Below are 72089 nucleotides of genomic sequence, written 5' to 3'. Positions count from 1 at the left end.
GTTTGCCTTTGTGAACGAAACCGTGCATGGCGCTGCTTCCGGAAGACTTGTGCATAAGGCGGCTGTCTTGTGTACGTGATTGTTGCTCACAAGGACAAGTATAATATTTTCATTCTGAAACAATTTATTGGGGCTGCTTTAGCAGCTTAACATGAATGCTCCTTATACGTTGCGCTGTTAGCGGTTTTTGCTTGTCGCTTTTGTAATTAAAGGGAGTCGTTACTCTGCTTGCCGACCAGCTAGCGGGTCACCACCAACCCAAGCACGTCAATAAAAAGCCTCTGCACGATGGCGCAAATACCACCTCCATCCGAACAGCGGCGGAGGTGAAGCAGGCGTTAAGCACTCCCCATACGTGGGCCGATCCCCAAGATAGCGCAATACAGGCCCGACCCGCTGCGGAGGTGAAGCAAGCGACAAGCACTCCCCATACGTGAGCCGATCCGAAAGATAGTGCAATGCCGGGCCGACCCGCGGTGCAGTTCGCCCTTAAGGGGCCCACATACACAGCTTCGCTGGTCATCCTTCTTCGCAGAGTGGAAGGGCACTGAGCTTCTTTTTCCTTCCGCCTAATTAGATAATTGGCCTTAATTAATTAATTAATTAATTTCTCAAATAATATAATAAGTTTAAAAGTGTCAATAAGAAAATTGTAGAGCGACGTGAAAAACTGAAGCTAGAGCTTTCCGTTGCTCAATATGTGTTGCATAAAAGTGTTTTTCCGAGCGTAAAAGAAGCCCGCAAATGCCCGCAAAATTGCCGCGCGACCGGCAGCTCTAGGAACCTTGTTTGTATCGCGTTGCGCACGCTCGCAGTGACGCTTCTAATGCCGCGCATAGGCTCGGTATCAGCTCCCTCGGCAGCCGGTACCGTCTGTAAGGTGTTGGTCGACGACGTGATCGAGCACTTATCAACGATGAAACGTGCCCACTCTTCGTGTAGGATCCCTGTCGACGGCACGGAGAGCTATGGAAACAGCCCTAAAAAAGAAATGCAGACAGAATCCGGGGCTACCGACACTCCCAAATTAAGGCAGAAAACTTCACTTCGTAACTTACGCACGTGCAAATTTCGCTGCCTATCACACTTTGACATCGTATCAGCGTTCATCGTTTCTTTTTAAAAGACATGTTTTTGCCTCAAGTTAACACACACACAAAAGGAAGACACATAAAGACAACACGGGCGGCATGGCTTCCCCTCAGCTGACAAAACACGATGATGCCTCGCTCCAGGTGAAGAGTGTTTTTGCATGATCAGGCGGCCGCATTCCGAGATAGGCGAGGAGGAAAGAGAAAAGTAGAAGGCAAAATGCACAAAGGCGCATACACTTCAATTCTGGAGACCGGTAATACATCATACGTTGATGATGTCAGGGCCCGGAGCCCCTAATTACGTTGTCTGTCATAGCCCAAGTGGCACCTCGTAGAGTTCAAGGCTAATCAGTCCACACCACCCCAATTATCAGCGCCCCATCATCATCATCATCATCGTCATCGTCATCATCATCATCATCATCATCATCATCATCCTAGTTACGCCCACTGCAGGGCAAAGGCCTCTCCCATACTTCTCCAACTACCCCGGTCATGTACTAATTGTGGCCATGTTGTCCCTGCAAACGTCTTAATGTCATCCGCCCACCTAACTTTCTGCCGCCCCCTGCTACGCATCCCTTCCCTTGGAATCCAGTCCGTAACCCTTAGTGACCATCGGTTATCTTCCCTCCTCATTACATGTCCGGCCCATGCCCATTTCTTTTTCTTGGTTTCAACTAAGATGTCGTTTACCCGCGTTTGTTGCCTCACCCAATCTGCTCTTTTCTTATCCCTTAACGTCACACCCATCATTCTTCTTTCCATAGCTCGTTGCGTCGTCCTCAATTTCAGCAGAACCCTTTTCGTAAGCCTCCAGGTTTCTGCCCCATATGTGAGTACTGGTAACACACAGCTGTTATACACTTTCCTTTTGAGGGATAGTGGCAACCTGCTGTTCATGATTTGAGAATGCCTGCCAAACGCACCCCAGCCCATTCTTATTCTTCTGGTTATTTCAGTCTCATGATCCGGATCCGTGGTCACTACCTGCCCTAAGTAGATGTATTCCCTTACCCCTTCCAGTGCTTCGCTACCTATCGTAAACTGCTGTTCTCTTCCGAGCCTGTGAAACATTACTTTAGTTTTCTGCAGATTAATTTTCAGACCCACCCTTCTGCTTTGCCTCTCCAGGTCAGTGAGCATGCATTGCAATTGGTCTCCTGAGTTACTAAGCAAGGCAATATCATCAGCGAATCGCAAGTTGCTAAGGTATTCTCCATCAACTTTTATCCCCAATTCTTCCCACTCCAGACCTCTGAATACCTCCTGTAAACATGCTGTGAATAGCATTGGAGATATCGTATCTCCCTGTCTGACGCCTTTCTTTATAGGGATTTTGTTGCTTTCTTTGTGGAGGACTACGGTGGCTGTGGAGCCGCTATAGATATCTTCCAGTATCTTTACATACGGCTCATCTACACCCTGATTCCGTAATGCCTCCATGACTGCTGAGGTTTCGACTGAATCAAACGCTTTCTAGTAATCAATGAAAGCTATATATAAGGGTTGGTTATATTCTGCACATTTTTCTATCACTTGATTGATAGTGTGAATATGGTCTATTGTTGAGTAGCCTTTACGGAATCCTGCCTGGTCCTTTGGTTGACAGAAGTCTAAGGTGTTCCTGATTCTATTTGCGATTACCTTAGTAAATACTTTGTAGGCAACGGACAGTAAGCGGATCGGTCTGTAATTTTTCAAGTCTTTGGCGTCCCCTTTCTTATGGATTAGGATTATGTTAGCGTTCTTCCAAGATTCCGGTACGCTCGAGGTTATGAGGCATTGCGTATACAGGGTGGCCAGTTTCTCTAGAACAATCTGACCACCATCCTTCAACAAATCTGCTGTTACCTGATCCTCCCCAGCTGCCTTCCCCCTTTGCATAGCTCCTAGGGCTTTCTTTACTTCTTCTGGCGTTACCTGTGGGATTTCGAATTCCTCTAGGCTATTCTCTCTTCCACTATCGTCGTGGGTGCCACTGGTACTGTATAAATCTCTATAGAACTCCTCAGCCACTTGAACTATCTCATCCATATTAGTAACGATATTGCCGGCTTTGTCTCTTAACGCACACATCTGATTCTTGCCTATTCCTAGTTTCTTCTTCACTGTTTTTAGGCTTCCTCCGTTCCTGAGAGCCTGTTCAATTCTATCCATATTATAGTTCCTGATGTCCGCTGTCTTACGCTTGTTGATTAACTTAGAAAGTTCTGCCAGTTATATTCTAGCTGTAGGGTTAGAGGCTTTCATACATTGGCGTTTCTTGATCAGATCTTTCGCCTCCTGCGATAGCTTACTGGTTTCCTGTCTAACGGAGTTACCACCGACTTCTATTGCGAACTCCTTAATGGTTCCCATGAGATAGTCGTTCATTGCTTCAACACTAAGGTCCTCTTCCTGAGTTAAAGCCGAATACCTGTTCTGTAGCTTGATCCGGAATTCCTCTAGTTTCCCTCTTACCGCTAACTCATTGATTGGCTTCTTGTGTACCAGTTTCTTCCGTTCCCTCCTCAAGTCTAGGCTAATTCGAGTTCTTACCATCCTATGGTCACTGCAGCGTACCTTGCCGAGCACGTCTACATCTTGTATGATGCCAGGGTTCGCGCAGAGTATGAAGTCGATTTCATTTCTAGTCTCACCATTCGGGCTCCTCCATGTCCACTTTCGACTAACCCGCTTGCGGAAAAAGGTGTTCATTATCCGCATATTATTCTGTTCTGCAAACTCTACTAATAATTCTCCTCTGCTATTCCTAGAGCCTATGCCATATTCCCCCACTGACTTGTCTCCAGCCTGCTTCTTGCCTACCCTGGCATTGAAGTCGCCTATCAGTATAGTGTATTTTGTTTTGACTTTACCCATCGCCGATTCCACGTCTTCATAAAAGCTTTCGACTTCCTGGTCATCATGACTGCATGTAGGGGCATAGACTTGTACCACCTTCAATTTGTACCTCTTATTAAGTTTCACAACAAGACCTGCCACCCTCTCGTTAATGCTATAGAATTCCTGTATGTTACCAGCTATTTCCTTATTAATCAGGAATCCGACTCCTAGTTCTCGTCTCTCCGCTAAGCCCCGGTAACACAGTACATGCCCGCTTTTTAGCACTGTATATGCTTCTTTTGTCCTCCTAACCTCACTGAGCCCTATTATATCCCATTTACTACCCTCTAATTCCTCCAATAACACTGCTAGACTCGCCTCACTAGATAGCGTTCTAACGTTAAACGTTGCCAGGTTCAGATTCCAATGGCGGCCTGTCCGGAGCCAGGTATTCTTAGCACCCTCTGCAGCGTTACAGATCTGACCGCCGCCGTGGTCAGTTGCTTCGCGGCTGCTGGGGACTGAGGGCCGGGGTTTGATTGTTGTAGTCATATAGGAGGTTGTGGCCAAGTACTGCACCAGGGTGGCCAATCCTGCTCTGGTGAGAGAGTGCGTTACCGGTTCTGGTCACCGGGATCAGGCCGCACTCCAGGCCTGTTTGTGCAATTTTCTCAACACACGGGTTTTTTTTTTTTTCGGTGGAGAATTGCGCGGCACCGGGATGTGAATCACGGTCCTCTTGCACTGGAGACGGATACTGTACCGTCCCCGTAGGAGTTAAATTAAAAATTGAATTATGGTGTTTTGCGTGACAAAAACCACTTTCTGATTATGCACGCCGTAGTGGACGACTCCGAAAATTTCGACCACCTGGGGTTCTTTAACGTGCACCTAATTCTAAGTACACGGGTGTTTTCGCATTTCGCCCCCATCGAAATGCGGCCGCCGTGGCCGGGGTCCGATCCCGCGACCTCGTGCTCAGCAGTCTAACACCATGAATTGGTAGGCTGCATGAAAGAGAGACATTCTTATTGAATGACAGGAAGTTATTCGGCATATATCTGGCGATCACTCAGGAAATGGTTGTTGTGAAACGACGAGTCGGTTCTGATGTACGTCGCTATAAAAACGCGCGAGATAGTGTCGAGCAGCCTATATTGGTTTTTGTGTGTGTATATATATATCAATTCTAAATATTGTAAGGCAGTTTGTCGTGTGCGTATCATGGACACGCATGCTTATATCGCCTTCCGTTTCCCTACCACGGTTGCGCTTTAAAACCAACAGCGCGCGCATGCGATCCCATAGATGAGATGAATACATATATATAGAAAAGTATCAGTCATAGCTCTCGTAGTATAGCCTTCTGAGCCGTTTCCCTTTTCTTTTTCTTCTCTTTTTTTTTTCTTTGAAAGAAGTCCTATTAGGGTTATTATAATTACACGAAGGTATTTCGCCCTCGCCAGCAGCAGTACTTGAGATAGCTATTCCGGCGGCTAGCTTCCCACGCTATGCGTGCCGCCCCCGCACCTGTTTAAGCTCTTTCCTAGACGCTAGAGCTATTGGCCTCGAGCTCCACCACTGGAAAAGCTGGCGCCACCGTCGGCGTGACGTGCTAGGAGGGATCACGTGGACATAGCGGCCGCGTCGGCTGCTTCGGGAGCGCCGAAGCGAGCTGAAAACGAGTTTAAATTCCCTCGTACGCTGCGGACCTCATTTAGTGGCGAAATTTTCCCGCTTCGAGTGTCTCCTTTACAACGCTTGAAAGCACTACAATAGGTAGTGGCTGCCTTTGAAGGCGCGCAACATGGTAGGCTACTGCTCGGTGCCGCAGGGCCGGACGCACGTAACGGAGGCCGGTGTCAGCCTTATTCACACGTAGCCGCAGGACAAGAAGCTGCGTGAAGCTTGGCTCGCGAAACATAAAACAGGCAAACATTCATCGGCTACAACTCGGGTATGCAGCAAGCACAGACGCGAGGCAGTTTTCTGCTATACGACGCCCGGTCTGCGATGTTCTGAAGGCGCGCACTGAGACGCTCGCCCGAGTCCGCTGCCCGACTAATGTCATGACGGTTTGGTCTATGAACTTGTCGATGCTATAGATACTGGCAAGTTCAGTGGAGTGGTAAGAGGGACGTTTAAAAAAAGCATGGCATATGGTCATATTTGTGTTATGAATTAATGCACTGGATTACAAAAAAGGAGCAGCGGGAAATTGCACGCTGAGAACACCGATAAACATACAGTGCGACGCAACTCGAGAAATAATATTGAAACATCCAAGAATTTAGAAGAAAAAAGAAGATTGAATCGTCGCGACGTCCGGCAAATCAGTCCCCGTAGGCGTCGAAGTCTCTGCAATGAAATTATTTTTGAACAGCTTTCATAGCGCCCACACAACATTGGTTGCTTGTATACTGTCAAATGCTCATATTCTGCAGCCTAAAGCTCATGGCACGGTGTGAAAACGCGCACGCGGTGAAAGCGAAACAGTGTGCGGACAAGCATGCAGACGCGCAGTCGGTCGCTGCGAAGCTGTGCGATCGCTGCATTGAGGCTTCGTTCTATTACGCTCAATTTAGATATACAAACGCTATAAGAACATATTTCACATAGTTTGGTCTCGGCGTTTGCCTACCTTTCACGCAAGAAGCCGGTTCGGGAGACTAAATCGCGGCGACCGCGCACAGTGGCGTTCACTGTACGTATTCGGTAAAGAGATAGCGTCTGTAAACGATTCTGTGCTTTCAGTTTGCCCAAGATTATTATTTACACAGTAAAAAACTTCTCTCGTTTAGAAAGTACTTACAGAAATTTCCGGGAGAGCACCCGGTTGGTGTTTTCAGTGAGCGCTGACAGCAAAACCTATGAGGAGCGCGCCGCGTGATCCCTCATACTACGGCAGCGAGGCGCTTCCGATAGATGGCGACTCCGTAACTCCTCGCCGCCAATACAATGTCCGCGCAACCTTGAGCGATCGGAAAGCGCGTTTTCCAGCGCCCCAACGCATGCATAAATTTACCAGCCTCATAAGAACACACGTTCAAGTGGACGTCAGAATACTGCACAGCACCGTACACGAACCACATAACGGTTCAACAGTCGGACTGGTTTCGGATTAGATTGGTTCGAGTCGTCGACCTTGCGACCCTGACGAACTTCGTTCAGAGCTGCTAGTGCACGGTACACCTTGTGGTTGCACGTGTAGTGCGACGACAAGGTTGGGGTGGTGTAACCCAAGAGGCCACAGACACCACCTTACAAATATGTGAATGCGGCCTCGCAGCAATAAGCGAACTGTGCCTCAAGAGCAACAATGCGTTAAAATTCCGGACGAACTTTGGATGTTGTGAAACGTCATCAGCTTATTTTTTATGTTCTCTGCAGGACGAAGGCCTCTCCCGGCGATCTGTAATTACCCTTTACTTGCGCTATAGGTGATTCTAAGTTGTGCGTGCAAATTTCCTTATTTCATTACCCTACCTAATTTTTCGGCGTCCTCGACAGCACTTCATTTCCCTTAGTGCCCACTTTGTATTTCTAACGGACCACCGATTATCTGCCCTACGGATTACACGGCCGGCCCAGCTCCAATTTTTGCTCTTCATTTTAACTACCACTACCCGAATTTGCTATCTGATCCACACCGGGCCGCACTCGTCCTGCCTTTTAACGTTACGGCTAACATTTCTTGTTCCATCGCTTGTTTGAGCGGTACTCAACTTGTTCTCAAGTTTCAGTGTTAGTCTCTTAAGTTTCTGCTCCATATTGTAGTAGTGGAAATAATTAAATTATTGTAGGCTATTTTTTTTCAACGACCGCGATGAACTGCCGGTCATGATTTGGTAATGCCGGCCGTATGCGCTCCGACAGATTTTCATTCTTCAGTAAATTTCCTTCTCATGATCAGGGTTTCCTTTCAGTAATTGACCTAGATAAACTCACTCCTGCGCACACTCTAGAGGCTGACTGCCGATCAGGAATTCTTGTTTGCTTGACAGATTATTCGACATTACCTTCGTCATGTCCATTCTTCTACCTATACTCTTGCACTTTCTGAATAAAGGCCCCCTTTTTTATTTTAATTGTGGTGTTTTAAGTGCCAAAACCCCGATCTAATTATGAGGCACGCCGTAGCGGGGGACTCTGGAAATTTGGACCACCTGGGGCTCTTTAACGTACGCCTAAATCGAAGCAAACGGGTGTTTTCGCATTTCGCACCCATCAAAATGCAGCCGCCGTGGCCGGGATTCGATCCCGCGACCTCGTGCTTAGCAGCCTAACACCATAGCCACTAAGCAACCACGGTGGGTAGTTAAGGCCCTCGTTCGGTTGTTGCAATGTGTCCCCAGCGTTTATGAACAGGACAATGTCGTCGGCAACCTGAAGGTTCTTGAGATATTCGCCGTTGCTCGTCTCTCTATATAATCCTTACCCGTAAAACAGCTTGAATATTTCTTCTATGTAGGCAGTGATTATCATTGGGGGGACTGTGTCTCCTTGTCTTGCCGTTTTCTCGATAAGTTTTTTTTTTCACTTTTCTTGCTGGTAATTAAAACATCTTGGGCCGAATTCACAAAGTTTTTCTATGCCTGTCATGTTGACGTGACTACTGTGCAGCAGGTGCGGAACGCCGTAAGACCGTCGCTGGATGGAAGAAAATTCTTGGGCTGAATTCACAAACGCCTATGAAGTGCTCGTTACGATGCGACTGAAAGACGTGAGTGACGTCATTTCGTCCAGGACTGATGTTAATGTGGGGTTTAGAATAAGCATCATAAGATGACGATCATCGGCTGTTGTCCGCTGTCGCTTTTCTTTGTCGTCTGGTCTTCCTATGGCGCATGTTGCATGTTACTGGCTTTGCGCATGCAAAACAAAAATCTAATGGTGTCTTTAGGAATGTTATTCTGCGCGCTTTCTTACCGAAAACGAAGTGCCTCTGATACGCATCAGTGTGGATATATACCGGGTGTTTCTTTAGAAGGTACGAAATTTTCAAAGATTGCCTGTGGCAGATAGCAGAATTCTAACCATTGATTTAAATTACTTGATGAGGCGGCCATTACTTCTACGAGAAATCAAAACACTTAATTGAATAATTAACATAGTTACGCTAATTAATGTTTACATTATTTAAGTTACGGCACATATCTAAATATACGAATTACAGCCGGTGAGTTTGCAAGGCGTATCCACTCGTAACGAATTCTCTGGACTGCACCAGTTTCGAGATCTTAATTGTCAACCTGTCCGACAAAATACTCGGGCGTTCCTGTTACTTTAAGAAAACGCTGTTGTATGCATTGAAGCACAAAGGTAACTGGAACGCCAATGCATTTCGTGTGTGCGAGTGCGAGTGCTCGTGTGTGTGTGCCGCATGTGATGTTATTCACCATTTCTTTTTTTTATATGTCATCACATATTTGAAGTCTTGCTTCATATCATAGACAGGATTGTCGTCCGTCGTACACATAGGCTCGCTTACACCGTAGGCCACAGGATGAGCAACACCGCGGGGGTAGGCCCTACGTCGCTTCAGCTTAGTGTTGAATTGAAGCTATGAGCAGTAGTATATTAGAAGGCTGAGGCTGACAGCACGGAAGACAACAGCGGATTGTTGAACAGCAACATGTTTTGATAATTAGAAACGTTTAGCCGTTTTTCCGTTGTTTCATCTCACACAGAGAATTATATCCTCAGAAGCTTCTACGAAAATAATAATCCGCAGCTCTATGAGCGAGGGAAAGCTTAAACTAGAATAAAAAAAAACGATAGAAGTGCTCAAAACACACCTTGAAGGGTCAGTGCAAATTGACGAAGACAGAAGGCAGGAACACACAGGACATCGCTGTCCTCTGTGTTCCTGCCTTCTGCCTTCGTCATCTTGCGCTGCCCCTTCAAGATGTTCAACCAGTACCAACTCGCCCAAATGTCGATCGTCAAAACACATCAATGACAAATTTGACAGTTGACAGGGACGGACACCACACTTCTATTTGCTATTACCCAACACAACGTCACGACGAGTATGAAAAGTCAAGCTATTGCGCGCATAGAGAAATACAGCCTATCAGACAAGGCACAAGTTCGCAGCATGTCATTAATGTCACTGCCTTCTACAGCAGCGAACGCCCAATTATGCACTAAACTGCTCTTCCTGCCACAAAGATATAAGCACAGCGCGCGGCAACCTCAGCTGCAAGTTATGGCCTCTGGCCTTGAGACGTTTCTTTTAACTGCGCGAAAACCGAGGACACACGAAAGAAACACACACCGCATCCCGAGCGCAGACTGCCAACTGTTTATTTTTGGTAAGCAAGCAACACACATATAATTCATTCAAGAACCTGTACACGCGTCCGCATTCTCACTCTCACATGTGCCGATAAACATAAGGAAATAAAAAGTTATCTGCTGGGTAACAGTGTAGACCAAGATTGCGACAAGCGATCACCAAAATAACCCTGAGCCATTCTTACAGTATCATCAAAAGAGGGAGAGATAACATAAGAAAGAAGAGAGCACAGGAAGAGAAAAAAAAAAAGAACCGGAAGAGACCGCGAGTATATGAAGGAAACGGATATGGCACTTAACGAATAAACAGTGTAAAGGCGATGGATGAGGGCATAAAATCGTTTGAAGAAAGCAAAAAGAAAACAGCATAACAACAAACGGGGAATATCACACCGGTCAACAAATGTGGCAATGACGTCATGAAAGCATGAAGGCTCAAAATATGGCTTACTGAGAACAACCATATGTGGGGGTGACGGCGACGGCCAATCGGCTGCTATACAGCGCCTTCCAACGCTCACTCGCCTCAGCTCGAGCGGCGCACGTAGACATAATTAGGTTCGTAAGGTTGCTACCCCCCTATCGTCTGAACCCCTTCTTACGTCGGCAGCTGCGACGGCCGTTTAGGTTTTGCGAATCGACTTACGCTTACTAATGGCGCCAGCACTGAAGTTCACTTGAAGAAATGAGCGCTACGAAGACGCGGACTAAAGGAGGAACATGCACGACGGGCATGTTCCTCCTTTAGTCCGCGTCTTCGTAGCGCTCATTTCTTCAAGTATGCAAAACCAACTCGGCCACATCAAGCTTCTACTGAAGTTCTCACCTGCGCTACCATTACATACACGCCTATTTTCCACTGCAGCGCTCGTCTTTGCAGCGGCGGGTATCGCAAGCTTGCTTATCTTACGAACAGTTCTAGCTTTGGGAATACACTTTTTTTTTCGTAAGATTTATTTCATTCGCACTAGGCCAACGCGACACCGATTTCGGTCTGCCGACTGTCGGCGACAGCGTTTTTTTCCTTCGTGTTGGCGCCTCTGTCACACTGTACCGACGCCGACAATCTGCCGACGGTCGGAGGAGAGCTCGGCGTCGGTACAGTGTGACAGAGGCGCTGACACGAAGGTGAAAAACGTTTTCGCCGACAGTCCGCAGACCGAAATCGGTGTCTTGTTGGCCTAGCGTGAACGAGCCTTCCGTGAATTCCGCCACAGATTTTCGATGATCGCCGACTGTGCTCGCCGATATTGTTGTGCGTGTCTGTTGCTTGTTTTTTCTGGGCACAGGTTCGCTCAATACAGAGTCTCTTTCTTTATTCACAGTATTCGCTACTGTGTTCTTCACCGTCACTACAACGTGGCAATACATTCAACTGTCTCCTCATAGCAAGTAACAAGGGCATCACCTAATGTCTCATTCGTGGCGGTGTGAGCGATGTAGTAGTGGCAGCCTGACTGCAAGATCCTCCCTACTACGTAGTGCTCTCACCCACCTCAAGGATCATTACTTGCCTAGCGAAGCCCTTATGATGAAAACATCGTTGCAACTTTTACTTCTTTCATTTGTATTAACTTTTCCGCCACGGCCTGATGGATTGGAATTTCTTCAGCAGTTATGGCATCACCATTTGATATGTTTGTCGGTATTTCCCTGTTCCATACGTCAAAGAGGTAGAGATGGTAGTTTTGGTTAAAATACCGTTTTCGGAGCCCACAAAACATTTTGTTCCGTTCGGTTTCGCTCAAGTTTGTTAGCATTGTGTCTATGGGAGGCCGACGAAAGTTGATCCGACAGTTCGGTTTAAACGAGCTTCATTTATCTGGATTCCACAGAAATACTGGGTTCTCGGATATGCCAGGAGTTCTCAATATGCTAGGAGTAACTCGGCCGCAGGTTCGCGCAAAGTTACAAAAGGCTGCAACGATGACGTGTACTTATCTTCAGAGACAAAGCCTCAGAATTTCAACAGAAAAATGCGCATTAGTCACCTTCACGAGAAAATCGATGACTGGATGCCCGGTGTCTATTAATAGCCAGCATATCTTGTACAAGAGGACCCGTTGATTTTTAGGGAATATTGTCGACCGCGACCCCTCCTGGACCCCCCCCTGTATCGTACCAAGGGATAGACTCCTCTCAATGAGTCACCTTTTCAAAGCCATTGCTGGAAAAGAATGGGGACCGTCGGTGCGATCTATGCGTCAACTGTACAAAACGATCTTCATGGGTTTTTTTCATTACAGCACTCCGGTGCTGTCAAGCACACGGAGGACAAATCTCAGAGTCCTTGAGAGCATGCAAGATCAAGCGCTTAGAACATGTCTGGGTCTACCGCGGTACGCTTCAACAGCCGCAACAAATACCATCGCCATGGAACATCCCATCAGTACATATATTGCCACAGACACCCTTAGAAATGATCTTCGTCACCTTTCCCGACTCCAGTCTGAAGGCCTTGCTTCTCTCTCGGAAAGTAGACCAGGTGCAACTTATTCGGGCATTGTAGCCTCGTACTGATCTTCTCTTCTGTCCGCGATTTCACGCCTGCAGCAAGGTCACCTTGTCTGTTGTGGTGTCTCGGATCCGGCAGCCATAAGTGCGGTTTTCCATTCCATCAGTTCGAAAGAAGCCCGACTTGCCAACATGTGCCCTGAATCAAGCCGCTCTACATCTACTGCATGCATGATTCATACTCCAATTGAGTTCACGTTTATACAGATGGCTCTTCGACTCTAACCAGCTCTATGGGTGCGGTAGTCATTCCGTCGATGTATATCTGCAAGAAATTCAACATCAGCCACGTCGCAACATCGACAGGATCCGAACTTTCCGCCCTCCGTAACGCAGTGCTATATGTGTAGCAACAACCACCTTCACTGGGCTATATTCTGTGATTCAAAGGCAGCCCTGCAATCACTCTTATCAACTCTGCGCCACAGCCCGCATGAACAATTGGTAGCAGAGATACGATTACGCTACCATCAAGCGGTGGACGGTGGCCACTCCATTTTATTTCAGAGGCTACCCGGGAACTGTAACATTGCTGGCAGTGAAAGTACCGACAAAGCTGCCCGTGAAGCGCATGATGTATGCGGAAGCACCGCGATACCATTGTCAAGAACAGATGCAGCGCGGCACCTCAGCGGTCTTGCTCATATAATTACTGTAAGAAAATTAAACACATCGGAGATTTCACCAACCGGCGCCTATATGCCATGGACCTGCATATGACATTGCAACTTTTACCTGGTTATAACCGACGGGAAGAAACGCTATTGTACCGCTTGCGAGTAGGTCTTTCTTTCGCAAACACATACTCAGTTCTAATTGAGATGGCGGACAGTCCCGATTGCAGCAGATGTAGTGCCAAAGAAACGACCAAACATATCCTGTGTGACTGCTCTATACATACGAAGACGAGAGGAGTGTCCTTCGTATCTTTGGGGCACTTAGACGACCGTCTTTTCAGAGAGAAGTAGATCTTGGGCCCGTGGCCTCGTGCGTCTGCTGTGCGCAAGGTTACAAAGGCGCTGGTGCGTTTCTTCAAATGCAAACAGCCTGTATTATAGCCGCGTTTACACGAATGCGACAGTGTCGCATCGCATCGCATCGCATCGCATTTCTAGCGCATCGCATTCATATAAACAGCGGTAATGCGCTAGGAAGGCGCATCGCATTAATGTACCAGGCGAGGGTAGATTTACGGGAGCGAGTCGACGCTCCCGGAGCATGTAAACGAAAGATCGTCGCATTAGGAATTATGAGCAGGAATTAGCTGCGGGACTGCCACGCTGGTGAAGCTGCGAGACAGCAACGTTAGTCCATGCCGACAGAAGTAGCATAAGGTGGAGACGGAGCGCTGCATTCCCAAGCATTTTGCACAATCGTCAGGCTCTCGGTAGTCGGTACAGTCGGCACTCAACCACCAACATGCATTCGGCCCACTACCGGAAACCAGTTACACCGGAAGTCGGCTGCACTTCCCTTATACGACACCATGTGGCGCTACGTTCTCGCGAGAGTTAATGCGCTAAATGTAAACGGCGTCGCATCGCCTTTCCCAAATGCGCTTGGAAATGCGATGCGCCACTGTCGCATTCATGTAAAAGGGCTTATGACCGTCTGGGACTGACTCACTGATGCACGCTTGTGTGCGTAACAATGGAGACTGGGATCTCCTTTCTTCCTTCTCCTCTTTCCTCTTTCAATCCCCTTTCCCGCTTCCCACATCAAGGTAGCCTACAGGGCTGAATCTGGTTGACCTCCCTAGCTTTCTCTCTCTCTCTCTCTCTCTCTCTCTCTCTGATATGCATTGATGACAAGGCGCATTGGCCAGCAATAGGAGTACATTGAAGCGTCCACCGCCAGCATCGCGAAGTCCTCTGGTTTTCTCCAGAGATGTATCAGCGCTAGCTTGGGCAGTTCACCTCAGCCATAGAGAAGCGTGGCGTCCGGCCCGCTTCCGCATTCTGAATGAGCCATCGGCTTTCTCGTTCAGCAGCCGAACAAAGCGTTACGTAATGAGCCGCGTGAGCAGCAGGGTCGCCCCCTTGCGAGGAAGGGGCGCGCGCCGCACTTGCCGCGCGCCATCGCCGCTCCTCCCTCCGGGATGAAAAGAGAGGGTGAGCCGGGCGGCCAGCTGTGTTTGCGCTCTCTGGCAGCTGTGGCCGCTGTCGCCTAGGCAACCTTCTGCGCATCCTCCTCCGGCCCGTCGCGGGCGGTAGCGGGAGAGCGGGGAACCCCGCCGGTTGCGGGCGTTGCGGCAGTCTAGTGCGCGCGGCCGGTGAGCACGCACGCACACACCAGAACCGGCCGCATCGCGTGCGTGACAGCTCCTGCTTGCTCGGCCGGCCGTGGCGCGTGCGTGCAGCCATGAGCGCTGCGTCGAGCGACGACAGCGGCGTGGAGCTGCACAAGCGACGCAACAAGCGCAAGTCGAGCGAGCCCCGGCGCCGGCGGCTGCTGGGCGGCCGGCCCCGCCCCTGCCGTGATGCGGACACAACCGAGGACGACTCGGCTGAGGAGCGCGTGCCGACGATTCCATCGGCCGCCGCCGGCCGCGGCTCTGTCATCCGCGAGGTGCGGCGGGCTGCGCCGGACGAGGGCCTCGACCTGACCACGACGTCCAACTCGCCGGCCACATCGGCCACGTCCAACACTGCCGGCGGCACCGAGGGCGATGACGAGTGCCTCCTCGACTTGCGGTCGACGGCGACCCACTCGTCGGTGTTCGAATCCCGCGAGACCGGCGTCGTGCTGTTTGGCGGACACATGACGCTGTCCGAGGAGTCGGCACACCGCGCGCCGGCTCTGCCCGCTCGGCCCGGCTCTTGGACTCCACCGTGCAAGAGACGCGCCGCAGACGATGGCGCCTTGGCTGGCAACTTGCGGGACACCTCCTGCCTTCGAGACAAGCGGATAGCGCTCTCCGTGTACGATAACGCGTCAACGTCCTTCCCTAGTGCCAGCACGTCGACGGCACGCGAGACATTCGACGCGAGTGACGTGGAACTAATTCCGAGGACTAGCAGGACGTCTCCGTGCCTGGACAGTACTAGTGGCGGCAGTCGCGTGGCGCAGCGCAACTACAAGGGCATGACCAGGCAACGGCGCATCGAGGCGAACGCCCGGGAGCGCTCGCGCGTCCACACAATCAGCGCGGCGTTCGAAGCGTTGCGGCGCGCCGTGCCGGCGTACGCGGACAACCAGAAGCTTTCCAAGCTGGCCATCCTGCGGATCGCAGCCGCCTACATCGTGGCCCTGGCTCGGCTCAACGAGAAAGACTACAGCTACGACCAGCGGGCCCCCTCGTTCGCCGAGTGCATCGACCTGTGCACGCGTACCATCCAGGCCGAGGGCAAGGCCAGGCGCAGGAGCACCGCGGCCGCCTCGAAGGTATACACCGACTTTCTTCGCTTTCAGTTTACGCATCGGAGTCAAGTGCGTATATTTATGCGTATAATGACTGTGTAAAGCTGTGTTCAAAGTATGACAACACGTGCGTTGTGTTCTACCTCCCAGAACGTCCTCGTGCTTGCAGCAGATTCTACGCTGCTTGCCCGAGGATAATATGCTCGACCATTGTCGCAGCTTCATGAGTGCACGTAAAAGGTTTCACGTGCAGGCTACTAATAAGTGGATGGCTTATTATTAGTCTGTGCGTCGAATAGTTCCACGTTGTGCATATTACCGGCGTAGGATTCGGTGTTCAACGCAAAAGTTTGAACTTTATTTTGCATGTATCGTGCATCTTTTTGTTTTTAATTATAGTCCTGTATGTAGTCGTTACCTTGGAATATCTGTGAAGGTTCTTTGTGCAGAAAGATAACCTGAAATGGCCTGGCGTGGGAACAAGAGTTCGCGATTGGTAGTCAGCCTCTTAATACAGCGAAGAAATACTTTTACGAGGTCAAGCGGACTAGGAATCCGAATCATAGAAAGTGCATTTGAAGAGTAAAAATGGGTCCGAGGCGCACATCATCATGATCAGGAGCAGCAGCCTGTTTTATGTGCACTGCAGGACGAATGCCTCTCCCTGCGATCTCCAATTACCCCTGACCTGCGCCAACCGATTCTAACTAGCGCCCGCGAGGCGCACTTGGCAGGCGTGAAAGAAATAACCGGTGGTTTATATAGACGACACTGTTTTCGGTTCACGGGGGCCGCTATCTTGGGCTGCTACCTGTGCATTTTCTAAATTTTGTGTGAAGCGAAGAGCGAAGTTACAGCGCTCGTATAACGGCCGAACGCGTCTGTACGATCACTTTCACGCGTGCGAATCAACCCTAATACTACGACTCTCGGTATTATGGTTGATTCTATCGCATTAACAGGCCATGATTACGGCACTCGGACGTCTCTATGAAGTAGGAAAATAAAATAAATGTTACTAGAACGGGCGCCAAAAGAAAGAAACTCGGGAGTGGTAAGGGGATTATATCAAGCCATGAGACTAGAAAATGTACTCGGCTGAGGCACTGTCAGATCTTTGGGAGGAGACTTCATACTGTAGTTAAGTTGAATGGGCTGATAATGATGCATTTTATTGAATCCGCTAAAAATGACCCGATTTAGATTTACAAACAAAAGCAAGCTGCTCAGTGAGGACAAAAGAATACTCTTGTTATGTCCTAGCTAGATGACAGGGATTTGTTTTCCACTCATATTTGTGCTACCAGTGAACACGAATGCGGACCAGGCCGCATTGTCTGAAATATTTTGCTCGTTCTACTTCTGGAACAAACACTTCCTATAGGCAGAATATAAAGGAAAGCAGACAATTTTAAATCTTTTGCATCACGAAGTTTCTACAGAAACTTGTTTTTCTCACCTTCGCACAAACAAAACAATAAGCGCGATTGAAGAAATACAAAAAATGAAAGGGAAAGCTACAGCCAATGTCGTGCACGTTCAGACATGTAGCGCTACTTGTTCAACGAAGCAGCAAGCCTGCACGGAACACTGCGTCATGTATGGTTCGCTGATGACACTGCATTAAAAAAAGTGTAAAGGCACGATAGACAGTTTTCGCTGCTTTATATCGCGAACGTGTGATTATGTATGTAAACCCGATGGGCACGCGTCGTAAGTAAAATTTTAACTTTGTATAGATAGCTTCATTCCGTGATTGGGCGCCTGCTTTGATATACTAAATCTAAGGTCCTCCATCGTTTTTGGCGTTAAAAGACGTCGATGATTTTCTCGACGATCCCCACTAGACGATGATGCTTGCGACTGTTTCCTTTGCCGCATCTTGAGGTTGACGGATAAACCCGGGAAAAGCAGTGTAAAAAATCGAAAGTGGTAAAGGAAAGAAATAAAAAAAAAGGAAGAAAGGACGAACACTATCATCAAACAGCAGAGTGCGGGTCAGCTTACATATTCACTGACCGCAGGTCAACGGTATAATTTCCCCCAAAATATTACTGCCTCATTCAGACACAAGAGAATCCCGGCCACGGCGGCTGCATTTCGATGGGACCGACATGCCAAAACACCCGTATATTTAAATTTAGGTGCACGTTGAAGAACCCCCGGCCGCCCGAATTTCCGGAGTCCCCCCACTACGACGTGCCTCATATCAAATCGTAGTGTTGGCGCCTAAAAGCCCATAATTTTGTAAGACACAAGATGCGGCGCAAGCGCTGTCCTGAGGAATGACAAGACCCCTGTTGTGGGAAACAGATGAGTTGCGCGGCAGAAAGCGCGCAAAGGACCAGTCGAGCAGAAGCTAACAGATAGGTTTTATTTTTCGCAGGCATAACCGAGCGCTAATTACAGGGTTTCACAAAGCAGAACCTCAGCTTGGGCATAGCGATTCTGACATCTCGTTTTATACCTATAGGAGCCCGTCGAACTTTGCGCCGACGGGAGGCACTTTGTGCAATGTTGACATTGAACGTGCGACTCACTGTGCTGAGCGCCGTTGCGGTACAGCTGGAGACCAGTGCATGCGGATGTATTGACTCCGGCAGCACGTCCCCCGCTTCTCCACTGCCAAGGCAGCGTTCAATCGGGAGGCGGCAGCCGTTCTCTCCCGAGCCAGGTGAAGGTGCAGAGGCGATCAGAGAAAGCGGCAGTTGCGCGCACGCCTGAGCTCCTCGAGGCGTGCGCACTCGAGCCCTATTTATAGCCCGGAGGCGCGGTCTTCGAAGCCTGCGTCGGTTCAGTGCTTGCACGACAGCCCGCTCGCCGCCGCTGGTTCGCAACCTCGCGGAGCTTTCCATCGACGCTGTAACCAGCAAACCCGCTCTAGTCTGTACGTGACGGCTTCCTGCTAACGCTGGCCCGCGCAGGAACGCCGCCATGTCCGTGAGCGCTTGAGCTTCGGCGCATTCCGCTAAGACAGGGATGAGCTCGGACAAAGTCTGGTGCCGGCATCGCGTAGCGGACGGCTGTGCGACTCCCGTCAACGCGCGAGTCCATGGCTGGACTCGCCGAAGGACTGGTGGCGTTTGGTATCGCCTATGTGCGCTTCCTTGTTCTTAAGTGAAAAATTCGCGCTGCCGCAGTAATTTTTAGCTTAAAGGAGTATACTGCAACGAAGACTTCCTTTATCTCACTTTTGTTTAAGTTGTATCTGCCGTCTCCTTAAATAGTGTGGGGGATTTAAATTCCTCGAGCGCTCAACAAATAATTAGATGGTATTTCATGCTACCAATTCAATGTACGTCACGTAGAGTGCGGTTCCGGGCTTGAGGCAGGACTTATCGTCATATTCAGTCGTGGTCACGTGGTATTTCGGCCATTTTGTCACCACAAAAGAATACTCGTGAAGCACTGTTCATTGTTGGACAAAAAGAAAAAAACGCGCAAGAGGTGTTTGCCTCGAATGACCTGAACAAAGTAAATATCAACGGTAAAACGGCGGGCTAAGCATACATATATTTCGCTTGTGTATATGGACTTCGCACGTTAGCACGAATTGGTTGCCTCAACTCCTTCCGAGTAATCATACCCCAGTCACACGGGGCACTTTCCGTCACGATCAAGCCCGATCAGGATCGAATTCCTCCATCGCGATTGGCTCTGTTCCGCAGCTTGCGCAGAGGAGCCAATTGCGATCGAGAATTTTGATCCCGATCGGGGCTCGATTGCGATCTAAAGGGCTTCGCTTCGTGTGACTGGGGTATAAGTGATGGTACTGTTAGAAATACGCTTGCGGGGCAGCCCTGCTCACTTGTCATCGCTAGCAGAAACCGCGCAACTTGGAATTCTTTGAAACTACGCTTGCGGAGCTGTTCCGACGCAAGTATAGGCAAGGACAGATAATATTACGTATATATGTATATTTGTTTTCTCTTTACCCTGCGTTAGGCTTTATTCTAGCGGTGCCATTCACGGTGCCCGGTTGTCAACATACAATTTTCGCCGCTAATGTCGGTAAGTGGCGCTTCGTGTTCGGTTCGAAGCTCTAGCCCAAGAGGTTCTCTGTAACTGTACGGTGAAGCTTGGGAAGCAATTAATGCAGCGAAACGGTAGTGCACCCGGCGAGCAAGCGGGACGCGCACCTGTGGCATGAAAGGCGTTCGCCGTAAGGCTTTAGTGCCGGGAGAAGCCGTCGCGCGCACCTGAACGCCTGGAGGGGAGGGCTACGCCGGGCCGACCGGCAAGGCCCTCGATCCGTCGGCGGTCGAGCCGCACGGGGGGCCGCCGGCCTTGGCGTCCTTGCCCTCCGCCACCGGCCATCCACGTGAACCGGACACCGCGCTGCCCCCTGGGCCAACAACCGGCCGTAGCGGCCCGGGAAGCCGCGACAGGCCCCCGGCCGACTTTGGGGGGAGGCGCACGCCGCCCCGGCGGGAGATGCCAGTCATGCAGGCTGCAGAGCAAGGCGCCGTGGAACCGAGCGGCGCGGCCGTCTTGGAGGCAGTGATTGAGCGGCCGCCGCACCGAGGAATTCAATTGCGCAGAGGCACTTACTCAGCGGTTACACTATTGGGCGGCAAATGGGCTCCGTAAGCTGTCCTCCTCGGCGCGGAGAACCGCCTTCCGAGTCGTGACCGCAAGATTCTCGTGATCCATGAAGGAAGGCTTCCCGCGCGAGACCTTCCTCACTTATATAAATTTGCAAGGCATTGTCGCTGGGTGCCTTGTTCCTCCCAGAGACGCTGCTGCCGCTTGCTTTTTACAAGTTAATAAGCCGCAGTTGAATTTGTTAGACACCGACTCAACCCCCGGCATTACTATGACATACCACCCCGCGAGCGGGCGCGGAAATGGCACATTTATGGCTAATCTTGTTAAAGAGAGAGAGAGAGAGAGATTTTACTCGTTATAGGGGAAAGTTGAGTAAAATGGCAAGAGAACGATTATTAGGGTGGTGACAAGATTGATGACGTGCTTATTGTTTGCTAGAAACTTACGTCAAGGCTCTAGCAATCAGCTGCATACATTAGGTGGTCTCGCATTATCAACTCCGATAGGTTATTTAGGAACTGACCACTGAAAACAGCGTTGAGTATTTCCTGCTTTTGTATGTTATTGTACCTATCAGTATGTGACACTATCTCTTGGGTCGATTTCGCCCGCAAGAGATACTCTCTCTCTCTCTGATGTCGGGATACAATGTAACGTGGCTATGCTTTCGTCGGTATATAGCTTTAACGCACATGTCTCCGCGGTCATGAACTGCGCGCTCAAATGTAGTTCAACCATTAAAGAATTCGCCGATGGGCCCAATTATCGCTTTCTCTTCTTCCAACCCGTTCCAGAGTTACACGCGGGCCCATTACTGGCCTATACGGTGCGCATATCGATTAGGTTTACGGCGTTTTTCGATTCGGCCAAGGCGCTTTCAAGCATGACCAGAACCAAACTTGCTTGTCTCGCAGTGTCCGGCGGATCCAAGAAAGCTAACCATGCATGAACATATAAGGAACCATGCCACAAGGGTTCGTTATAATCCGCAAGGAAACGTCACGTCTTCTTCTTGCATTCCGGGTGACCCTGGTTTGCTGGGCGTGTGTTAATATAACCCAGTGACACTGCAACAGGTGCTCGATCACCAGGCTCAAACCTCCTGCAGAGAGCTGAGAACGAAGGAAAGCAATAGGGAGGGAAAGGCCGTTTAGACGGCGCGCGGTAGAACCGATTAGACGAACTTCCTGGCATGGTTCTTCTCTTCTTTTCTTTCCTGCATTACCGAGTTCGCTTGAGGGCAGTGAACGAGATGTGCGGTCAAGTTTCGTAAGCATTAATTACTTGACTGACCAAGTCGCTCTTGCGGATTCGCAGCCACGCACTGTCGACCGTAAAATATGGCCATTAGTTTGGCAACCACATACCAGGTGTTCCAGCGAACACTTTTGACTGATTCTTAACTACAGTGCAATAGCAGTAGAGTGGTATATTATTTTGTCTCGACTCATTATTCACATTGATGGACGTTAGGAATTTTGCAAAAATCGCCTAATAACTGTCAACAGTTTTAGTGTCTATCAATAAAGAATTACCAGAAATTAAAGCTTTGGTCACCAACAACATGAAACTGATGAATGATCTTCAGAATACGATTGAGATAAGGAGTATTGAGGGCTTGTGTATCGAGCTCTTATGCTGGAGTCATCTGTTTGTCTTGTACGCGGTATACAGACCCCGTGATGCATACGTATATAGCTCCGGAATACTTGAGGAAATGAGAATCTTATATGACGCAATACTTGAAATCCAATATCTTAATCATTGGTGATTTCAACCTACCCGGTGTTGATTCGGACGGACAACAGTCCCTTGAAAGTTATAACAGTCGCGTTAACATTGTTTCTAATATCATGGGGCACACAACCTAATCCAAGTTGTTCGTGAGCCAACACGAGAGTAGGGGTCATGCGAATCGGTTTTACATTTATTGTTTCTTCCGATAATAATCTCCAAGAAGTGGACTTGTCGTGAACTCTCACCAGCGACCTCACAGTGGCAGCGTGGGCGCTGGAATCATTAACAAGGAAGTTGGTGGATATTTTTGAGGATTTATGGAGGGCAGCAGAAATTTCTTTCGCCGGCGCGAATGCCTCGCCGCCGAAAGACATGTTAATATCGATACCGCGCTTTGTTTTTAAAGAACTTCTTGAGAGTCCTCGTTGAAACACCCGGTAGATGGAATTCAAAAGCAACGGCGTCATCCCGTGGGCAGTGCGGCCAGGAGGGACAGCATCGATCAGGCCGGAAGGGGCCAAGCGCTGGTGGAGGAGAGGAACGAGTCTGCGCTGGCGGGGTGCACGTGCGGATGCGCCGGGCCCCGCGGTTCCCCGAAGCCGGAGCTCTTCCCCGAACTCTGATCGTAGGAGCAACCACCTGCTGTTGCTTCCCTGCCTCCCACGTCTAAAGCTTTGCCACCAGGGAGCTGAGGGGGGGGGGGGGACCGTGGCGTCCGAGCGGAGGCGAAAGATGTGCGGGCCGTACCAGCTGCATGCATAAATGCAGCGTGCCATGTTCGTCAGGCTCTTCGGCGACAGCATAGGACTTTAGGACATACAATTCGGGGGTTCTTCAGCACCCAGTCACGCGTTGATATGCGTTACGCAAAAAGGAATTGCAGGAAGCGGAGTGGCAGTGATAGCACATCCCTCTCGAAGTTCACGTTCTGATGACTCGGAGACCGTGCTTCGGGAAACATGTAGAGAATGTAGAGACTTAGTGCTATTTATTTCACTTGCGATTCTGCGCATGCGCCGACCCAGATGCGGTAAATCAGCCGTCGATTTCTTCGTGCATGCGATTTTTGAGTGCATGGAGTACTCAGCTTCCCTGTGAAATCGGTTGAACGGAGAAGAGACAGCGCGGATAGTTCGAATACGAAGCGGCAATATTTTGACAGAACAGTGGGTTAAGCCCTGCGGGAACGATTCCTAATGTGGTTTCTTTTTTGGAACCAAAACAATCGAAATAAGTCTACGCCAAACAATAAGTGTCTTCCGCTGAAGGCAGCTACCGCGTTATCTTCATGTAAAGCGGAAATTCGCAATTCGCATATGCGGTTACCTCATGTCCGAAAAACGCAATAGAAGATCCATCTGTATCAAACGTTCTTAAAGGAATTCGCCGATGAAACAGCTCCCCCATGTGCCTACAGCGTTCGAGGCGAACACTCGCGTTTACAAGCATCGGAATCAACCGCGGAACACAAAGGTGCTTTCGAAAACAGACACGGGTTACTTAATGCATTATTTGCTTCGGAATAAACAGCTGTAAGAGGGTCGGGGGTGTAGCGCCTTTCTGTCTGCTCTTTCCTTCCTTTTCGGAATTTTTGCATGTCTTATAGCACACACTCGCCAAGAAGTTATGGAGTCAGGGACAGACAACAAAATGCGTGTGACGTCAGAAAAAAAAAAGAAAATGCACCAGGACGACATGAGAGGAGAGCAGGGTTACGATGCCTCAAATACCAACGCTGAGTCCCTCTCTGGGCGACGATGCTCCGGGCGAAACACTCAGGGTCGTTGCCTTCTGCGCTGGTAACCACGCGCGTCCGCACGCGCCTCTTTCAGCATCGTGTTTCGCAGCGTCTCCAAAAACGTCGATTCTGGAACGTCGTCGCCATGGCGCCACGAGTGCAGGTTGTCTGCGCAAATAGTTTTATTTGGTTCCGAACCTGGCAAGGCGTTCTCTGAAACACTTTCTGAGAATTCCATTCGTCATTCTCAGCCTTGGTGATTGCAGGGTCAAACAACTTTTAAAAAAATTCATCACAGACCACAGAGAGGGCCACGTATGGGGAGGAGGGGATGAAAGAGGGGGGCAGGTTACAGTACCCACTTTAGTGGCGACCACCAATGCGCTCGCGGCTGTAGTCCCTAGTATAGCTACCGTGTGAAAGAACCTCGTTTCAGCTCAGTAGGGCTCACACAGGTGAGCTGTTGAATGCGTGACTGTGAAGAGGGGAGCGTCAACTTCTCAACGCAATCTTCCCTGCTTAGAAAGGAGGGGGTGCTCGGGGCCAAGCTGGCTTCGGACAAGAGAAAAGTGAACGGGTGGACGAGGTGGGGTCGGGAGCCTCGCTGAAAGGACGACCGGCGAAATCGCGCGCGCCGGCGGCAAGTCGAGAGAGCGGTCAGCGGCGCGCTCACCTGCGCGTTCTTTTCGCCGCGCGCACAGGTGTCACGTGCGGCACCGCGGGAGCATCTCGCGCACAGAGGCAGCGGCATCTGGGAAGCGCGTGCCCGCCTCGCTTCCCGGCACCTCTTCAAGCGGAACGTGCACCGTGGCGCGCGCAGGCACCCGCGGGTGGCCGCGCACCGGAGTTAACGGAGTGGAACGTCGCGGCGCTTTAATGAACGCGAGCGGGGCTATCGTGTGCGCGTTGCCTTGCAGCATGAGGAACGCGTGGCTCAGGAGCCAGAAAGTCCTCAGGGCCGTCGAGAATGGAGCAGTATCCATGAAGCAGCCAGTGTCCGTGCGCGGCCCTTGTGTCGCCGTCGAAGGTTCGAAATGCCGTGACCGGCCGCTGGTTGTAGATTAACTTCATATGCGCTACCGGTGACCGCTCAACGGATGCAAACCTCCTCCTCCATTTGGTCTAAATTCTGACACACGCGTGGTTGATATCGAGGAGACTTCTTCACTGCGTGCGAAGCACTTTCTGCGATCCCAGCGTGCTGTCACTTTGTTTAAGTGCAAAGTCAAATGTCTGGCCCTGAATGGAAGAAAGCAGGTTAAAAGTTTTTGTCACAGCCAATAATTTTTCATGCAATCGAAATTGCAACTCTCTGACTCCGAACTTGCAGGACGAATAAAATTGGTGTGCTATCGGCGTCAAATGCTTACCGGCGTTGGCCGGATCTAAGAAAAAAGCTGAATGTCTCATCAGTTTGGGAACGTACACCAGTGAGCAATAGTGTACGGACCAGATATTGCGCGATAAAGCTCATTTCCTTCTCTGTCTGTAAATGTAACCTAAAAGGAAAGGGACACTAAAAGTCAACATTAAGTCAACGTGGACTGTTGAAAGACCATCCCAAAAACCTCGAAACGCTTGTTTCATGCGAATAAGAGGCTTATTTTAAGAGAAAATGCGTTCTGAAGCGCCCGCGTAACTCTAGCGCAGTTCAAATCGCCCGCCTTCCGATCGACGAGTGGTGACGTCATGGTCTCATAGTGACGTTGCGCCGTTGATGAGTAAAACGGCGCCCGCAGACGGCGCTACGGCTTTTTCTGCGAAACCGCAAACGCGCGGCCAGAAACAGAACCAAGACAGAGCCGACAGCAGTGCGAAAGCGGAACAATGGTGGCTAGCGGAAAAGAAAGCGCGCAACGATAAGCTGGTTCTTTATTTTATGGCGCCAACTTTGACGCTCGTTGCAATGGACGACCCCGACAACCACACATTGGCTCGCGATGCTAGGCTCGACTTCAGCGATTAAAGCCCTGATGAACATGACCTGCCGCTGAGGGCTCGCGCTGCCGGCGTCGTTGCGTACTACTACGACGGCAACTGTATGTCATGGCTGTACATATTCGCACATTTGTAGCTTTTCCTTCGTGAAAGCCAAATGCCGCACTCACCGCCCCGTCTTCGACCTGCAGTTCTTGCGCTTCGGAGAATGCAAGTAAGACCGACGGAACAGCGCTACGGGAAGGGGTTGCTTTGAAAGGTACTCCACATGACTTCAGCAAATCGGCGTTGAGCTCGTAATCCTTTGGACGAAGGTGCAGCGAGCACACTATGCGATTTTTCGGCTCTTTGCCAACGCACTGTGGCAGAGGTACGGCACTTAACCACTTCGAACGGAGAGGTTCACTCGTTGGCACACAGTGATAAGCAACGTTGGATTCGCCGCTGCAACTGCCCTTGGCCAAGTTCCGCGGACCGTTCGCGCATCCCACGACTTCACATGGACGTGGCATTCTCGCTGCTTGTTCCAAATGCAAGTTTCGCGAGCCAGCAGAACCAACGCAGCACGACGCGATAACGAAACAACTGAAACTCCAAAGCGCGCGCGGCGCAGAGTCGAGCGCGCAGAGTCGAGCGAAAACGAAACCTTTCGACCACCCATACTACTGAAGGGTAACGTCAAAATGTTATTTTTTCTTAGAATGGAACAGAAGTAGACAAGTAGCATTTTCTTCCGTCTTATAACCTAATGAAATGATCTTTTTAATACGAGTAGTTGAGTACTAGTGACATAAATTACGATGAGGAGTGCCTTCGTCATCGGCCTAGTAGCGGAATGTCGCTGGGGGGTCTCAAATCGTGTCATGCATTTACCTCAATTTACCGGTTACTAAAGCTCTGTTCGCGATTATATTGACACCTTAGACGTTCTAGAGCATTACTTTATCACTTTAACTTGACTTCATAGTAACCTTTAGTGTCGCTTTAAAGACTGCAGTTAAAACTTGACATTGTGTAATTTCCAGTAAACTCGTCAATTTCAGTTTATGCATGTCAACGACGCAGAAATTCAGTATTTTCGGTGACCCTGTGGTCCATATACTTTTGCTCACGGGTACACCTTATGTACTCTGGGCGGGTATTCAAAAACTTCTCTTACGTAAGACATTCTTCTGATTGGCTGGTGTTTGGGCATCCGCCACTCCTGATAGCGATCAGTGTGCTGACGAGGCAATCGCCGCGGCGATATCCAATCGCAGATGGTATGATTGAAAAAGAAATTTCGTGAATAATAGCCTTCATTTGCTGCCTGTACTATGCCTTCGGCTTGGTGCTGTATAGTTTTACTCTCTGAAGGCACAAAAAATTCGAAAGTTTTTCGCCCAACTCACGCACTGTAATCTTTTGATGCCGGCAGTACGCATACACTTGCTGTGGCTCACCAGCTACGATGCGTCCTGCACCATCAGAATCCAAGTATATACGCGCTTCTTTAAAACCGAGGTTGATTGTCACTAGTGTTTGGATCGCACCGCTGGTGCGATCGGTTGTTGAGAACTCGGCGCTGACGCCCGTGGTTGTACCTGGGTCGCAAGCCCCAAGGGTAGCGTTGGCCTGGCGGCCTGGGGTACAACTGGAAGCATCCGAAGGTCCCGGCAAAGCAAGAGTCGACTGGTAACAACAAAATAACTTGTTTATTTTAACATCGCAAAGAGTTGGCGGTCAGGTTGACCGAAGTAGAGAGACGGGAGAGCACTTTACTCAACAGAAGAAATCGGAGCCCTCTTTTTTGCGTCCGGGGCAGCTGTTTTTATACTCTCGCAGTTGAGGGCAAGAAGGAACCCCTCAATAGACGAGCACGTGAGTGTACAATGGGCTAAGGTGACGCACACTGCCGCCGGTCGGGCACAAAGACTGGAAGGAGAGGGTGACCCCTTGCTTTCGCATCGCCTGGTTCGGGCACAATGACTGGAGGGAGAGGGTGACCCCTTGCTTTCGCATCGCCTGGTTCAGGCACAATGACTGGAAGGAGAGGGTGACCCCTGCTGTCGCATCGCCTGGTTCGGGCACAATGGCACATACACTCACACACGCACATGAAGACACGTGGCATCGGAACATGCCTGGAAACGCCTGGCGGGGAGCGTTGCGGCGACGCCGCACGGGCCAAAATGTCTGCCGCCCCGCCGCAGTCGCGCCGGCAAAACCGCGTGTCGCAGGCGAAACGCAACAGACCGCCCCGCCGGGGGAAGGAGATCCCGATGGACAGGGGACTGCATCCGCTGTCCGGAGGGATGTCGCTCGATGATGCTCATAACCGAAGTCGGGCGTCCCTCGACGTTTCTTGAGCGCAGCGCACAGAGAAGGCCTCGTTCTCTCGTTCAGGTTCGCACGGGACACTGCAAAGTGACTTCGGGAGAGTTCACATTTTTGCTCTCGTTCCCGGCAAGCGTTAGAACTACGCTGAAACTCAACCGCTCAGTCAGCAAGCACGGCACAACCCTCACTAAGCCCTGCCAGGCTCTTTCCCCTTTTTATACCACTGCCTAGTTCCTTACAGTAGTCTAGCATCACTCAGAACGCGTCCACAAATTGGAAAATTGCACTAGAAAGCATATCATCACTTTGAAACACTAAACAAAAGCAATATGTTAAAAAAAATCCTCCCTCAGGAAGAAAAACATCAGTAACCAACAATTTTGAGGCTGATTCTTACGTTAGGGGCTTCGACTTAAGCCATCGGCGTTACCGTTGAGACTCCCCTTTTTGTAACGCACCTCAAAGGAATATTGTTGTAAAGCGAGGCTCCAGCGCAGGAGGCGGCCATTTTTGGGAGAGATGGTCTGCAGCCATTGGAGAGGGCAGTGATCCGTCTCAATGATAAACCTCGAGCCGGCTAGATAGCATGACAATTTCTGAACGGCCCACACGAGACATGCACACTCTTTCTCGGTGGCGCTATACGCCTGCTCACGACTGGTCAGCTTACGACTAGCATACAGGACGGGGTGTTCTACTTCTCCCTTTTCCCGTTGGCACAGTACAACGCCCATGCCTCGCTCACTAGCATCGCACTGAACAATGAACCCTTTTGTATAGTCTGGCGATCGTAGCACAGGCTGGTTTGTTAGGGCACTCTTTAGGGCGCTAAAAGCTCTTTCCTTTGTCTCGTCCCAGACGACTGTTTGAGGCTCTGACTTTCTTAGAGCATCCGTCAGGGGAGCCGCTATATCAGAGTACCTGGGGATGTACCTCTGATAGTAGCCGGCGACACCTAAGAACGACCGAATATCGGTCTTCGTGCGCGGTTGCGGAAAGTCTCGCACAGCGGCCACTTTTATTTCAGAGGGGCGGCGACGACCCTGACCAATCACGTGACCGAGGTAGACAACCTCGGCCTGTGCTAACTGGCACTTAGGAGCCTTTACTGTCAAGCCCGCTTCGCGCAGGCGGGTTAGCACTGCCCGCAAGTGTGCCATATGCTCAGACCAGGATGCGGAGAATATCGCTACGTCGTCTAGATACGGTAAAGCGAATTCTTGCTGTCCCCGCAACACTTTATCCATGAGGCTTGAAAAACAGTATGGCGCGTTCTTCAAACGAAAACTCAACACTTTAGGACGGAATGTTCCCATTGGTGAAATGAACGCCGCATACCTACTAGCCTCTTCTGTAAGTGGAACCTGCCAATAACCCCTGACAAGATCTAGGGTGGAAATAAACTGAGCGCTACTAACTTTCTCAAGGCGCTCCTCGATGTTAGGGATCGGATAAATTTGATCCTTAGTGATGGAATTAAGCCTGCGGTAGTCGACGCAAGGACGAGGTTCCTTGCCCGGTACCTCAACTAAAATCAAAGGGGAGGTATAATCACTCTCACCTGCCTCAATAACACCGAGCTGTAGCATTTTCTTTACCTCAGCCTCCATAATATCGCTCTGGCGGGGTGACACCCGATACGCCTTGGATCGTACTGGCTCTGGGGAGGTAAGTTCTATATCATGAGTAAGTACAGAAGTCCTACCAGGCCTCTCAGAGAACAGACCTTGAAACTCTTGTAATAGCTGGTGTAGTTCGGTTTTCTGTTCCGGCGACAGCGATGCTCCACTGACTAAGTCACTAATGACTTGACCGGTGTCTTCCCTGTTCGTCACTGAGCCTAGTCCCGGAAGCTCGACCGGAAGCTCTTCAGGAACGTTTACCATCATGCACACCACTGCTTCCCTTTGTCTATAAGGTTTGAGCAGATTACAGTGGTAAACTTGCTGTGCTTTCCGCTTTCCTGGCAGACTTACCACGTAGTTAACGTCCGACAGTTTCTGAACAATTCGTGCTGGGCCCTCCCACTGCACGTCTAGTTTGTTGTTTAGCGATGTGCGCAATATCATGACCTCATCGCCCACCTCAAAACGACGGGCCCTGGCTGTCCGATCATAATAAACCTTGGCCCTCTGCTGGGCCTTTGTCATTGCTTCACCTGACAACTCCTGTGCCCTTCTTAAGCGTTCGAGGAGCTTAAGTACGTACTCCACCACGACTGGGTCGTCGCCCCTACCTTCCCACGATTCTCGAAGCATGCGAAGCGGAGACCGAAGCGAGCGACCGTACACCAGTTCAGCTGGCGAAAACCCCGTAGCTGCATGCGGCGCGGTCCTTAATGCAAACATCACCCCAGGCAGACACAGCTCCCAGTCAGTTCGATGTTCAAAACACAACGCTCTCAACACGCGCTTCATGACGGAGTGGAGCTTCTCAACGGAATTCGACTGTGGGTGGTACACTGAGCTGTGTAGCAGCTTTACCCCACACCTTTCGAGAAAAGTTGTCGTCAAAGCGCTAGTAAACACTGTGCCCTGATCTGATTGGATTTCCGCAGGGAAACCAACTCGCGCAAATATGGACAGTAGTGCATTAACTATCTCAACTGAGCTGAGTTCTTTAAGCGGCACTGCTTCAGGGAACTTTGTCGCTGGGCAGATCACAGTCAAAATGTGTCTGTACCCCGTGGCTGTTACCGGCAGAGGTCCCACTGTATCAATAACGAGCCGTCTAAAAGGCTCCGTTATGATAGGTACCAATTTCAACGGCGCCCTTGATTTGTCCCCTGGTTTGCCCACCCGCTGACAGGTGTCACATGACCTCACGAAGTGGTCTGCGTCCCGAAAACACCCTGGCCAATAGTACTCTTGCAAGAGACGGTCCTTAGTTTTCTTAACTCCTAGGTGTCCGGACCACGAACCCCCGTGTGACAAGCGCAACAGATCCTGACGATAGCATTGAGGCACGATCAGCTGATCGAACTCCACTCCTCGGCGGTCTAGATACTTCCGGTACAGGACTCCACCTCTTTCCACAAAACGCGCAGTTTTCCTGGCGATACCTTCTTTGACATTGCAGCGTATGTTTTCTAGGCTACCATCCTTCTTTTGCTCGGCTATCAAAGCCGACCGGCTGACTTTTAGCAACCTATCAAGTCCGTCTGACGTAGGCGCGATGAGCAAATCAGTAGATAGCTCTTCTAACTTTCCCGTGTCGGGCGTTTCCTCTCCAGTATCTGGCGCCTTTAACGTTACAGACTCAAGTTTATTCAGTTCGGGCGTGCTCTGAATATCAGCTTGCTGCGCCTCTGACCCTTTTTCGTTGTTTGATAACGTCGGCCCCGCAACTACCGCCTTTGCAGCGAGCTCCCGAACCTTCGATCTGGTTAAGGCCTGAACACTAGCTTCACCAAACAAAAGCCCCTTCTCGCGCAGGAGGTGATCGGACCTGTTTGAAAATAGGTACGGGTACTGGGGTGGCAGCATAGATGACACTGCCGCCTCTGTCTCAAGCGCTCCGAAAGGTCCTTCAATAAGCACCTTTGCTACTGGCAGACACACGCTATGAGCTTCCACGGCTTGCTTGATCCACGCGCACTCGCCCGTGAACATATGGGGTTCTACATAAGACGGGTGAACTACATCCATCGTAGCTGCGGAATCGCGAAGCACTCGGCACTCTTTCCCGTTCACGAGGAGGTCTCGCATGTAAGGCTCGAGAAGCTTCATGTTCTCGTCAGTGCTGCCTATTGAAAAAAACACAACTTTTGGTGTTGTTTCCGGACACTGCGCCGAAAAGTGACCCGGCTTCTGGCACGTATAACAAACGCGCGCTTGCCTCATCTCGAACCGCTTTCTGCGTTCGGCTTCGGCTGCCGCCGTCTCCTTAGGTTCGGTCGCACTGCTTCCACTCGCATCCGCACTACGCGTGTTCCCCTTTGCTCTCATGGGTGTGAACTTCGGCCTCTCAAACTTCGAGCCAAATTCACCCTTTTGACCGTCCTTAGCTCCGCGAGCCCGACGCGTCACAAACTCCTCGGCTAGCTCAGCGGCTTTAGCCACCGTACAAACGTCTGGCCTATCCAAGACCCAGTACCTCACGTTCTCAGGTAACCGACTATAAAACTGTTCTAGCCCGAAACACTGCAGAACTTTATCGTGGTCACCAAACGCTTTTTCTTCTTTGAGCCACTCCTGCATGTTTGACATAAGCGTATACGCAAACTCTGTATATGACTCACTTTTGCCTTTCTCATTTTCCCGAAACTTCCGACGGAACGCTTCCGCAGACAGCCGGTACTTTTTTAGCAGACTCGATTTTACTTTGTCGAAATCCTCTGCCTCCTCTCTATCCAAGCGAGCGACTACGTCGGCCGCCTCGCCGGGTAACAAAGTGAGCAAGCGCTGTGGCCACGTTTCCCGAGAGAACCCCTGCTTCTCGCACGTTCGCTCAAAGTTAACCAGGAACAAACCAATGTCCTCTCCAAGCTTAAACGGCCGCATCCGGTCAGTCATTTTGAACAATACGCGTTCTCCTGCACCGTGTGCCTGACTTCCATTACGAGCGCGTTCCATCTCTACCTCAAGACGCTTCATTTCCAAAGCGTGTTGACGGTCACGCTCTTGTTGCTCTCGCTCTTTCTGTTCTTTACGTTCACGCTCTTCTTTTTCTTTTGCAGTCTCCCTCTCTTCAATGGTCTCAAGGCATTCCGACAGCTCGTCATCCTCAGCCTCTAACTCAAGAATAGCCTTTAGCAGTTCAGGTTTTCTTAGTTTGTCTGAGACATCCAGACCCAACTCTCTTGCAAGCTCCAACAATTTCGGTTTGCGCAACGACTTCAAATCCATGGCTGCTCTGAATGCTGCTTTCTCTACTGCTTACTATTGTCTTGCCGCAAACTAACCAGGCAGCAACGACAACCACAATTACCAGCTCTGTTTCTGACACTAACAAAAGCCTGGCAAAGCTCAGAAGAAGAAAGTCCCGCACTCACCAAACCTCGCAGGCAGGAATTCCGCGCAGTCGTTCCGCTGCAGGCAACCAGTCGTCACACAGGGCTCGTTGCACTGCTCCCGGATCGTCGTTGAGCTGCTCAGCATACAGTCAACTGCATCTCTTCGCCGCTGGCCTCCGTTGTCGCGATCTCACCGCTGGCAGACAGTTGTTTGAAGTCGGAGGCGATCTCACCGCTGCCAACCAGATGTTTGGATCGCACCGCTGGTGCGATCGGTTGTTGAGAACTCGGCGCTGACGCCCGTGGTTGTACCTGGGTCGCAAGCCCCAAGGGTAGCGTTGGCCTGGCGGCCTGGGGTACAACTGGAAGCATCCGAAGGTCCCGGCAAAGCAAGAGTCGACTGGTAACAACAAAATAACTTGTTTATTTTAACATCGCAAAGAGTTGGCGGTCAGGTTGACCGAAGTAGAGAGACGGGAGAGCACTTTACTCAACAGAAGAAATCGGAGCCCTCTTTTTTGCGTCCGGGGGCAGCTGTTTTTATACTCTCGCAGTTGAGGGCAAGAAGGAACCCCTCAATAGACGAGCACGTGAGTGTACAATGGGCTAAGGTGACGCACACTGCCGCCGGTCGGGCACAAAGACTGGAAGGAGAGGGTGACCCCTTGCTTTCGCATCGCCTGGTTCGGGCACAATGACTGGAGGGAGAGGGTGACCCCTTGCTTTCGCATCGCCTGGTTCAGGCACAATGACTGGAAGGAGAGGGTGACCCCTGCTGTCGCATCGCCTGGTTCGGGCACAATGGCACATACACTCACACACGCACATGAAGACACGTGGCATCGGAACATGCCTGGAAACGCCTGGCGGGGAGCGTTGCGGCGACGCCGCACGGGCCAAAATGTCTGCCGCCCCGCCGCAGTCGCGCCGGCAAAACCGCGTGTCGCAGGCGAAACGCAACACTAGAAAGCCGCAGGTACTGACTGCAAGTGCGGAAGAGGGTGCCTGGAGAGGGCATCTTTTGCGTGCATATTGCTGCGCTTGCGCAATAACGACGACGACGACTATTTCAAACGAAAGCACGTTATCGACGTCCATTTGAAAGCTCATCAGTGCGCCCGTGTGCCTCAGATACTAGAGGTTCGTAGGAACACGAAAGGGATTGACTGACGTAGAACAGAGAATATCGCTGAAGACAGCGTTCCGACAATGGGTCTGACCACTGGTGATCAGAAATACCTGGGATAATATAACGTCAACATCTATAAATATTTACATAGATGTACATTTTATATATATATACACATATATAGATATTTATATAGATGCCCTTGTCAGCGGCGTCCGCATTCAGGTTGGGTGGAATGCAAGAGCTCCCACACACCGAGCTTTGGGTGCACTTTAAAGAGCTCCAGGTTGTCGAAACTAATTAGGTGCCCTCGATGCCTGAATTTGAAAGCGAATCAATCATGTGTGCCAATAATTGTCAACGTTCTTCTGCGAAATGGATATTTCCGGAAGCAATATGCGGCGCACGTAAAAAAATATTCTGCAGTGGTAATCGAATGTTGCCCTATTAAGCGCTTACTAAAACAAAATAAAATAATAGCACAAACAGGTGCGATGTGAGGATGCGTGGGTATCACGATACTTGATAAAAGAATATTGCAAAGTGAAATGGGGGGCCACGGTGCATGCTTATTCTACGAGTCAGTGTGTCTTTCACAACGCTGTGGCAGATAGAGGGAAATCACATAGGACATTTACAAGGCTGAATGTCGCGTTTACCATTTGTTGGCTATCAAGAAATGCAACCTACGCCGGTAAGAATGTTCAACTGCTGTTCACAGTTGCCTCGCGCAACGCAGGATATTTTTGTGTTCTGGCTAACCATTTAATTAGGCAAATATAATGGATCATCTTAAGTATGTATGTTTTTGTTCTTGTTAAATTATAAATGTTTAGAGCACTGTTGAAAGCACCCAGTCGGTTTTGTGAGGTTACCTTCCGCGCAGGCTGTTATTTTACAGCGAAGCTTTCGTTGCTACCCCTCCCCTTTCTTCTTCCTCGATTTTCAGCCTGTTTTTGCCTAGCAAAGCGGGACGATCCCACAGACATTGTTGTAACAGTAAAGTGGACCCGATCCCGGAGACTGTGTGCAATCGAAGGTGGTGACTTGGGGGCCAGACCCGCACACCACTGCACGATGTGCGTCCTGGCAATGGTTTTAATGTGCTTCGTAACGCGAGCCGATCCTGCAGGCCGCGCAGTCCCGATAGTTACAGTCGCTCAAGTGTAGCACGTGAACTTATAGCTTCTTTGACTACTTCTCTGGGTTTGGCTTCGGGTGTGTCGTCGATTCTACGAAGCAGTGTGTCTTTCACAAAACTGCGGCACAGAGAGGGGAATCACAAAGGACACTTTCAAGACAAGCATAATTTACAAAGGACATCTCGCCGGATAGACTCAGCGGGAGATCTCCGCGCTCGCGTAGGTCTCGCGGTAGGTCTGATTGATTGATCACGTGTCTGTCACAGGTCGCCGCTATGTTTCACACTTTGTATACACACCTCTGCTGACAGTGCTTCTTTCACCAATCGCAAAACGTCGCATTAGCTTCTAGGTCATCGCTGCATCCACGTTGCATACCATGAGGCGAGTGTGAACTTGTGTTTGCATTTAAGCAAATGCGTAAACTATCGCAAAAGTTGGAGATAAAATGCAATTGCACACATCATGTGTCTCTCCGCAAATCATCTAAATCAAACAGTTCAAGACAACTTAGGTTAGCCTAGACAACCTTACCAAGTGCCTTGGATTAGCCGTAAATTTCTTTTGTTTGTTTGTGTGTGTTGAATAGAACACGACAACAGTGCGCTCAGACGGCCCTAGAACTGCACGAACCACGCAAACGAGTACCGTGACATTGTTAGTTCATGCTCGCCTGCGGCACCGAGGAACTACCGTATTTTTTTATATTTTTTTGAGCAATTATGACTAGCCGGCTTCTCTCGCAGTGAAGCGCTGCAACTATTTCCTGGGCTTGTGTTCGGAAAAGGTCGTTAGAGTTTAGCGGTCTTTAGACGACGAATGCCTGTTTTCACAATACCCCAAACTGGTGAGGTGAAAAATAATTGCCTTGATCACCGCTTGGCAGCACCGTCGTTAATGGCCTAAAGCGATTCTTGCTTTTTTTATTCACCAGGAGGGTGGCACTTGGGGCACGTTGGTAATCCACAGGAACGTTAAAAAGCGCGAGCTGGACACGGACGAAAAAGGTGCATTAGCTGTGTGTGTATACGTGCCTTTTTCTTCCGTGTCCATTTCACGCCTTTTCACTTTCCTTTTTTCAATTTTTTTTCGCCTGTCAATCGGCAGCAAACAAGAGGTTGAAGGGGTTGAGGTGCTGGCCTCGCATGCGTCGTATATCCGGGGTAAGGAGCCTTCGTACACGCACGCCTACTCCGTGTACGCATGAAGCATCGTATGAAGGACCATGCACGGAGACCGATCATCCTGCGGTCCGGTTCATTGTGCAGCTTCGCTGATTGGCAGAGTCCGGCTGGAAGGGTGGCTGACACAAAAGCTGCGCCGCCTGCCATGTTGATGGGCGCACATAGCCAAGTTACGTTCGTTCACAGCGCGCTCGAGGACAGTGCGGTGGCAGCGCGCAAGCCATCCAGCGTTGTCCTCGCACGCTTTCTTTTCAACCAGGAAGTCCCCGCGAGAGGGAGCGTAGCACAAACAATTCGAAGGGGGGAGGAGAGTAAACATGTCCGCAATAGAGATTAGTAAGAGGCGATTGGAAGACTGGTGGTAGTACCGAAATGAACGGGGGCGTACAAAAACAAAGTTCCCAATCATCATCATCATCATAATCAGCAGCAGCAACCTGTTTTATGTCCTATGTCCACTGCAGGACGAAGGCCTCTCCCCGCGATCTCCAATTACCCCTGTACTGCGCCAGCCGATTCCAACTAGTACCCGCAAATTTCCTAATTTCGTCGCACCACCTAGTCTTCTGTCGTCCTCTACTGCGCTTCCCTTCTCTTGGTGCCCATTCTGTCACCCTAATGGCCCAACAGTTATCTACTCTACGCATTACCAATAGGGGTTCAGAAATTTTGAGGATGGGGATTCTTCGTGTTTTTTTTCCTTTTTTTTAATATAGGTAAGACATTAGGCAATATAGTAACAAGAGCTTGGTGGCGCAAACCACTGCCCCGTTCCAAAGGGGACGCTCATAGCATCCATCCATCCATCCATCCATCCATCCATCCATCCATCCATCCATCCATCCATCCATCCATCCATCCATCCATCCATTCGTCCCATCTAATCCATGTTATCGACGGCGGTCGAAATTTTCTCATGCAAACAGGGGTACTTTACAGTGGGACATTGACTAGGGGCAGTTCGGTCAGCATTTTTATTTCACTTAAACATAGCCTTAAAACATTTAACAATGCGGTTAAGTTTAGATAATTATTTGGTTACGCACAATACAAAATACATCCTGAGCTGCGCAAGGTGACTGCGGACAACGTTGCATAGCTCAATCCGCAAAAAAATATTAAGATGCTGGCTAACGTTAGCTGGGACGTCCTGCGTCGGTGGTTTACTGGCCAGCTAACTGGGCTGTGTAATGAACCATTTTGAAATTACCTTGAAGAATTAAGGAGGAAGAGAGAGAATTCGTAAGAATTTGTTCCTGCAGTTTTCGGGGTCCCACAACGCGTCGTAACTGAAAAAATAAAATTGCTGGTAGTACGAAATTGCCGGTAATGACTGCGTGTCGCGCGAAGATCTATGCTGCTTTATAACGGAATCGGACACCTCGCGAGATTTTCAAGCACGCTCAAGGCAGTTAGCGTGCACCATAACACGAAGCGCCCTGCGTTCGATGTCAGCGGAGGGACGGCAGAAAAAAGAAATTGATGGCGAAGCGGAGGCAATGAGCAGAGATACCTATAGAAAAAAAAAAAGAATCAAGTCAGCTCGTCGCGTCGTGAAATGAGATGCTCGCACGGCTAGCATAGGCGCAGGGCCCAGAATCGAGCCTGCGGCGGCGGAGTGCAAACGAGCCAGCTGTTCAAAGCGAGCGCCCGACCGGGCCGCCCGCCTCGCGAGCCGTGACGGCGAGGGGGAAGGCATTGGGCGAGAGGAGCGGGCAGGCCGCTGCCGGGCGTGCACTTGCTGAACACGCACACCTGTTCCGGCGACTCTTCTGCTGCTTCCTCCCTCGGGCGGCGGGAGAATGCGCGGCGGCCGAGGAACGCTCCACGAGCCGCGGAGACAAACGAAGCAAAAGAAAAGGGACGAAACACGAGTGCGCTTAAAAGAGGAAGAAATGAACGAAATGACTAGCAGGGCCCGGCTTTGCTGGCGCGGCTCGTTGAAGTCGACGAGCATGGCTTTTGTGCGTCTTCGTATTATTTTTTCTGCTTCTCTTCTGCCAGCCGATGTTCCTGTAACTCCCCTTCGCGCTTCTTGAGCAGTGTGCAGCGCTTATTGCCGTTTCCAGATACGCCTCTCGCAGTGGCCTTTCTCTTTGCACTCGGCGCTTCACTCTCCGGTCGGCCGGGGGTGCTGGGCTCGTTCGTACAGCGAGCCGTCTTTGTGCTCGCTCGCGTCTCTCTCAGCACAATATGTCCGCGCATCCGATGCGCCGACCACTGGGCTATCGTTGCCTTTCCTTTTGATTTGGGCCCGCGAATGGGCAGTTAAATAGGCCGTTTTTTTTTTTTTGTCGCGTGTGAAATGCTTGGTCTGAAGGCTTTCAGGCAGTGCTGAGTTTCGGTAAAAGTTCCGTATACGTTCTCCATATAAGGGCAGTGTTACCGAAGTGCGTTATTGCCTACCCTTTAGATGAGACCCATCATTTGTGTTCAATATACCGTCATCATGATGAAAGTGGAAGCGAATTCGTGCTCGCTCATTGCCATTATTCCGCATACGTTTTTTCTATAATAGCTGTCAAAAAACAGTTTCAGCTGAGCGTCGCTTGCGATCTGCTGCGCTCACATTTCACGCGCTGAGGCACTGTAGAGAATCGCGTTGATTTAAGCGCGTCATAGCGTGTTTACCAGAGACGCAAGCGACGTGCAGTCAGCTTGGACGCAGAATGACGAAGAAACCAAGTGGGTGGCGTAGCGTCGCTCCCCTAAATCGGCTCTTCACTGAAGCGAGGGCAGCGCTCTCTTTCCCTGCCGGCATGAACGTTGTGCGTACATACGCACACTAACGTTCTTGCTGAGCACCTGTGTGCAACTAGTTAGGATACGCTCGTCTGAGCGGAACTGACCCGTGAACTGTCAGCTAAAACTTTCTAATAATGGAACCTGTTTTAAGCGTGACTCGACCTGCCCACGTAATTTCCGTCGATCCCTTATTGAAATCGTATTAGGCCAAAAGAAAGTCGATAGTATCTCCACGCTTGTCGATTTGTCATCGAAGGAACTTCCTAAATTTTTATTGAGCGCATCTCACGGCCTTTTAATTGAATAAGTTCGGTAGATTTTTGATATTTTTTTAAGAACATTTAGTGCGTCAGCGATGATACATTGTCTGCTTTTCGAGGACAAGCGTAGATTTCATGGAATGTTGTCACGGCATTAAACAATACTATATTAATGACATTGTGCAGTGGACAGTGGACACAATTGGACAGTGGTTCGTCTTAACCACTGCCAGTTTTCTTTTTCCTGCCGTCATACGGGTCTGAGTGCAGAGGTAGCGAGGGTTAGTTGAGGGTCACGCCATATAAAACTTCACTTGCGCGGCAGTATTTGCTGTCCAGTGCCAACTACTAAGCAAGTTAACTTAACGCGGACTTTTCAGGATGCAGTTCCATTTGTGGACAGCCTCAGGGCCCTTCCAAAAGTATACAGGCACTTGCCCGCCTGGGCATGTTGCGGTGGTGGTGTCACCTGAAATAGCGAGCCTAAGGTGCGCCATTTCCGTCGGCCTTGGAGGGGGAGGGTCGAAGAGTTTGGCAGAGGTTTGAGTTGTGTCGATGGACAGACGCGGTGAATTAGGGCGCCTGTTTTGCATCACGGAACAACAGTTCGCTGTTGTGCTGGCCGCTGTGATACGAAACCAGCTGCCTCGCGAATGACAATGACCAGCGCTGTCGTCGATACAGCTTCGCGGTACGATGAAAGCTTAACTCCAAGGCGACCGAAGGTGACGTGGATGGTGGTGCCACCTTTGGGCGTGCATTATTCAGCGTATTTCGTGCGCGCGTGATTTGGCATGTGCATATTTTCTTGACCGAGTTCAGATTCTTCGCGGCTTATGCCCACAAATGTAATGGTGCAACATACTCGCCTGTTGCTTTGCCTCGCAGGACCCCCTGGAGCTGTCCAGCTGACGTCGGGACGAGAGCGGCGCGGCGGCGCCCAGTGACTCGACGTCCCAACCGTGAGCGCCGCCGACTGCGCCAGCCCCGTCAGCCGCCCAGCGAGCGAGCTTGGCTCAGCAGCGCGCCATCACCTGGCAGTGCAGCCATATTACAGGGCAGCGCTCCGTTGTGTAGAGACTGACGCAACCTGTGTGCAAGCTGCTGAGTGTGATAGACCTCCACACTGAAAGGAGGAAAAAAAAAATACCCGAACTGCTTTTTAATTTAAGGAATTGATTAGTGACTGTCTTGGCACGGCGTTTGTTTCGTCGTTGTTGTTCTTGCGTAAGGTATTTTCTCGCGAAAGACGGCACTTATGGCAATTGTTTCACTGGTGCTTCTCGTCAGAGGGAGGAAGAGGACGACGCCTACGTAACCAAGCGACATTTTCGCTATTTGTGCTGTCGTTGTCGCGCAAACTTATCTGACTGGCTGCTGAACTGGCCTCAAAGCCGACGTTAGTTATCCAGCCCAGTGATTTGAACATAAACAAAGCATGATTCCATTTGGCAGCTGGGATACACTGACTGTTAACTTCCCCTCACATATGCGATTTTTAATTTGCCAACACACATGCTTTTTTCCATCGGGGTCAGAAAACACTGGTTGCGTGTGCCACCGGTATTGCAGATTCACTACCAGCAGGAAAAAATGTTTCCTTGTGACAAGCCGTCCCAACGACTTGTGCGAGCGCCATGGCTTTTGTGGACGCGCAGCGGCGGGGAACAACAAACCACTAAATGAAAAAAGTAAGAAAGGAAGGAAGGCAAATGGATTGGAGAGGACAGACAAGCTCTTCCACTTATTCCTATAGGACGGTTAAAGACCTTGACCATCCGCTATAACTGCACCATCTTACCTAGACATCGTCAGACGTATGTGCGTGGAGAATGCAGATGTGAGGCCGAGAAAATCATGAGCAGAGCGCCTGTCAGCTCTGCACACAATTCCTTTTTTTTTTCAAATGAGGCGTCACTGTAAACAGTGTGGCGATATGTAGGGTAACAAAGTGTCAACACTGTCACCACTGAAGCACTCACTTTGCTTTCAGTCACTTCCTTCCAGTACGTACGCAGTTCTGTGCTCGGTGTCTACAATTAGTGGCGAAGTTAGTTGTTGGTGCTATAGTATTTCAGAAAGCTCATTGCTCTATCGTCGGCGCAACAGCGCCGCGCACGCATTTTGGCATAAAACGAGGAACTTTCGGCACATGTTAGATGTTTTCAACCTAGCGATGCTGCAAGAATGTGGTCGCGCGTGTAAACCTGCCACCCGAAAATCCTTTGGAAGATGAGATAGATAGATAGATAGAGAGAGAGATTAAAAGACTGAAGTCGTTCAAATGGTGGTATCCGTTATAAACATTGAGTGTCAGGGTGAGCTAGCTCACGCATCGCACGATCCAAACGAAGATGAGCAATTAGCCCTGTTCGTTGTGCGTAACCGGATGGCAACGTGTTGTAGCCTTTTAGAATGAAGTAATGTAGCTGGCAAGTTTAGTGAGCTTAAGACAACGAATGTAGCGAAATACTCCGTCGGCTATTTGTAGAACAAAGGGATGATAGTTGCTTTTCTTGCTTAAGGACTTGATGAATGGAAAAAAGAAAAAGCTCGTGGCAACATAAGGCGTCGTATAGGTGGCCTAAAGTGCAATTAAGACGATATGAGCAGTTTTGAAAGGGTGATTCAAACTCGTCTTTTCAACTTCGACCATTTTCGTCCTTCGCCAGATGTCGTTACGGCGTTATACCATGATCTGGCTGTCAGCGCGACATATATGATTAGTGCAGAACAAAAAACGAATGGTAATAGTTTGTACTGCATTGGCGCTCTATTCCTTCTAGTACGTGGCGGCATGCTGTTGTAAGTTTTTTTATCGGCATGAGTGGCCACATTCGTCTTGAATAGGGTTTTGTTCAGTCAAAGGGAGAGGAAACAGAGCACCTGTTAAATGGTTTGCATCACTGCATGTGCTAGGTAGATCTCTCTATATGGTTTTGACATCGAAAGCTAAAGCCGCAACTACGCTGTAAAGCTAATATTTTAAGGCTGGAAGTGTCGTCTGCATATATTATTGAATAACTAGTGATTGTTTATAATTAGCACCCTTCACAAAATGAAAAAAGAACTTGTTTGGGGTTGTTATGGATGCTTTCTTGTTTTTTTTAAAACTCAACGTGAGAACAACGTCTACTCTTTTTCTTCAGCTTACACTCGGTTTATAGTCTGCTGTTGAACACGGGCCACAACGGCCGCAATCCAAATAGCACGAAATGCAACAATGCTGGTTCATTTTGTATTTGCGTGTTTGTTGTAGAACATAGTGTAGTCAGGATTGATTCAAAGACCACCACCGCGTCACAGACCGCATTGCTGCGTTCGGATGTTTGACACCATCGAACATTTTTGATCCTGCTTGAAGAAAACAGTTTCTTGAACCTTGCACCGTATTTCCCCGGTAAAGAAAGAGCAGTGACCAACACTCGTAGCATCGTAAATCTTTCGTTCATAATTGCTGCGGTGTCCAACGACAGATGAAAAATAAAAAGAAAGCTGCAGCGAATGGTTCCCGATTTACCTCTATAATTCGTCTTCAAAAATAAACAATTCCAAACAAATGTGTTGGCAAGGGAAAAAAAAAATGTTGGTACATTGGAGCCTGCGTGCTGCGAAATTGATGTGACCCTCTTTGTCTTGTGTGACTTCTTTCCTAGAGAGTAACATTTTAAGTGTTCAAGACCAGACAGCCTTGGAGATCGTACCGTCCTTACCGCAGGCTCTGAATCAATTGTCGTTGCTTACAACCGTCCATGGACGCGCACTTGTGAAGACTTACAACCTCGGATTTGATTCGTTGGACTAGGAACGACAAAATGATGCTCTTAATCTACGTCTCTGAACTACTTATACAAAACGGAGAGCCTTTATGCACTCGTAAAGGCCGTGCACTGACTTTCACAAAGGTGGGAAGTGGGATGACTACCACAACAGGACCATCCACTTAACTACCGTACACTTGAGGATCAATAATGCTCGATATGCATTTCGCGAAGGTCTACTGAGACTTCGAATTTGTCTTGCTCCTGTTTTGCTTGTAAACTGCTCGCGCAAGGGGGTCGTTATCCAGCGACTGATTTGTATGCACGCGTAGTGCTATGTGTGAATTTAGTCAACTCAAGGCAGCGATAGGCGACAAGCAGCCGTCGCTTCATCGGCGCGAAGGGTATGAAACGACGAGGGAGCGAATTTGAAGATTACGTATTTTAAATTGCGCTTTCGGCTTTTCAATTGTCTACGAGTTGAGCAACATCCAGATGGGAGCGCAGCTGTTATAAGAACGGTGACCGCGCGCGCTCGTCGTGCGCACCACCGCCGTGCCGCGTGCGGCCGTCAGTCAGAGACCGCTGCCAAGCTTCGTACAAACAGCTGTGTTCGCGGATTACGTGCTCACGGAATAGGTGGGCACATTGTGGCGCCTCTTTATACTGTGTCGACATCTAGTGAGTGTACGTGCATTACTTGTAGTGTGGAAGAGGACATTCGTGCCTGACTCAAGTGCCCGCATCGTTCATTTCATTGTGTGCAAGACCAAAATGGGTGTGCAAATCGAAGAATAAATTATATATTTGCGTCGCACTCTCTGGAGTCCCGTGCTGCAGTCCGTGCCGGCAGCCGCATGCACTGCGGAGAAAAGAAACATTGGTAAGTATTCTCCAGACACGACCCTGACCGGTATTATTTTTTCTTCATCCACGGAGGGGCAAAAGTGCAACACCCACACGATAGTCTGCTCATTGGCAGGAAATGCTCACGTCACGTGTGTGTGAGAGAGGGAGCAAGAACAGTGGGATATATTTCCTGCCTACGACTTGAGAAAAATCCGGACTACGTAAAAAAATCTGGGTTGGTACTCGCAAAACTCAGCTCTCTTTCGTAAACGTTGTCATCATCGCCAAGGCGACCAACTGGTTGTGAGGACGATTGCTAATAAAAGCGGCAAACACCTAACGTTGACTAACGAAGAAACGTTCGTTTGAAAGTTTTTTTAAGGGGAGATGCTACTCGAAAAGTTTTTTTTTATTATTTGTACTAGAAATTTGAAAATACTGTCATTCATAGTCTTTTATGTAGATTTCAAACATGGCATTAGCTTTTGTGTAACTACTACATTCTTTTAGTTATGTCCTACACAACTGCAAAATATAGTAAATTTAGAGGCACTTCCTTGTGTATCAAATTTTCAGAAAAAGCGTCGTGCTGTAGCTTATTAGCTCGTTGTAGACCGCAGTGTGCCGCTATCTATCCTAACAGTATGTACAATTACTGGAACTATGCTAAAGAAATTAGGACACCTTATTTTTTTTTACACAATCCTATGAAATATAGCCTTGCACTTGCGCAGATACTGCCGAGAGATATTGCGCTTTGAAGTAGGTATCAGCATTCCACATATCTTGAAGCGTATGTATACCAAATTTCGTTGGTGTAGGAAAATTATAAGTCCACAAGGTTAATTTCAAGGGATTGCGAAAAAAGTTAGTTGAAGTTGACTAATCTTTTATTGTATAGTTCCAGTAATTATACGTGCAGTTTGGATAGATATCGGCACTGTGCAGTCTGCAAAGAGATAAATAAGCCACATCGTGATGCTTTTTGTGAAAAAGTTTATAGACAAGGAAGTGCCTCCAAAGATCACTATATTTTTCAGTTGTGTAGGACATAACAAAAATAATATAGCAGTTACACAAAAACTAATGACATACTTGAAATCTACATAAAAGACTCCACGAATGGCAATATTTTCAACTCTCTAGTACTAATAATAATTTGTTTTTCGAGTAGCACCCCCCTTTATACCGGCACTGAGCATGTATTCACAATATTTCACTTACGTAAGCGCAATTCCCGAGGGACCGTACATGTGCGGCGATCGACCAAGAGCCTTTGTAATTGGGGAACGTTCTTACGTAAGGAGGACTTGCGTAAGTACGGGCCGTCGGCTTTATTCGCCAGTTCGCGTTTCCCTCAAGCCATGAGCCGATTGCCGAATTGTGTTATTCTTAAGGGAACCGACGATCTACCAGAACATACAATGAGAGGTGTGCTGGTGCCCCAGAAAATTGTTATCTGGTTAATAATAATAAAAAAAGATAGGTCAGTGAACACATTAGATCTGCGACATTTTTGAACACCGTTTCATGGAATGTCATTTTATCAAAAAGACTCTGCCCGACTATTATAAGGCGCTTCAGCGAAGGTAGTTTAATTTACTATGTTAACCAACACAAGTTAGCGCATACTAGTAACTTCTGTGTAACTAGCGAAAGTTACACAGAACAGAAGTTAATAGTAGATGCAGTAGATGTTAAGAGAAGATGCATTAGCAGAAGTGGATATTAGTAGAAAAAAATTACGGCGTTTCATGTGCAAAAACCACGATCTGATTATGAGGCACGCCGTAGTGGAAGACTGCGGATTAATTTTGACCACCTGGGGTTCTTTAACGTGCACCTAAAACTAATTGCACGGGTGTTTTTGTATTTCGCCCGCATCCAAATGCAACCGCCGTGGCCGGTATTTAATCGCGCGACCTCGTGCTTAGCAGCGTAACACCAAAGCCACTAAGCAACCACAGCGGATAAGATATTAGTAGAACCAGAGTCCTTCAATGAAAGACTCTGGTAGAGCGGAAGTAAAGCTGCTTGCACCGAACTGTTACACTAAAAGCACACGAGCTAACTGAAACAGAACGAATCAGCCCGGCTTTCACCTAAGACACGAAAAGGCGGTCGCTAGCGTAGCAAACAAAAAACAGCACGAGAGACGGGATGCTGTGAAGGAACACAGGACGCCACTGACTTATGTAACTAAGCATTTAGTTTTTCGTTGAGGGTGCAATATACAGACACGAGGGACAAGAAATGATCAAAATACAGTGCGCAAGTGGTGGCATAAGCATTTCTTGTGAAGTTGATTAATTGAGGACTAAATCCACTATTTGGAGTTAAAATAAAGTAAATTTGTAAACACTATGGGAATGACGTCGATTTCCTAATACGTGAGCATTACTTCTCTTCAACACTAGCATTACTTCTCTTCAACATTACTTAAATCTCTTCAACGGTAATGCTTCTGTGGTCGCAGCAAACATGAGCAATGGTTGTCTCTTGCCGCCATTATTTTTTTGTTGGCTTCAGCATCTGGTGGCCTCGGCCGCTAAAGTGTGACTATTTTGATGCAATTAGCATTTTCAGGGTACTTCACGCTCTTTTCGATCCGACCGTCTTTCTGTCCGTCCGTCCTGTCCTGTCCTGTCCTATCCGTCCTGTCCTGTCTGTCTGTCTGTCTGTCTGTCTGTCTGTCTGTCTGTCTGTCTGTCTGTCTGTCTGTCTGTCTGTCTGTCTGTCTGTCTGTCTGTCTGTCTGTCTGTCTGTCTGTCTGTCTGTCTGTCTGTTTGTCGCAACCGGGCACGAAATCAATCGTCGGGTAAACTTGGGTTATTGGTATGTGACATTGGGTGTGTTCCGCTTGTCATTTAATCCGTCTCATGTTAACATGTTACTGGGTATGTGTCACTGCATATGTGCCTCTTGGACGCCAACTTGGGTTACTGGGTATGGGGCAGTTCTGTCTTTCTGTCTGTTTGTCTGTCGCAACCGGGCACGAAAACAATCGTCCGTCCGTCCGTCCATCCATCCATCCATCCATCCATCCATCCATCCATCCATCCATCCATCCATCCATCCATCCATCCATCCATCCATCCGTCCATCCATCCATCCATCCATCCATCCATCCATCCATCCATCCATCCATCCATCTTAAACCTTGTGCCCATTGGTCTCAGACAATGCCTACCAAATACGGTAAAGTTGTCAATCTACGTCGATGACATCTGCGTCTGGGAATCTGGTGTGACGTGTCCTCAAGTGCGTGTAAGGCTGCGAAAATCTGCGACGTTGATATCGACGTACCTTAGGCAATAAGGCCTCATGATTTCTCCAGAAAAAATGTGCATTGGTGGTATTTAGCCGGAAGTCAATTACTTCGTACGCCATATCCATCGATGGACGAAATACCTCTTGCGTAAGTACACACAGGATTTTAGGGGTAATCATCAAACGTGATCTCTGTTGGATTCCCCATGTGGCATACCTAAAGAAGCGCCTGACAGCCATCTCTCATCTTTTCAAGTTTCTTGGAGTAAAAGCCTGGAGTACATCAGTACAGGCGATGATGCAACTGTACCGGACGCTGTTTCTAGGCCTTCTAGGCTATCTGAGGCACAGCTTGGTAGTGCTGACGAATACCTGCAGAACTAACATCCGCACACTGGAACGTGCTCAGTCCCAGATGCTTAGGGTTTCCCTTGGGCTGCCACAATGTACATCAACATCCGAAACCATTTCAATTGCTCATGGCTACCCAGCCAAGATTCACATTTTATGGAAGCGCTCGGAGCACACGTCAGGCAACCTTATCGCGCCCCTCTCCACTATCGCGCCTCGCTGCAATAAGACCGACCACACACCTGTTTTTGTCAGACGATGCTGCCATATCGTGTATACCTGCCGTCAAATTACATCGCTGCTCGAGAGTTTTGGCTCCTTCTTGGTGCTTAGCTCAGCCACAAGTTATACTGGCAGTACCAAGAATTCGAACGAAGGCACAACTGTCCTCACTAGCGCTCAAGCAACTTTCGCTGCTCTTGCTGTACGAACAATACAACGGTCATACCCATGTATACACTGATGGTTCAACCACGGAGGACGGTTCTGCACGAACAGCGATTCTTCCCGCGAAAGTCACCACCTTGAAGTTCAAGATATCGCATCAGACTATATCGACAGCCGCGGAGCTTGCTGCTCTTCGTAGAGCACAACGGATAATTAGAGAGTAACAGCCTCAAAAATGGAGCATTTTCGGGACTCTTTAAGGCCGCCCTACATTGCTTCCTTTCCGCCTTACACCGTGGACCCAGCGAACAACTAGTACTAGAAATCCGAGAGCTCCTTCATCGCCTCGTCGAGCGAGGACACCACGTCTCATTTCGGTGGCTCCCTAGCCATTATTGCATAATGAGTAACGTACAGGCTGATGAAGCTTCTCGATATGCTCATGAAGACGGCCTGCAGGAGCCAATCCCGCTGTCAAGTACAGATGCAGCAGCGAAACTTCCAGTGCTTGCATATGATGCCTTACAATGGCTGTGGAACACACCTAGTTTCCAGCACATATGTGTACATCGACTGGACCCCTGTCTGCAACTTCATCATCCACCTTACTACCCCGACCCGAGGCAATGATACTTTGCCGACTGTGGCTTGGCGTCGCGTTTACGAAGTCGTACGCTTTCCGCATCGGATGGGAGGATAATGCTGCGTGTGACCACTGTGGTGACGACGAAACTATCGAACACGTTCGATTTATTGTCCTCGATACAGCACACAGAGGCAGTCACTCGCGACTGTGCTGGCCCGTCTTGGCGACCGGCCACTTTCAGAGCAGACAGTCCTGAAGCGCCGACCTATACAGTCGTCACACTACATGACAGCCAAGGCGCTCTTGAAATTTTTACGTTCGAGTGGCCTATTGGAGGGACGGTAATTCTCATGGACGTTCACAAACTTCCCTATCTTTTTTTCATGTTTGTTCGGTTTTCTCTCCTCTGTTCTTTCCGCTTTTCATTTACCCTTACCCTTCCGCCAGTGCAGGGTAGCAAACCACAATCTCATCCGGCTAACTTCCCTGCCTTTCCCATGCTGTTTATCTCTATCTTTCTCTCTCTCTCTCTCTCTCTCTCTACGGTGGCTACCTGCAAGCTATCGCCTCGTTGTCGTCACTCGTGGCAGAAAGTGTCAGATTTTACAGCGAAGCTATCAGCATCTAGTTGGTCGGCATTTTTCGTGTCCGCGTCCGTCAGCAAAAAAGATTCCGGCGGCAGTGCAGGGCCATGGAGTAGTGGCGCGTACCCCCGTAAGGCAGAGGCTTCATGCAGTCAACAAAGTGAAGCGAACAGTGAAACATTTTTGGAATCACGCATACAACACACAGAACAGCATATGTTGCAATAAAGAACAAGCACAAACCGATCATATGAACCACATGAATGATAATAATACGCTCCTTATAACAATGCGAAGCACGTAGTGCTCCCCGCATAGGTTTCTTGAGGCTCTATTCGCGCCCGCTTTCTTTGTGTGTTTTCTTAGCACATATTGTGCATCTGTCCTCGCTACAACGTACAACGCCTCTCTCTTCAGACAACTTTAAACCCACTGACTCGAGCCCGTTCTCTGAGTCAAAGATGCTCGTACCCTGGCCCCATCCATCACTGGCACAAAAAGCGATTCGTGCACTAGTACAGTGCTTGAAGCGCACCGGTTTGAGAGACCGCTTTTAGTCTCCTTATGCATCTTCCCTAGTGTAGGGTAGCAAACCGGACACTCGTCTTGTTGACCTCCTTGCCTCTCTTCTCCTTGCTTTCTCTCTCTCTCTCTTCTCTGCAGGCTCCCAAAGCAATCCTTTACCGCTTGCTTGCCTTGCCCCTCAACGCCTCCGATCAGCACTTCTTTGGCAGTTAAAAGCTCCAAACTGGGTTCACTGTGTCCGTCAGTTCTTTCCGTTACACTACCGTCGTCATCAGAACATCCTCCTATTCCTCAGTTTCAGCCAGTTTCAGCCTACAATCTTATGGTGAAGGGAAACAGCGGCCACACCCACCACTGCTTGGCATCGAACTCACGCCCCCACGAAAATGTGCAGCTACATTGCTACAGTTTCTGAAATCGACTTGCCTCAGTTAGCGATTGTAGTCGTGATGGGCAGCCCCTCCATGCACGCACTGCTATTGTTTCCATCATTCTCCGTTTTTCTTTATCCTCCTTTCTCTTAATCCTCTTGACCCTTCGTATATGGTAGCAAACTGGACGCGCCCCTGGGTAACCTCCGTACTTTTCCGTTCTCTCTTCCCTCCGTCTCCTCTTCCTCCTCCTCCACCTGAAAGGTGGACGCGCTAACTACTGTGCATGTGTTGTGCACGAAATAAAGATGGTGGTGTCCTCTGTGACTGCGAGCCCTGAATGAGTTCCGGGGAATCGCTGTAGTCTGCTGATACAGATAACTTCAACAAATATTCAAAGGAGCACTAGTGCATGCGATGGGGAGATGTAATGCGTCAGCTGATGTACGATGCCACATTAAAAAAAGACAAGAAAAAAGGCATAGCTCAGTAAAGGTGAACACAGTACATAAAAAAGCGTTCGAGGAGTTCGAAGAAAGAAAGGTGTAGAACCGAAACCTTTTCGGGTTCAGTGTGGGTTCTGGGGCGCTATAACGTAAAACTATTCCAAACTTTTCTATTCCAATTCTGCAATCAGCCCTCCGCGATTGGTCAAAAACTTTTTCGGACCTGTCTTCACAGAATTCACCTGTCTGCCACGCGACGTCACGAAAACCGTGATAGCTCCCCATGTTATATGACGTTTACACACTGATTATGCATGATGGGACCGAGCAAAAGAAAACAGTTATTTCTGATTCGAAGCCTTTTCGCCATTAGCCCTCGGCTATTGGTCAACAGTTTTCGGGCTGCACCCACTTCACCTGCCTGTCACGCAACGTCACAAAACCGCAAAAACCCTCGGCGTCAAAGTGACGTGTACGCGTTAAAGATGCATTAGTATGCCGAACAAAACTGAATTTTCTTCTGTATAGCTGGAGGCTGCCCCGTTCCGAAAGGAATATAAGATGGCTGCCGCCGATCGCTCAGGCACTGGCTACTCACACGGGCCGGAGAGCATGGTTTATTTCCGTGTAGTAAAACTTTTCGCGTGGCCATGTAACGTTTTCGAGCACTTTCGGCACTTTTACGACCTCGTTCTGCCAACTCTTCTTTGCTGAGGGTCCGGTTTAGCATCATCCTTAAGCTTCCGTTGCATGCCACCGCGACTGTCGACGATTCACCGCAAGCGATGTAAGGGAAAGTGGACCAATCGCAGACGCCGGCACCACCCTCTTCACCCGGTTATCGATTTTCAGCGCAGTGGCTCGGCCCCATCGAATACCTCTCCACTTGAGCGCGCTACTCGCGTCTTGTGAGCCTCTTGTGAGTGTAGGCAATGTTATTGCTTTTTCAATCAAACAAATGTGACCTCCTATGAACGAGGAAAGCGTTTGATTGGTCTGTTGAGAAAACCCTGCGGGCGACCGCCCGATGCTTGCGTCGGCGGTTACGCAAATTTGACGTCAGGAGATTGGAATAAAAACATATTGGAATAGTTTTACGTTATAGGGCCCTGGTTCACGCTTTCCGGGTTTGCTTCAGGTTTAGCTGTTGAGCGAAAATTCTCACTGTTCGAACCAGTTTGGAGCTTTGTGAACCGATTAATTCGGTTTCAAACGGGTTTGAAGAAAAAATACATTTATGTGCTTTCAGTTTCTACAAAAAGCGCGCGGTACATTTGGAGAGACAAGTTCGCTTGCTTTAGAACTGTGAAGCGTTTTCTTTCGCACGGGCATTAACTTTAAAAAATCACAAAAATGAGCTAGGCGCTATGCGATATTGTATATAAGCATGTCGGATCTGTAGGTTCAGAGGGCTTCGTGGCGCACTGTGAGAATACCCAAATGCGTTTTTCCAACACTATTTTCGTGACGTGTAGAGGAGACCTTGTGAAATGACCCTATGCCAAGAAGCCACGCTCCATTTATTGCGAGATTTGAGCAGGGCAGAGAAAATACTTAGGGATTTCTTGCGTGTTCGATGAATTATGGCATCATAGTATAGTTGCGGGGTCGGCAGCATTCTAGAAGAGAGAAGTAACCAAGACAAGAAATTTAGAGTCAGTTCTCCGTTAACGTTGCTAGCGCTCGTTGTCAACACCATGCTGTAAAAAATTAATATACCTCATCTATACTTCTTAACTGACCATTCGTTACATGGTAACTTTATTAACAATGTAAACAAAGCCCCGAGTTCTAAGAGAACACGCAATATATTTCGCTAGAACAGCAGCTTGGGCTTGAAAGTCAGCGCTTGTGGTGTCGTCATCTCGTCTGGTGTCTCGTCTACGTTTTGCGCTGTTAAAACCAGGACACAATATATCATTTCGCAAAAGTGAGCAGTCGCAACTAACACAACTTTACAAATACTTCCTGAATCCATAAATTTATAGCGAAGATAGGTAGAGTAAAATAAGTAATGTAGTGAAAGCACTCAGCGAATGCATAATATTTAACTAAGGTGCGTAGCCATCGCAAAAATGCAAAGAATGAAAAAAATAACTTGATTAAAATGTCATTTAAAGTTCTGACTGCCGACAAAAGGAACCCAACAAACTTGTGCAACTTAGCAGAATCACACCTCAATTTTCAGCCAAGCTGTTTGTTTGGAGCAGTTGCCCATTAACAATTTCTGTTGACCATTCAACCACACACTTTATGAAATTGTCCGGATATGACGCTTTCGAGCTTGAGGAACGTTTAGCAAAAGCCGTATACTTCAACCTTAACCTTCAACTTTAACTTCACCTTTAAAATCGCATGCGCATCAGCCTTAATGTTCGTCAGTTTGCACCAAATTTGATCTCGATGGCTCTTGTTCTTCCAGTACAACTAGCTAAATTCTACGCTGATTCTTAAAACGCACTTATAACGTTCTGGAGCGCTTGCATGAGTAATTAAAGGCCATAATTAACCCGCACACTTTGAAATTTGTCTAAACGTCACCCATAAAACCTGGCGTATATTTTCACGAAATATAAAAAAAGGTGACTCGTTTAGTTCACCGATGAATCCGCGGGCGCCTCCTGTAAAATGCATCAAAATAGGAAGAGATCGAGGACTCAGTAGTTATTTTCAGAGCTCATAATTACGCCAGAAACATTAAAGTTTCGTCGCAGATTACCCGTTACATAATATGGAGAGAGTGAGCAGTGAGTGCGCATGGGGGGATCCAGAGAAGCACTTTTAATGGTCACTCAGGCCCGCTGGCACAAAAGGCGATTTGTGCTCTGGTGCGCGACGGATGTGGCCCCGGTCACAGTACCTTTGATTCACCTGACTCAGAGAACGGTCTCGAGACCGGTACGTCCAAAGTTATCCGTAGAGAGAGGCGTTGGTGGTAACGAGGACAGGCACGCGACAGCTGCTCGATGGTCTTTTCGCGCCTGCAGGAGTCGCACGTCGGGCTATCGGCCATTCCAATACGGTAGTCCTAGTAAATACGCGTTCGTAAGCGCCACTCCCAGCCACAAGCAACGTCAATTTGCAGTGAGATTTATCCAGAACCGTTACTCAACTGACGCTCTTGAAATTTTGCCCACAGGCTAACCATTGGATGGCCCTATTCCCAAATGAAAATGAATTTTTTGTGGCAGCTGAACTTGCTTCAGGAGATTGGACGACATTCTTACGCGGTTCAAAAACGCTTGTAAAGCTTGGGCACGCTTGCATAAGTAATTTACTGCCAAGGGTGTAAACAACCTACTCAGTTCAAACTTTCTGTTATGATCATCCATAACATTCATGACTCCTGTCTTCTCTGAACATGCGTAGAATCGCTACCATCTTTTTGTTCCCCCAGTGCGGCGGTGAAACTTAGTAAGCGTTTCATATAACGCCTCTAAACAGGTCTACAAAACTACGATTTATATATTTTCCTTTAGCCCCTAACGTGCCTCCACTCCCATTTCATCTAAATGTAAATTTGGTAAATGATGCAGTTATTTCAGGCCACCGTGAAGACATGCATATAAAGTTTCCTATAACAGCTATAGTCGTACTAACAGCTTCGCTGTATAAAGAGCAGATTGAAGTGTGGACCGTGAGCAGAGCTCCGTAAACATCGCCTGACATATTTAGTAAAACAGAAATCTGGGCTAGGTGTGCATACATGCTCATACATACCTAAAAACAGAGCACGAATACAAGAAGAGCGACATCTGAACAGGTACTCATTGTGGAGAACTTGTCCAGTTGTCTCTCTTGTCGCGTCTTGTTTTCGTGCTCAGTTTCTAGCTATCGCCTTTTTAGCGGCAAGAATGGAGATCTCGGACGAATACAACTTTTTCTGGCATTCCAATAAACAATGCGTGTTCCATCCTGGCTTTCTCCAGAGGCGCTCGCGCAAAGCGCTTCGCAAACAACAAAGTAATTCCATCTAAACGCTGTATAGAGAGCCTACAATTACATAAGTTCAAGAAAAATAGGCGAGCCCCGTGAAAAAATGTCCGATCTCCCTCTTACTTCATTAAGTTGAAGCCACCTATGCATTGCCTGGAAAAATTCCTACGAAGCCGCAATCGCGTTGCAGAAGAAACAGCATGCAGTCCATGAAGGTACAGCACGAACTGTAACGCGCGTATCGGAGAGCGCAACCAGTTAGCTATTGTTCCTGAGCGCAACATATGCTCTGCGAATCCTCCACGAATCCTCCACGACGACGCAGCGTCAGCGACGGTCTGTCCAGACAGTACGTGCCAGCTCTGCGCTCAGCTGTGCAGTTGAGCCCACTGTGCGGACAGTTCAGTGAACCTATGAGATCACTGTGGCGAGCCACGTGATTGTTTGAAAGAGAACAACGCGGTTTTCACGAGGACAAGCAGGGAGAAACGACACGGACGAGCGCTGAGCGTTGCGACACGGACAAGCAGCGCTGAGCGCTGCTTGTTCCCGTGAAAACCGCGCTGTTCTGTTTCAAATATGTATTACCAATTCGCCCAAACGTCTGTTTTAACGAGCCACGTGACTATTCCTGATGTGACACTACGCGCGCTGCGCCAAATTGACGCAAGAGGCGTCGTTTGCTTTCGTAATACATCAGCAACAACTAAGGTGGGCTTGGCCTGTAGTCGAACCGGTTCGGAACGGTTCATGAACAAAGTTTATGTTCAGATTCGCTTCCAAGATGTCGGGAATAATATCGGTTCGGTTCCGGTTTAGCTCAAAATAATGGCTCAGCTCCAGTTTTCGGTTCCGTTCCGGTTCAGGTCGACGCCCTCGAAGAAAGGATGAGGGTAGTATTAAACTATTGCATGCCATCATTCATGAACCAACTGCAGGCGTCTCTGGCAGTCGGTATCATATATATATATATATATATATATATATATATATATATATATATATATATATATATATATATATATATATATATATATATATATATATATATATATATATATATATATATATATATATATATAGTTGCAGAAATTTCTGCGAAGGTGAAGCGTAACACGTAGCGTTGTTTGAAAAGCCCAACCAAACGTGCTTCTCGTTTATAGGATGTCACTTTCTTTTGCTTTCAAAGCGAATAGCATTGCCTACATTGTGCAGTTTTTCTTATCTAATTGGCTGAGAAGAGGCGAGGAGCACGCTCAAATGGAAAGAGTTCCGATGGGGCCGAGCCGGCGCAGTGAAAGTAGATAGCCGGATGACGAGGATGGTGCCGGCGTCTGCGATTGGTACGCTTCCCCTTAGCTTGCGGTGGCTGGTCGAAAGTCGCGGCGGCGTGCAACGGAAGGTTAAAAATGCCGTTGAAATGGCACCTCAACAGAGTACAGTTGGCAGAGCGATGTCGTATACGCTCCGAAAGGTCTTGGTAACGTTACACTGCCACGCATTATTTTTTACGCAAATAAATCCATGCTCCCCGGCAGCTCCGCATAGCAAGTGCCACAGCGATCGACGACAGCCATCTTGTATTCCTTTTGCAACGGGGCAACCTCCGGCCATTCAGAAAAACGTTCAGTTTTGTATCGTAATGCGTCTTTAACGCGTACACGTCACTTTGACGTGGTGAGTTTTCGTGTATTGTGACGTCGCGTGACAGACAGGTAAATTGGGCGTAGCCCAAAAATGTTTGACCAATAGCAATTGCTCAAACGACGCCTTTTTCGCTAATGACTAAAAAGGCGTCGAACCAGAAATTATTATTTTTCTTTCGTTTGGTCTAACCATGCATAATCAATGTGCCCATATCATATCATATGGGGCGTTTTCGCGGTTTTCAGGACGTCGCATTACAGAGAGGCGCAGTGGGTGGCGACTCGAAACTTTTTTCACCAATCCTCGAGGGCTGATTGCAGGATCCGAATAGAGAAGTTTGGTAGAGCTTTACGTTATAGCGCCCCTATACGAAAGGATCCCGTTTTAAATGGTGCCGTCGAAGGACAGCGCCTTCTGAGCCCTCAGGCATCAACTGACCTGTTCGAAGCCATGTCATTGGACAGTTGGCCGCACAAGTGCACACGCATGCAATGCAGGTTGGGGTTGGCGCCGTTCTGATTGCGCCTGACTATAAGGCGGATGCGTACTCGTATGGATGTGTCTGTATGGCCTTTCGCCTTTGCGCTGCCATGCGAATTGAGAAAGACTGCTAGTGTCGTGCAGTTGGGTCTAAGAGCGTTATCTAATGCGACCATTTAAATGGAAAGTCTCGATATATTAACGTCGGCACGGTGTTGCGTTGATCTTGCAGATGACGTGCTATTTTGCGCGACCGCTGACGCAGTGATGACTACCCCGCCCGATTTATAGGACATCTGTCTTGATTAGTTCCTCGTCTTTGTATTTTTTGGACTGAGGTCTCAGAGCGCTATAGAAAGCTGGAATCTGGACACGGCGGCACAGATTCATTTTAACAAAAATGGTGCGAGAAAGGCAGTGACAAAAGCCCCGAATTTTAGCTAGAAAGTCGTTGATCAAGTTCATCATGTACGCTTCTTTATCATCACAAATATTCAAGAAGCACTACGTTCATAGTCACCCGCAGCAGTAAATGTGGCTTGTGCATCTGCTTCGCTCATGATCTGAAATCAGTGGGAAAATATTCAAAAGTTTTTTGTCGATAACAGTGTCTGAAGCCGCAGGTGAAGTGTAAGACATATCATATTAAAAACGCACGTATTTTGTCTACGAATAAAGACAGAACGCTCAATCTAATTAATAGATAATTTCGTTGACAACCACTGTCAATTTTGGCAAATTATAAATGCAGCGAGAATGGGTTCCTGCAGCTAAAGTGCTGTAACTAAAAAACCCCACTGACTGTACTTACGTGTACCCAATTCAGTTAACACCAGGAATCTAGAGAGGAAACATGTCCCAAGGTTAAGGAGACATTTTCTATCTCCCTAAATAAAGAAACCTCGATGAGAGCTCCATAGAGCTCGCCAAAGCCTACAATTAAAATTAAACTTAAATTATGGGGTTTTACGTACGAAAATCACGATCTGATTATGAGGCACACCGTAGTGGGGGACTCCGGAAACTTGGACTCCCTGGGGTTCTTTAACGTGCACCTAAATCTAAGTACACGGGTGTTTTCCCATTTCACCCCATCGAGTTGTGGCTGCTGTGGCCGGGATTCGATCCCGCGACCTTGTACTTAGCAGCCCAACGCCATAGCCACCAAGTAACCGCGGCGGATGAATTCTATAATACCAGGTGTTTTTTTAGAAGGTCCAAAGTTCTTAACAATTGCCTGTGGCCGATAGCACAATTCTAATCCTTGATCTAAATTACTTGACGAGGCAGTCATTAGTTCTAGAAGAAACAAAATACTTCATTCAAAATTTACATAATTACGCTTATTACATTAAGTGTAATTAACAGTGGTATGTAACTGCGCTAATTATAATAATCATAATTACGTTACTTTACGTCACCTATCTAAATCTACGAATTATAGCGGTGAGTTCACAAGGCGTATCCACTTGGAACGAATTTTCGAGACGGCACCAGTTTCGAGATATTAATCTTCAAGGTGTCCGCCGAAATGCATTGGCGTTCCAGTTACTTCATGGTTATATTGCGCTCAGTTCATAACCATGAACGTTCACCAACTAGCCCCCTTCGTTGCTCTACTTCCAGTTACTTCTTTTAAGAAAACGCCGTTTTATACATCCAAGCAAAAAAGCAACTGGAACCCCAATTTATTTCGTCGGACGCTTTGAAAATTAATCGATGGAAACACGTGCAGTCCATAGAATTCGTTCCAAGTGGATGCGCCTTGCGAACTCACCGGCTATAATTCATATATTTATATATGTGCCCTAATATAATTAAATAAAGAGTTAGGGTAATTATGTTAATTATGTATTAGGCATTTTGATTTCTCGTAGGAGTAATGACCACCTCCTCGAGTAATTTAGATGAAGGGTTAGAATTGCACGATTTGCCACAGGCAACTTAAAAGAATTTTCGAACCTTCTAAAACACAAAAAGAACACCCGGTACATTATCGCGCTTTATTTGCCAACGCCAGTCGTAGCACCTGAGTAGAGTAACACCTCCAGTGTGGAAACCAACGCCTGTACTGCTCTCCTTTGATAATATCCTTTGATATCGGAATAATAGCGCGGATCTATGTATATATTGTCCGCCGTCCTGAAAGAACAAATAGCGAGGAAAACGTCGTTACAGCGGTTAATTAATATTAGAAAATAAGTTTTCACACACACACACACACACACACACACACACACACACACACACACACACACACACACACACACACACACACACACACACACACACACACACACACACACACACACACACACACACACACACACACACACACACACACGTGTGTGTGTGTGTGTGTGTGCGTGCGTGTGTGTAAGAGAGAGAGAAAGAGAGAGATTGTGAGGAAGAAAATGGGCAAGCTGAAAAGCCCCGTTCCCATCGTGGCTCGTAACCAGTTCGATCTCCGGCTACTGGTCGTACTGCGTTTGTCGCTGCTGCTCTACGAGTCGAATCAAATAGTTTTATAATATATATATCAGGACCTCCCCCCCCCCCTCCCTCCCGGAAATTAAGCGGCATACCTATTTCTGTTTCCTATTGCTGTAAGCGGCATATTACTGTTTCTGCCGACTTCGATTGCGTATGACTTATTGCATGTTCCAGAAATATGCTTCAACATTAGCAGAGGGGATCTATAATTACTGCAGAGTATATGTGCAGTTATTCGTGTAAAAATTTTAAATTGATGGTGCTTTTCTTAAGTTTCGCAAACTTAAACTTAAATGGTCTGCATACTTTTGACGGGCGTGAACGCGTCTAGAAAACTGGAACACCTTATTGTAAGATCATCACATAATGGCTATCTAATGGCGACCAGCAGTCAGGACATGTAACCTTATTGAGGGAGCCATGAGCCTTGTAACTCAAAGAAAGGCAATGTCTAGATGCATTAAGTTCTACAATTTACACTGGGGCTAAGTTTAAATAAATTCTTTTTTCTTACTAAGGGAGTCACGTACTGGCTCGCCGCCACCTTGAACTTCTTCAAAAGTAAACATAGCAGCAACAGGCGTGTATTCAGGGACATCAGGCAGAAGAAGCAGCAAAATGGGTCATCCCAGTTAGTGAGCATACGATATAGGACTGTACGTCAACCGCGCAGACACACCTGGCGACATCGAAGATCGAGCATAGTCCGAAGTCTGGACGCTGCCTTCCGGCTGCTACTTTGAAGTCTCGGTGTCTAAAGACGGCAACAGACGCAAGTTCCGGTTCCACTGGCTTCAACGATATAAATGGTTTGCTTTTTATGATGTTAAAAATGGAGCATTTTCTAAAACTTGCGTTCTTTTTCGCGCTAAAACGGAAGCTGGTAAAGGTGCTCACCAAACGTGCAAAAGCCTCGTGACCACTCCATTTAGAAAATGGAAACACGCCATTGAGACTTTCGAAGGTCATTCGCAGACAGATCTACTATTGAAGAGCAAAGTTTCCTTGAGGTGATGATAGGTAAAGTGGATAGCGTCCACATGCATATGAACCAGCAAGCGAAAGACTTCTTGGAGGACACCAATGAGAAACTGCGTGCAATCGTCGAGACTATCGTGCTGTGCGGAAGACACGGCCTGGCTCTCAGGGCGACAAAGACGTAGAGCGACTTACTCTTGAAGAGCCAGTAAACAACGACGGTAACTTTAGGGCGCTTTTACGCTACAGAGCAAATGGAGGGGACACCGTGTTGGATGATCACATTCAAACAGCTAAAAACAAACGCTCTGTACTGAAGTCCACGCATACAAAATTAGATAATTTCTATGGTTGGGAAGCTTATCCAAGACAAAATATTCACAGAAATGAAGAAAACAGAGCTTTTGCCGTTCTAGCAGACGAAACATCAGACATATCGCAAACAGAACAATTTTAATTGTGCGTGCGATACGTTGACCCAAGCACTTCGTGCAATTGAGAAGATTTCTTGTCCTTTTGCAGCTGTGCAAGATGTCAGGCATTCCAGCTTAGCTCACACGATGTACAGTGCGCTTGTTAAGCTAGGTCTGCAGCGTTAACACATGAGAGGCCAAGGTTACGATGGCGCGGCAGTGACGAGCGGGGCATCCCGTGGCGTACAGGCGGCAATTCGCAGTTTCCAACTGCGTTGTACACGCATTGCTCATCGCACCCTCCGTCAATCTCTACCTGAGCGACGCCTCGAATGACATTCAACGTGCATGCCTTCGGCACGAATAAAGGCGTTTGCGCTTTCTTCAGGGGATCACATAAAAAGACTGCGGTCCTGAAGAAACACATTGAAAGTGCCTCGAAATCCTTCTGTCGCTTACAATGGTACTGCGAAACCAGGTGGGTGGAGCGCCACGAGGCGGTCTCAATGTTTAGTGAGGCATTGCCGCAAATAGTCGCCGCACTAGAAGAGTTCATGGAAGCCTCCCGCGACGCAGGCAAAGCGCTTCCACCGCGTGGTGCCCTCCACCTTCGAGTTTGCTCCTTCAAGGTTTCATATTCTATTTGTGGCACCTTCTGATGCGAAACGGTATCCATCATCAAACTCTGCAATAACCGTTAACAAAAATTAAATTGTGGTGTTTTACCTGCCAAAACTACGACCTGATTATGAGTCATGCCATAGTGCGCGACTCCGGATTAATTTTTACCCCCTGGGGTTCTTTAACGTGCACCTAAATCTAAGCATACTGCATCAAGACAGGAAGTTGGGCCAGTTGGCAAGGATTCATAGTAAGGTTCGTTACAGCGCAACACAAGCCACGAACAAAAGGAAGGTATAAAACGACGACACAGCGCCGTGTCGTCGTCTTATACCTTCATTTCGTCCGCGTTTTTTGTTCCGCTGTAACAAACCTTACTAAATCTAAGTACACGGGTATTTTTGCATTTCGCCCCGTCGGAATGCGGCCGCAATAATCGCTAAACACATAAGCAATATGAATGTGACCCGTTACTTCGTCTAGTTTTTCCCTAATCGTACAGCACTTATCGTGCAAAACTGGCAACGGGAAACAAGAGTTTCAAGGATTTGAGAAAATAAGCGATCTATACTAAGGGAGAGAGCCGAGGAAACAGCCAAACAGGAAGGAAAATGAAAAAAATAACAAATTTAACCGTTGTTTGTGAAAATATTCAAGGATCAAAATCACTTTATTTAAAAAGCAAGTACAGAAAACGCCGCGGAAAGTGGAGAATGATTCCGTGTGCTTTGAATGACGATTCTACAGTTATCAGTCGAGTCGCCCGACGTAGGCACTTCTCTGCTGTGCTAATGTGGGTTCTTTTCTAACCTTCCGCAGTGGGCGCGCTACGTCTAGAACCGCAGCGTCCTGCGCTCTGCGCGGCTGTACGGTAATGGCGGCCACGCATCCTTACGCAACTTCGCAAATGACAATACGAGTCGGTATTGGCATTCGGTAAAGCTGTAAACGAGGGATCCTAAAGAGCTGTGATTGTTGCGCAAACATATGTTTCTCTATAATTGTTCTAGAGCTAATCAAAAAAGAACGCTACTAGACACCTTTATTTTAGAATATATATATATATATATATATATATATATATATATATATATATATATATATATATATATATATATATATATATATATATATATATATATATGTTTTCGGGCACAACACATCAGGGATGTCGCTGATAGCATTCATGTGTAGTATAAGGGCCCTATAACGTAAAACTATTCCAATATGTTTCTATTCCAATCTCCTGACGTCAAATTTGCGTAACCACCAACGCAAGCACCGGGCGGACACCTGCAGGGTTGTCTGAACAGACCGATCAAACGCTCTCCTCGTTCGTAGGAGGTCACTTTTGTTTGCTTGAAAAACGAATAACATAGCCTACACTGAGCGGCTTGTCGTATCTAATTGGCTGACAAGAGGCGAGCAGAAGGCTCAAGTGGAGAGGGATTCGATGGGGCCGAGCCACTGCACTGAAAGTCGATAACCGGATGAAGAGGGTGGTGCCGGCGGCTACGATTGGTCGGCTTTCCCTTACTTAGCTTGCGGTGGCTGGTCGAAAATCGCGGCGGCATGCAACGGAAGCTCAAGAATGACGCTAAAACGGACCCTCAGCAAAGAAGAGTTGGCAGAATGAGGGGGTAAACATGCCGAAAGTGCTCGAAAACGTTACACGGCCACGCAAGAAGCTTTATTATACGCAAATACACCCATGCTCTCCGGCAGGTGCGAGTAGCCAGCGTCTGAGTGATCGGCGGCAGCCATCTTCTATTCCTTTCGGAACGGGGCAGCATGCGGCTATTCCGAAGTAAATTCAGTTTTGTTCGGCATATTAATGCATCTTTATCGCGTACACGTCACTTTGACGCGGTGAGTTTTTGCGGTTTTGTGACGCCGCGTGACAGGCAGGTGAAGTGGGTGCAGCCCGAAAACTTTTTACCAATAGCCGAGGGCCAATGGCGAAAAGGGGTCGAATCAGAAACATCTGTTTTTCTTTTTTCTGTCAAATCATGCATAATCAGTCTGTACACATAACATCAGATGGGGAGGTATCGCGGTTTTCGTGACATCGCGTGACAGACAGGTGAAGTGGGGGTGGTCGAAAAAAGTTTTTGACCAATCGTGGATGGCTGATAGCAGAATTGGAATAGAAAAGTTTGGAATAGTTTTACGTTATAGCGCCCATAATTCAGTCTATAAACTCGTCAGTGTGTTTTGATCCCACCCGAGAGTTAATTTGGACTGCGATTACATTGATCAACTTGCCCGTCGGAAGACTTCTACGGCATGTGCCAATTTATTATGAGGACCGTCTTCAAGTGTGCGACGAAGCGGGAGCCTTTCGGCGGATGTCTAATTTTCTCTTTATTAAGCGATGCAATCGCGTAACTTAGCTCGCACAGGAAGTATGGTCTGTTGTGGGTGTCGCGAAAAGTAACAAGCACGTTACCCTTAGCTAATGCGTATGAGATTTCAAATTATTCTAGACAACCTGACAAAAACGAGATTAAGAAATAGCATGTCAAACTTATTCCGGGCCCCTATCGACGTATTGCGAGAGCTCGCAACGAACGGTTAAGATTAGATGACCACGCCTGAAGCCTTGCTCCCTAACGACCCCTTTGTGAAATGAGCACTTATGCTTTGTGTCCGCACGGCGAAATATTACAGCTATACAGATGTCGCCATACGCAGCTGCTGCAACCATTACGGAACTTCGCAAAGTTTTAACTTGGATCCCATCAAAAGGATATGACTTCGGCAGTGGGCTCGGCAGTAGGCACAGCATCTAACTACTGATGTGTGACTTCGCGGCTTGCACTTAGCGTCGCCAAGGACGCCTAACTCATAGCCCGTAAGACTTGAACAAATATTTCACGAAGTGCGCTTGATCGCATCCTAAAGAACGCGCTGAAGTGGAGAATGATGTTGCACTGATCTCAACAGCAGCTTGTGTAGAGAGGCTATACGTGTAGACAGCCTACGCAACGTAGCGTCGAAGACTCTCAACACAGATCATCGGCAAGTGTAACGGTTCTTGCCAGCGACGAATGCATTAACGGAAAATCCTCCTGTAGCAAACAAGTTTTGTATGTTGTTACACACCCAACGCGGTAGCCCAGTGGCTATAGCGTCGCGTTGGTGAGCTTCACGTAGCAGGTTCGCTCCCGAGCAATGCAGCCCCAATTCGATAAGAGTGCAATGCAAAAACGCCCGTGTGCTAAGACTTAGGTGGGCGTTAGAGAACCTTAGGTGGCCAGAATTAATCTGTACTCTCCCACTACGCCGTGCGTCATAACATCATGGTTTTGGCATATAATGCCCAACAATTTAAATACTTAATTTAATTATGTATCTTGTTACAGACGATAAAGACACAAGGAAATGTTTTGTACACACTATTACTATTGCTGTCAACGAATCCATGGCTACTCGACTTCACTGCCAACTTTAATATTACTGCCACCAGCGCACAGACAGCCCATCCTTCGTTGCTTAAAGTAAGTCCCGTTATCGCAAAACGAAAGTGATAAAGGCAATAAACAAGAAACCGCACCCCCCCCCCCCCCCCCCATAGGGTCTGTACACTGCGTTGCCATGCCTCGCTTTTAAGCAAAGACACCAGCCAGCCGCGTTACAACGCGGTGAGAAGCCATCGAAAACAGGTTGCGCCGCCGCTTGCGAAGGCCCTCGAGCGGCACTTTACGTTCGTTGACGCACAAGAGACGGCTCCGGCGAAGGGCTGCTGCTGCCGTGCGGGAAAGCCGCGTGCGCAGGGGCAAGAAGGAAGGCGGGGGTGGTCGGCGCCGCCGGAGGATGCGGAGGAGCGGCGGCGGCAGACGAGATGCGGGGGAGAACGATGCGCGCGGGGCCCCGAGCGACAACAGCTGGCCCGCTTCGACCGACGACGCCCGTGACGTCATCCCTTCCCCGCACTCCGGAGGCGCTCGAGCACGTTGCCAGGAGGGCCCGCTCTCCCCGCTCCCGTCCTCTTTGTTTTCGGGGTTCGGCGCTGGGGACGCCACCTGGCGCCTGCTTTCGAGAGGCCTCCTTCCTCCACTGGTGAACAAAGCCTCTGCGGGTGAGGGAGCGCGCGTGCCGAGCGTGGGGGTTTGGACCCGGAGCCGCCGGCACAGCGGTGATGCTGCCGCAAAGGGGGGGTTGCTTCGTTCCTGCGCCATGCGCGGATAATGGATCTGCGTGCCGACGTGGACGCTCCGGTTTGGGACGCAATCGATCGGCGCGGGCTGCTCTCGCGTTTACTTCGATGGTTGCGTCTAAGGCATATTGGCCGCTGCGGCGTGAGCGAAAACATGAGCGCGACCGTGACGCCCACGCACGGTCATGAACAACGCAGGTCATGCACTGTCATGTCAAGGGGAGTCTGCCGTTGACGATCGCAGTCGCCTCGATCTGTTCATGTGCACGCCTTGAGGGCGACATTGGTCACTGCACGTGAATTATGAGAATAAGCAAGAAAAAGCTGGCCCAAACCACCTGAGCACGCATATGTAGCGCGTGCGCTTCCGTGGTTGAGTGTGCATGCCGCTGCTTATGTTTCTACTTTACAGCCATTGGTAGTCGCTCACTTTAACCAACATCATTATTGATTTACACTTTGTTCTGTTACTCTACGCACAAGATTTCTCTAATGCTCGGAGTTGGGCCAAGGACTGTCATGGAGACAACCGCGTCGACGCCGCTCTCGGGACAATGGACCCTCCGAGGAGCGGCCGTCGTCAGTAAGCCGTCACTAGACGGAATTTTGAAGCAGTCGGGCAGATGTTGCTCCGAAATAACAGACAATTCGCAAGAAAGTGGCCATGGAACTTCAGAATGACCAAGAATTGGTAAGAAAACAAATTAAAATAAGGAAGGCTGCAGCTTTTGTTGCTATTGTTTGCAAAAGTGCAGTACACTTTCAACATTTGACGAAGAAATGGAATTTATCCAATTCCGCGAGCTCCTAAAACGCGCCGGGACGAACTGTCATCGAACTTAACCCTTTCGATCGAGATAATCTTCACACTCGACGCCAGGCTTACAATAATATCATGCCATCACTGCTAATAGCAAGTCTCCTCTCATTTCGCTGGAAGGCAAAAATAAACACTTCCTGACGACGTGCGTAAAAGGGCACTAAAGAGAAACACTAAATCAAATTACGGTGATCGTTTTTTTGAAGGCCCTATTTTCGTTAATTTTGCGGAAAGATGTTACGGAAACTTACAAGACTTAATTTGCATCCTGATGTTTTGAATTGGATTATTGAAATTCTTAGCAACCGCTCCCAATCTGTCATTATAAATAATCACCTATCTAACCCTGTGCCAGTAACATCAGGCGTCCCTCAAGGATCGGTTCTTGGCCCTCTATTATTTTTAATACATATTAATGACTTACCTTCACATGTTTCCTGTAATATCCGAATGTTCGCCGATGATTGTGTCATTTATCGCACTGTACGTAACACCTGCAATCAAACAGCCCTGCAGAAAGACCTCGCCAACATACTAACATGGTGTGACGATTGGTTTATGAAACTTAATGTAAAAAAAATGTAAAGTTATGGCTTTCACTCGTAGCAGTAATCCCCTGGTATTTCCCTACCAAATTAGAAGCATGCCTCTCGAACTAGCAGAGTCCTATAAATACCTAGGTGTCACTGCATGCAATGATCTGTCTTGGCATAAACATATTTCTAACATCATATCATCTGCTAATAAAACACTAGGTTTTTTAAAACGTAATCTCCGCCAGGCACCTCAAAACGTAAAACTGCTTGCCTACAAGTCCCTTGTTCGGGCAAAACTTGAATATGCATCTGCCATCTCGAGTCCGCACCAAACATATCTTATCATCTTACTTGAATCTGTTCAGAACCGCGCTACTAGGTTCATTCGCTCACAATATTCATATGATGCCAGTATTTCCGCACTTAAAACACAATCCGGACTAACACTACTATCTAATCGCCGATGCATTGCTAGTCTTGAGCTCTATCACAAGTTCTTTTTCAGTACCCTTCGTCATGCGCCATACATCGTTCCTGCGGCACGCATCTCTCACCGCACCAGTCATCCGCAGCAAGTCGCACGCCCGCGTGCACGAACCACTCATTTTTCCGCCTCGTTCATTCCTCGAACAGCTAAAGACTGGAAAGGCCTTCCTGCTGACATTGTTAGCATCACTTGCCTGTCTTTATTCCTACAGAGTGGGATTGATCACTTTGAATATAACTAATGAAGTGTACCAAATGTGGAACTTATGTTAAACCCACCCCTTATGTAATACCCCCACTGGGGGTCTTTAAGGACAGTAAACTGAGCTGAACTAAATGCCAAACTTACACCCCTTGAATTTCGCTCCGAAACAGCGGCGCCAGTACGTCAGTGGGGCGTCAAGGGTTTCAAATTATATACCGGTATTTGGGATGTATTTGGCTCTTCTAAAGGGCAATGTAGTCCTGCCTTACTGACTCGCAATTCATGACTCCACGGTAAGCTGATACGGGAACTTCAAGGCGGCGTCGCGGCCAGTCTCCTCTCAAGGCAAGAACGCTTCTTTTCTTCTTTTTTATTTATTACATTGTAGAAGCGTAATTTATTAATACTGCTCAACTTAATTTTTCTCTTTAGTGTTTAAGAAACACCTGCAGCCCTGTATAATACCGCACTTTCGAAATAAAGTGTACGTATTTGAAAGAAGACTCATCGCTTGAGGTCAGCTCAAGAGAGAAGGGAAAACAGGGAGAAAAAAAATTATGGGGCTTCACGTGCCAAAACCACTTTCTGATTATGAGGCACGCCGTAGTGGAGGACTCCGGAAATTTCGACCACCTAGGGCTCTTCAACTTGCACCTAAATTTAGTACCATGGGTGTTCTCGCATTTCGCCCCCATCGAAATGCGGCCGCCATGGCCGGGATTCGATCCCACGACCTTGTGCTCAGCAGCCCAACACCATAGCCACGCAGCAACCAGGGCGGGTGGGAAAACAGGGAGGTTAATCTGGTTTTGCCAGATTTGATAGCCTACACTGGGCTTGAAAAGTAAAGAGCTACGAGGTCCTGCGCGCGCCCACGCAATCATTGCACGCAACAGCGTTCAATGTGCAAGCGCGGTGCGTAGATCGCACGGTGGCAATCGCGCAAAGTATTGCACCGATGTAGGCCGCGAAAACGGCGGAAAGTGCATAGAAAAGCTCCGCCCACTCTTGTTCTCGAACAGGCCATTTGAACGTCAGTCAGATGACGTAACACGTGTGATGCCACTGGACACAAGCATGGCGCCTGCGGCCCACAAACAGACAGCCGCAGCGTGAATATATAGCATAGGGATTCTCGCGAAACTTGGACGCAAAGATGTCTCTGGAAATGCCGATTAGGCTAATGGCCCAGCATCACTGAAATTCGATGGCGCGCCCATTTTAAACTGTGCGGTGTGGAGGTTTTCTCATTTGGCAAACGAACTGTTCTTAAAGACCGCGATGCTGGGCTGATTGTAGATATCGAGGGTCGCCTGACTGAAAACATCGCCAGCCGTTTAAGCGAATGTAGATTGATGTATAGTCAACAGGCAACGCTGTGTATCGGCGGTGTGGTAGAGGTGCGCCACGTCAAGATTCTTCTGTTGGAGGTGCCAGAGCACGATTCTGAATTTTTTGTTCGGGGTGCAGGAAGGCACTCCATCACTTGGCACTCAATGGTGCCAGGCAGGGCGTGATAGGGAGAGGGGGCGGGGCAGGAGGAAATGCCGGGGGGTCGGCCGCTCCCCTTTAGAGCCGCCAATGGGATGGTATGTTAGAACTTGACACATAGACGCCAATGTCGATGGGATGGACACCGCACCGCACAAGCCGTTTGCAGAAACGGAGCCGTCTGTATAAATGTGTGAACACAATCGGAGTAAAAGTGAAATAGGCCGCTTATACTTGCCTGGAACGCTCACCTGTTTCAGGTGAGCCTTCTTTTGGATGCCAGGAACATCAAGATGACCAAAGGTCGGAGGTCTGGTGCGAGCGCACACCACTCCTGCAGCTATGCAGTTTTATAATTACGGAAATGAGAACGGCCACATTTTACCAGCAGGTTTCTCTGTAATTCAGATAATGTTCTTCCAACTGCCGGTAGGGTTTAAGTAGATTGCTATGGTACACTTGTGGTGTCCTTCGTTCTCCCGGTACCGTGATTACGTAGTTTGTTTCAGATAATTTCTGAATTATGTCAACCGGTCCTTCCCATTGAACCTCTAGTTTGTTTTTCAATGACGGTTTCAGGATCATTAACTTTTCCCCAACTTCAAAGCGTCGCGTGCGAGCCGTCCTGTCATAGTAATGCTTAGCATTGCTTTGTGCCTTACGCATTTCCTGCTCAGCTATCATTGTGGCAGGGCTTCCGTTCAATAACTTTCTCCTGCATTCTGCCTCTCGAGACATTTAAGGCTCCGGCGCTTGCCTGACCTCTTCCTTAGCTGGTGCACTTTCCGCATTATCCCCTATAGAGCTGTCCTGTTTGGTGCTGGGTGACGAATCCTCCGTCAAACCTGTTTCCTTCAGCACTGGACATTCGTACACTGTCTTGGCCGCGAGCTCCCTTGCCTTGGAACGAGTTAGGGCCTGCACTGTTCCCTCACTAAACCCGATTCCCTTGCGTCGCAGCAAATCCTCTGATTTGTTAGAAAACAAATACGGACACTGCGGCAGAAGATGTGCCGAGACGGCGGCTTCAGTGTCCAGTACTCCAAAAGGGCCTTAGATGCGAATCTTTGCCGCAGGGAGACAAACACTGGAGGCTTCTACGGCTTGCCTTGTCGAAGCACATTCTCCTGTGAACTGGCCTTCCTCTACGTACGACGGATGCGCCACGTCCATTGTGGCTGCCGAGTCGCGAAGCACTCTACACGGTTTGCCGTTTACCATAAGGTCTCGAATGTATGGTTCCAGCAAGTTCAGATTTTCCACGTTACTACTTAGTGACATCAGCACTAGTTTGGGATTTCTGCATCCCACGGAGATATGCCCCATTTGCTGGCAGTTGTAGCAAACTACTGGTTTATTTGCCTCGAAAGCCCTTTTCTTTTGCCTTTCTGCCCTCTGTTCGGGTGACTCCTTTTCTCCCTCGCTTTCCTCGTCACTAGTTTTCACCGAATCTGACCTTTCCATTGTTTTATACCGACTCGACTTTGACCATCGCTTTGGCTTGTCGGGTCTGTATTTATTGACCTCCTTCTTAGAAGCTTCGTTACCTTCGTCCGCACGGCGAGTTACGTACTCCTAAGCGAGATTAGCCGCTCTCGGGATAGTGTCTACGCCTGGCCTATCCTGAACCCAATACTTGATGTTTACTGACAGCCGGCGGTAGAACTGTTCTAAAGCAACGCACTGCATTGTCTTTTCGGCGTCGCCGAGTGCAGCTTCTTCTCTGAGCCATTATTTCAGGTTTCCCTCCAAGGTGCATGCGAAATCTGAGTATGACTAACTTTTGGTCTTGTCGACCTCCCTGAATTTTCGCCTGAATGCTCCTGCTGATAATCGATACTTTTTAAGCAGATTTGCTTTGACGTCATCGAAGTCCTCTGCTTCTTCTTTCCGCATGCGGGCAATGACATCAGCTACCTCACGTGGCAGTAACTTTGCGGCCACGTGTTTCTCGCGAATTTTGCCTTTTCACACGTGCGCTCAAATAGTAGCAGAAAAAGACCTACGTCCCGTCCTACTGCGTAGGCTGCCATCAAGTCTGTCATTCTGCGCTCGCTTTCACGTGCCTCTGTGCTAGGTCTTTCAGTATTTTGAGCTTTCAGCAACTCAATCTCTAAGCGCTTCATTTCGAGTGCGTCGCGTGCAACACGCACGCTCGCGCTCTTCCTTTTCCTCTAGGTGCTTACGCACTTTCCTTTCCTCTAGGCGCTTACGCTCTTCCTTTTACTCTAGGCGCTTACACTCTTCCTTTTCCTCTAAGCGCTTACGCTCTTCCTCTTTCGTTGCAGTGCTCTCTAGGCATTCCTTCAGTTCATCGTCGTCTGCCCCACTAGCTTCAATCGCCTCAATAATCTCCGGCTTTCTCTTTGATTCGGCAATTTGGAGGCCCAACTCCCTGGCCAAGCTAAACAATTACGGCTTCTTTAGTGCCTTCAAGTTCGTGGCTGCCCTTAGTGCTGCTAACTCTTCACTCTATAACAACCTTGACGTACTCAAAACTTCCGTCAACGGTTAAAGAAAAATCCCTGCACTGTACTTTCCAAAAATACGTAAAGCCAAGCGATATCTTAGTGAAGAAAAGCCGTGCACTCACCATATGCAGTCATGCATCCAGACACCTTCCTTCCTAACGTTGTCACCAGGACGAAGAGGCTACAATCTCGTAGATGTCGTCCAAGTTGGGGTCTCCAGGGTTGCGTATCCCAATCGCTGCCAGCCAGTTTGTTGAGTACTCCGGGGTAGCGTATCGTACTGCATGCTGCCGAGTTGTAGCGACGCCTGTTTATCGAAGCTCGACCGACGTTACTATTGGGTAACGTGGCGTTGTCGGCGGGCTGCAGGCATCCGGTAGACCATGGCGACCTGCAGGCAAGGACGAGGCGATTTTTAGTGCGAAACTTGCA

The 72089-nt window shown here is 48.5% G+C and overlaps 1 protein-coding gene across 1 annotated transcript; it reads left to right on the top strand.

Annotated features, from left to right (window-relative positions):
* Positions 1-14866: 14866 nt before the first annotated feature.
* On the top strand, positions 14867-44369 carry net (atonal bHLH transcription factor 8-like protein net). Its single transcript, XM_075698080.1, has 2 exons — positions 14867-16121; positions 40680-44369. The coding sequence occupies exons 1-2, from the start codon at positions 15099-15101 to the stop codon at positions 40701-40703; spliced, it is 1047 nt and encodes a 348-aa protein (XP_075554195.1). The 5' UTR covers positions 14867-15098; the 3' UTR covers positions 40704-44369.
* Positions 44370-72089: the final 27720 nt, after the last annotated feature.

Source organism: Dermacentor variabilis, chromosome 1 (genome assembly GCF_050947875.1).
Source record: "Dermacentor variabilis isolate Ectoservices chromosome 1, ASM5094787v1, whole genome shotgun sequence".
In the NCBI taxonomy this organism is placed as follows: Eukaryota; Metazoa; Arthropoda; class Arachnida; order Ixodida; family Ixodidae; genus Dermacentor; species Dermacentor variabilis.
This window is presented reverse-complemented; position numbering and strand designations above follow the sequence as displayed.

Coding starts and splice junctions, on each gene's coding strand:
- net (XM_075698080.1), top strand. CDS start 15,099: ATGAGCGCTGCGTCGAGCGACGACAGCGGCGTGGAGCTGCACAAGCGA. Junction 16,122..40,679: donor GCACCGCGGCCGCCTCGAAG/GTATACACCGAC, acceptor TTTGCCTCGCAG/GACCCCCTGGAGCTGTCCAG.